This window comes from Oncorhynchus keta, chromosome 10 (genome assembly GCF_023373465.1).
Source record: "Oncorhynchus keta strain PuntledgeMale-10-30-2019 chromosome 10, Oket_V2, whole genome shotgun sequence".
NCBI lineage: Eukaryota > Metazoa > Chordata > Actinopteri > Salmoniformes > Salmonidae > Oncorhynchus > Oncorhynchus keta.
The window spans coordinates 40,469,761-40,541,849 of NC_068430.1; the positions used below are offsets into that span (position 1 = coordinate 40,469,761).

Genomic DNA, 72,089 nt, shown 5'->3' on the forward strand with positions numbered 1-72,089 from the left:
TGTCATATATATATATATATATATATATATATATATATATATATATATATATATATATATATATATATATATTTTGTCGTGTTAAGTATACTTATTATAAAGCGGCAAAATGGAACATGGTATGTTCTAAATCAATCTCTCTCTCTGTCTCTATTATTAAATCCCTCTCTCTGTCTCTATTATTGCGTCTGCTTCCACAAGCACATTGCATTAGACTCCGGGCCAGCGCAGTGTCTGGATGTCAGACATATTCACTTTGACAAATACTACTGACGTTAGCCCTGGCACGGCTGCACACAAAATGACAACAACCCAATCAGTGGGCGACCTACTTCAGGCCCTGCCGAAATCCCTGAGCAGACACGTCTGGCGATTATTGCTGTAGTGGAGGCTGAAGGATTGGACCCCCTCTCTCTCTAACCCCCCACCCCCCTCTCACATGGGGCAGGCCTGGTGGAGCTGTCTGCCAGATAAGGGCTGGGAAAGAAGGGGTCCTGGGGGGCTTGGGGTGCATCAGGGGTGTGTGTTGCCCCCCTCACCATTCTACCCACAGATAGATCATTTTTCAGGGATTAGAGGTCTGCTAGAGAACTGCACAGCGAGAGATCCTCTGCTCTCATTTCAGACTAAAGAGGGTCTAACCCCCCCTGGGTTAAAAAGTAGAGTAATCTTTGGTCTTTTGCTGCTTTATATAATATGTTTTTTAATGAACAAAAAAATGTCTTATCATATCACACATGGCTATTGGTCACATGCAGTGAGCATTTTGATACCCACCAACCATCATGAAACCAAATTTGTAAATACAAGTCAATATCCACTGGAAATTATGTATGATTATTTGTTGAAATGTGTATTTTCAAAAATATATGACCCTCTAACCTGTATCCTCATTTCTTCGGACTCCTGAACCATTTAATGTCATTCATGTGTCCTTTTGTGTACCTTTAAGATGCTGTTCACTCTCAGCTGTGCATTCATTTGTTGTTGGCATTGCTCCCTCCCTCAGTGGTGCAAATGTATGCTAAATTTTCTTCATGAGTGGATTAATGAACACACAGACACTGTGCATTTATGCATCAGCGTGCTTTCGCCATGCCACAAGACACATGTAACCTTTCTCTTATGAATACATTTATTTGCACCTTTTTTTTCACATTTCCTTTGCAAATGTTTTATTCTGAGCCACTCTTTAAATTAAAGCTTTGGTGAATAGTCAGTTTGGTTAACTTGGCTTGCCCACTGCTTTCCATTCTGAAAAACACCCGCTGTGCTATTGGCATGTTGCCTGCATTGCCCTTGTAAACCTGGCAGCGTGAATCATATTGTAACAACACCGCTGTTAAAGGAATGTCAGGTCGTGAGCTGCTTATGTGAAGAGCCTTGATTCTTGGCCAAATCTGTTTGGGGTGAGATGGTGTTTTTCCCTTGCGAAAAGGTCAAAGGGCACTCTCTGGCTGGACGAGGAGGGGGACGAGAAGGGGGGCGGATTACCTCCAACATGTGCACAGGCAGACAGCTGAGAGGTTCAAGATTTCGGCCCTTCCCCTCCCCTCTCCCCTCATCCTCTGACCTATGACCCCACTGTCCAACGAAGCAGAGCGAAGCAGGAGAAACGAATGTGAACGGCCCCATCTCCCAGACTCTGACCCCTGACCTCTTTAAGACAGCTCCCCTCCCCCTCTCTCTGCTCATCCTCCTGTTCATTTATCAGAATAACCACTACACTGCATCTGAGATGCTAGAGGTGAAGGAGAGAGGGGACAGCCTATATTAACACATCCTGGTCCAGTCACAAACACTTTTACTGGGCATGCAGTTCCTTGTCTCACTGTTCTCACTCATCACGCCCAGCCACCATTACCAGCACTCAGCAGCCCATCTAATAAAGGAGGCCGCAATAACATTTTATTGGCAAGAGACGACAATGCCGTTTATATTCATTTAGCTATATCCATTCTGTTACTCTATTATCAAATGTCTTGCGGTGGCCTCCACTATGGCTTCTGTAGCCTACGAAAGGGCAATTACATCATGAACCAACTCCATGTGAGAGGCTGGGAGGACTGCTAACGGGGAAGCTGAGGAACTCACAACAAGGATGGCCTCTCTACTATTTCAAATGAGGGATTCTTGTTTCATCGTTGTTGTTTACCTTCATTATGTATAGAATGATGTCATAACTCTATATGTTATGTACTGTAGGCTATAGTGCTGGAAGCGTCACTTCACACAGGCACCTGCAACGCGAGGTCATTTCAACATTTACTCTCTCTCCCCCTACCTTGCGCTTGAATTGGTCCGAGCCGCTGAGTGCTCTCAGGTTCTCCTCGAATGAGGGAGGAGGAATGGGGCGGGTCAAGTCATTCCTCGGGGGTCAGTGTCTAAGTGGAGGCGATAAAATGAAATAAATAAAAGAAAACTCTGGCCATGTGGCATGGCAGTGACAGCTGAGGTTTAAAAGGGGGGCCTCGCTCAAGAGCACTTGAGACAACAGACTCCTCCCATCCGAAGGCCAAAGTGTTCCCCATCCACCAAACTCCTTTCTTATTCATGAGACAAACACATCGTTAAAGACAAACATTTCACCTAGCACTCCCATTCGAGCCACTAAAACCATGTATATCAATGCAGGTCTCTCTTACTCTCGCTACCATAGGCAACTCCATCTCCTGAGATACTGTACGTTCATCGACTTATTAGGCATTCATACGGTTTCAATGCTATTATCCCTTTGAGCTCTCTAACCTCCAGCCCCTCGTAGGTGCAAAAGCACACACTCTAGCGCACGCACGCACGCAGACAGACACACACACACACACACACACACACATATGATTCACCTTGGTCAGTTATTTGGCTCAAATGATGAGCTACGAGATGGGGGTTGACACTGAGGTGACATCAATATAAATATGTATAGTTTAGGCACCTACAATGCATTCGGAAAGTATTCAAATCCCTTTTTTTGGGGGGCTTTTTGTTGTTGGACTTTTTCTGCATTTTGTTATGTTACCGCGTTATTCTAAAATTGATTAAATTGTTTATTTCCCTCATCAATCTACACACAATATCCCATAATGACAAAGCAAATTTATATATACTGAATATTAAAAAAAAACTGAAATATCACATGTACATAAGTATTCAGACCCTTTACTCAGTACTTTCTTGAAGCACCTTTGGCAGCGATTATAGCCTCGAGTCTTCTTGGGTATGATGCTACAGGCTTGGCACACCTGTATTTGGGGAGTTTCTCCCATTCTTCTCTGCATATCCTCTCAAGCTCTGTCAGGTTGGATGGGGAGCATCGCTGCAAAGCTATTCTCAGGTCTCTCCAGAGATGTTCGATCGGGTTCCAGTCTAGGCTCTGGCTGGGCCACTCAAAGACTTGTAACCGAAGCCACTCCTGCGTTGTCTTGGCTGTGTGCTTAGGGTCATTGTCCTGTTGGAAGGTGAATCTTCGCCTCAGTCTGAGGTCCTGAGCGCTCTGGAGAAGGTTTTCATAAAGGATCTCTCTGTACTTTCTGTTTTTAAGTTGTAATAAATTGGCTAACATTTCTCTAAAACAGTTTTTGCTTTGTCAATATTGTCACGTTCTGACCATAGTTCTGTTATTTTATTCTTTGTTTTAATATGGTCAGGGCGTGAGTTGGGGTGGGCAGTCTATGTTTGTTTTTCTATGTTGGTTTTTGTGTTCGGCCTTGTATGGTTCTCAATCAGAGGCAGGTGTCGTTAGTTGTCTCTGATTGAGAATCATACTTAGGTAGCCTAGGTTTCACTTTTGGTTTGTGGGTGTTTGTTTCCGTGTGAGTGTTTGGGCCACACGGTACTGTTTCGGTTTTGTATATTTCATGTTTATTATTTTGTTTCAGTGTTCAGTTGTGTTTTTTGAATAAATCAATATGGACACTTACCACGCTGCGTTTTGGTCCGATCCTTACTCCTCCTCAGACGAAGAGGAGGAAATCCATTACAATTATGGGGTATTGTTTGTAGATTTATGAGAATAAAGAAATATTTCATCCATTTTCAAATAAGGCTGTGACGTAACACAATGTGGAAAAAGGGGAAGGGGTCTGAATACTTTCCGAATGCACTGTAACAAATCATAGTCTTGGCTTTGTCATTTTCACTGGAGGGCAGAATGTATTGAAATGGGATTTGGGAGTGAAGGGTACGACAGTATGCTCTCACTGTGCCAAGCTTGGACTCTAGAAGGCTCACAACTCTACCAACATTAGCTTAATAAATATTAGCATTTATAACATGTTTTTTTTGTATTATCTCCCACTATCTAAGTATTTAAGTAAAGGCATCTGTTTGTCATTAAAGTCAATAGAGGCTTTTGTGGGGGATATCAAACCCCTCATAGAGACACATTAGATCTCAGCATTACGCTTTACTATGCGGTAAGACTTAAAGGCTGCCTGCTGATTTTGGGGGATCTATGTCCCCTTTGCTGAGGCGGAATAAACAGATAGTTAACATTTAGGAACTCTAATCTAAGCAAAAGTTAGGGATTTGTGGTGGATTATTACGCTAAACACACTCTAGTACTTTTGGTTTGTTTTGCATGCAATGACCGAGGAACATATGGTTTGGGTGAGGCTCAGACGGCCAATAGAAGTTCATCAAAACAAAGTTCATCCTCTTAAGCGTAATAAACAACTCTGTCTGTCATTATAGAAACATGTTTTCTAGATGTTTTCTGGATATTGGCTAGAGAAAAATAAAGTAACACTCATAAGAACATTGTGTTGAATTCTCGATCTTGCACAATTTGTCACAGAGAGAATAACTCATATTGAATGGAGAATTCATTTGTTGAGAAAGAAATGATACCCTATTCCATATGTAGCTTATTACTTTTGACCAGAGCCTATTGGCCCTACAGGGCCCGTGTCATATCTAGTGCCCTACATAGGCAATAGGGTGCCATTTCAGATGCGGCCTCTGACTCACTCTCATGTTCATGTTCTCTCTCCTCAGAGGCTGCTTCATCATTATTCCCATCACTGTTCAGGTCCCCTAGGAAACTAGCTTCTAGGGGAAATGAGGCCATCTTTTTCCCAGCCCTGTATTTATAATCTGCCCTCCCAGGTAAAGGACAACAAAGCAGCCAATTACCTCTAATCTAGCATGACTCATGGTAACTAGCATCAGGGGATGACCAGCCCGAGGAGTCTGTCTAGTCCTGCAGATTAAAAACAGCACAGATGCCCGACTATACTGGGCGCGCTGCATGTAGATAGAGTAGGAATATAGTTTTTTCTGTGTGTGTTTTTTAAAGTAAATATTTTGAAGTATGAAGCACCTCTCAAACAACCACTCACATCGATTTGTGTGAGTGAAAACCCATTGGCGAATGAGAGGGTGAAGGAGAGGGAGAATGATGAAGGTGAATGATGTGATATGGTTGACTTGGAACCCCCCCCTTCTGAAATGTATGCTCTGTAACGACGATTGGTGTTGGAAGTTGTTGTGACGTTTTGTCTACTCTGCCACTGAGGATGCCTGGTGTGTTTATGGCCAGAGAAGCAGTGATATCACATTGTGTTGACACTCCCACTCACTGGCACTGGATTGTTACGCTGCGCTCACAGTTTCATAAATGTGTGTATATACTGTACAATGTGTGTGCTCATGTGTACGTGTATACTCCCCATCCCCATCTTCACCGCCTCAGTCGGGCGGAACTCAGTTCGGCTCTGCTTTGCTTTGCAGTTCCTGTGCAAGGAGCAGGAGGAGTGGAGAGGAGCCCTGCAAGCGCCAGAGGTCACAATCCTGTACCAATTACTGTCTGCCTGCCAGGCAGCCCCAGCCCAGGGTTTAATATCCCTTCCCCTCCATTTTGATCTTGGCAGTAGGGGTATGCCAGCATGATCAACCCCCCCATGGTGGGACCTGCCTCCCCTGTATCGCCCTCAGTTTTGATCTCTCTCCAAGGCTGGGCTGAGCCCCAGCTGTGCCCTGCATGCCAACAGGGAGGCCCGTGGATGGAAGCTGCTCTGCTCCCACTCGGTTCGCTCTGCCTGCCTGCCTCTTTCTTCAGCATCTGCCAGTTTAAAGGGCCTCTCCTTCACTAACGAGTTGATAGACTCCCTGTAACCTCTGGCACAGTGAATGCTAATGCACCCCGGCTCATGCTGTTGTGTTCTGGGACCTCTACCGTGTGAGGAGAGGCTGTATTGTTAGTGTTTGGCGTTGGAAGGAAGCAGGAGAGAGGAGTGCAGAGTGAATGTGAATTGCTAAGGCCAGGTGAGACGATTTCTGATTGGTGATGACTTTTCACTGTCATAGGCTGAAAGTGCAGGTATCTGTAAAGAACAAGGAAATAACTAGATACCTTTATTGCATGGCATTGTACAGGAACTTGCGTGTTCCCTTTATTTGTGCCCAACCTTTTTCACTTCAGTGATTTCTACCATTGGCCTGTAAAACCAGCTTCTGTCCTCCTTTTCGGCTTCCAGTTATACCTACTTTACTAGTTCTCATCTGTGAAACTCGCAGCCTGCCAATATACTGTTCTTAAGCAGGAGCAACGACTACTCTTGCATTTCCTTTCAAGTCAGCAACTATTATGACTATTATGACAGCTATGACATCTAGTGAGATAGAAGCAGAATGCTTGAAAAAAGACTCCATTACCAGTGTGTATCATTCACAATAACTAGGGCCCGACTTGCCCAACCCATGATCTCATACAACCGGATATGATTGGGGTCTTTCTAGGGCACCTCTCCTACATACACCTCACCAGCACTCAATCACTCCTGTAGGTAAAACAGATCAGTATGTCTTCTATCTCTCACTCAGGTGCTAGAAGAGCTCTTCCTCCTCTCTGTATTTCAGCGCTGTATTGGGGGAATCAGCCTTGACAGCTCCGCCAGTAAAATCACACTGGCTCCCATCAGACACCATTACATCGGAAAATGACAGACATGAGGTAAATGAGTGGCGATTTACTGCCATTTAAATGCAAGACAGAGTCTGGGAGGCTTGGCGGCGGCTGCAGACCCTTCCATCTCTGTGTGACTTTGCTACGAAGGGGCCATACATTTCTAGCAGACAGACCCCCACAGGGACACCTCTCAGCAGCTCTGTGCTGTAGCCAGATAATGATTATTACCTCTGACTGAGAGTGATGGACATGAGGAGACAGAGAAAGAGAGAGAGATAGACAGAGGGGGAGCGAGAGAGAGAGAGGAAGAGTGAGAAAGGAGAGAAGGTGAAAGGGAGAGGAGAGAGAGGGAGAGAGCAAGAGAGACATACAGACAGAGAGAGAGACAGAGACAGAGGGAGCGAGAGAGAGAGCTAACCCCAGCTGAACCTGTAGAGGCAGGCATGGCAGCACGTCTGGACGATAAACCTGAATAACACATAACTTAAAGTTACATGCGTCACCCCGGTTCTCTGATATTATGAGTGAGACATCTCACTAGTGGGATTAATCAAAATCTCTAAGTAGCTTGAAGAGCTAATTATACAGCTCTGTCGGAGACAGACAGGTCGAGTGGCGAATGAGGGAGCCCCTCCACTCATGCTTAAGAGCCACTTTCCCGCCCTCTGATCATTCTCGAGCATGTCGAACTCCTATTGCGAAAAGGTTGATATATGGTGAGTGTAGGGTTGCAAAATTCCCAAACTAGGGTTTCTGGAAAACCAGGCAATTTTGCAACCCTAGGTGAGCTGTCTCACTCATAATATCAGAGAACCAGGGTTATGCAAGTAACCTTGAGTTCTCTTTCAATTACTCGTTTTGACACCTCACTAGTGGGATATGGCCAACTCCCGCATCGCTCACGCTCTCTGAAGCCAAGCAGTCTCACATATCAACCGTTAGAGGCCCTGACACTGAGGACAGTATGTGCCAATGACGGGGCAGTGACGTCTAGTCGGTAGATCCTCATAAAAGTATGAGTGGGTGCCCTACAAGCCGTATCGCAAATCTCCTATAAGGAGATGCCCTTGAACAGTACCCAATACAGTACATACCTCTGGTGAAGTGAGCCCTCAGGCCTTCCAGAGACTGTAACCCCTTGCTATTATAGGCCAATATAATAGCTTCCACAATTCAATGTGACAACCGTTGACGAGAAAGGGGCCTCCCCTTGAAGGAATGCACCCAGGACACAAAAGAGAATACGCACAACACGCGTACTGGACACTAACGGTGTCAATAGAAGGGAAAGCGACAGGTGGATTGCCGCTAACCTTAGGCATAATGGTGGGGTTGAGCAACAAGGTAACGTTGGAAATGCCCCGGGCAAAACTTTAGGCACAAATTATGAACTGATGGTGCATGCAGCTCGCCCACTCGCTTTTTTGACGTAAGGGTGGCCAGTAAAGCGGTCTTAAAGGAGAGATATTTCATCTCCATGTTTTCCAGCGTCTCAAAAGTCTGCTGTGAAATAGCCTCAAGCATAATAGACAAATCCCATGACAGGACTAAAGACTTGGGAATTGGACGTAAGCGACATGCCCCGTTCATGAAACAACATAACAGGGGATGTTTCTCCACCGTGTTCTTGTCGAAGCCTATATGAAAAGGCAGAGATAGCGGAGAAAATCTTCCCTCTGTTCAAAAGGTCTTGTAGAAAGCATAAAACCTTGGATACAGAGCATTGGTAAGGAATGATCGGTTTTTGGTCACGGCACTTCTCAAAAAACGCACCACTTGTTTCCATACAGTGAGCGTGTAGAAGGGGCTCTAGTACTCTGGATAGTCTCAAGGACTCTGAGAGGCAGGCCTGTCATATCCAGATGTAACCTCTCACGGGCCAGGCCCAGAGGGGAGTAACAGGAGTTGCAAAGGCTTGTTGTACAGCAGGAGAATGATCTCTGCTATCCAGAGCTAGCCTTGCAGTTGACGGGCTACCAAGATGAGGGATAAGCTTTCCCCCGGAAGGAGTCTCCAATCCCCTTGATAGACATTCCCTCTGGACATTAAGTCTGCTCCTATGTTCAGTATGCCCGGGACATGAATCGTGTGTAGGGACAGTAGATGTGCTCTGCTCCCCATAATAATACTGACCGATAGTCTGTGTAAGCACAGAGAGCGAGTGCCACCCTGGCGGTTGATGTACAGTCGTATTGTCCGTTCTGATCAAGACATAGAAAGTGTTTCAGTGAAAGAAACACTGTCAGCAACTCGAGGTCATTTATGTGAGCAATGCAGAGTTGTGCGGTCCACACTCCACACGTTTATTGCTTTTTACTCATGAACTGTGCCCCAGCCCGATAGTGACGCATCTGTCATCATCACTTTCCTCGTTGCCACTACCCCTAGGGGAGTGTCATTAATGAAGATCGCAGTGCTCTTCCTGTGGCGAAGAGCTGAGAGACATGCAGAGGTCACCTTTATCTGACGATTGAGGTGACACCGTGTACACAGATGTTGGGCAAACACCCAGCACTGGAAGTCTCTCATTCTCAGTAGGCCGAGAGGTACTACATCAACTCGGTACTGGTATCCCGTGTACAGAGCCTTCAGAAAATATTCACACACCTTGACTTTTTCCACATTTTGCACATTTTGCTATTAAATTGAGATTTTGTGTCACTGGCCAACACATAATACCCCATAATGTCAAAGTGGAATTATGTTTTTAGAATTTTATACAAATGTATTAAAAATGAAAAGCTGAGTCAATAAGTATTCAACCCCTTTGTTATGGTAAGCCGAAATAAGTTCAGGAGTAAAGATTTGCTTAACAAGTCACATAATAAACTGCATGGACTGTGTGCAATAATAGTGCATAACATGATTTTTGAATCCCTACCTCATCTCTGTACCCCACACATACAATTATCTGTCAAACAGTGAATTTCAAACCACAAAGACAGGACTAAAGACTTGGGAATTGGACGTAAGCCTTGCAAACAAGAGCACCTATTGGTAGATAAAAACATATAAAAAGCTGACATTGAATATCCATTTGAGCATGGTGAAGTATTAATTACAATTTGGATTGTGTATCAATACACCCAGTCACTACAAAGATAGAGCCGTCCTTCCTAACTCAGTTGCAGGAGAGGAAGGAAACCGCTCCGGGATTTCACCATAAGACCAATGGTGATTTTAAAACAGTTTCAGAGTTTAACAGCTGTGATAGGAGAAAACTGAGGATGGATCAACAACATTGTAGTTACTCCACAGAACTAGCCTAATATACAGAGTGAAAATAAGGAAGCCTATACAGAATACAAATATTCCAAAACATGCACCCTGTTTGAAACAAGGCACTAAAGTACACCTGCAAAATATTTGGCAAAGAAATTAACTTTATGTCCTGAATACAAAGCATTGTTTGGGGGCAAATCCAACACAACCTATCACTGAGTACACATCTTCTTATTTTCAAGCATGGTGTTGACTGCGTCATGTAATGGGTATGCTTGTCATTGACAAGGACCAGGGAGTTTTATAGGTTAAAAAGAAACGGCATAGAGCTAAGCACGGGCAAAATTCTAGAGGGAAATCTGGTTCAGTCTGCTTTCCAACAGACACTGAGAGACAAATTCACCTTTCAGCAGGACAATAACCTAAAACACAAGGTCAAATATACACTTGAGTTGCTTACCAAGACGACATTGAGTGGCCTTGTTGAAGTTTTGACTTAAATTGTCTTGAAGATCGATGGCAACTTGAAAATGGCTGCCTAGCAATGATCAACAACCAACTTGACAGCTTGAAGAACTTTTAAAATAATATTGTGCAAATATTTTACAATTCAGGTGTGCAAAACTCTAAGAAAGACCAGAAAGACTCACAGCTGTAATTGCTGCCAAAGGTGATTCTAACACAACAAAATGTGGAATAAGTCAAGGGGTATAAATACTTTCTGAATGGCACTGTACAGTATATAGCCAAGTTATCGATACTCATTGTGTATTTATACCATGTGTCATTATTTTAACTATTTTCTTCTATTTACTTTCTCTCTGCATTGTTGGGAATGTTCCTTAAGTAAGCATGTCACTGCTAATCTACACCTGTTGTTTACGAATGTAATGGGGTGCGTAACTGGTGGCAGTGAAGTCAGATGCAGGAGAGTAGAACTAGGTAATAGCCGGAGCAGTTTAATTCCAAAACCAACAGCATAAAGAATTAACCAGCATGGGTACAAAACCCGACGCGCACATTAAACATGTGCACAAGCACTTACAACAAACAATTCCACACAATTCCACACAAAGACATGGGGGGAACAGAGGGTTAAATACACAACACTTAATGAGGGAAATGAGAACCAGGTGTGTAGGATAACAAGACAAAACAAATGGAAAATTAAAAGTAGATTGACGATGGCTAGAAGACCGGTAAGACCTCAGAAACCTACCCACATCCTGGATAACTCTCTCCACCTGCCCGTTACTCTCTGGACGAAAACCTGAGGTAAGGCTGATCGAGACGCCCAGACGTTCCATGAACGCCCTCCAGGCCCTCGAAGTGAACTGGGGATCCCGATCAGACACTATATCCTCAGGCACGCCGTAGTGCCGGAAAAGGTGAATAAACAAGGCCTCCTCAGTCTGTAGGGCTGTAGGGAGATCGGTCAGGAAATCGATCGACAGGTGCGACCATGGCCGTTGTGGAACGGGTAATGGGTGTAGCTTACCTTTCGGCAGGTGCATAGGAGCCTTACACTGAGTGTACACCGAGCAAGAGGAAACATAAACCCTCACGTCCTTGGCCAAAGTGGGCCACCAGTACTTCCCACTCAGACAGCGCACCGTCCGACTGATGCCTGGATGACCAGAGGAAGGTGACGTATGGGCCCAACAGATCAGCCGATCACGGACAGCAGACGGAACGTACAGACGCCCAGCGGGACACAGGACGGGAGCGAGCTCTGCACGTAACACCTGCTCAATGTCCACGTCCAGCTCCCATACTACCGGTGCCACCAGGCAGGAGGCCGGGAGTATGGGGGTGGGAACCATGGGCCGCTCCTCCGTGTCATACAGCCTGGTCTGTAAGAAATTGAGAAAACAAAACGGGTGAAAAACATGGCCCACCTTGCCTGGTGAGGGTTCAGTCTCCTCTCTGCCCGGATGTACTCCAGATTGCGGTGGTCAGTCCAGATGAGAAAGGGGTGTTTAGCCCCCTCGAGCCAATGTCTTCAGGCCTTCAGAGCCTTGACAACAGCCCACAGCTCCGGGTCCCCCACGTCATATTTTCGCTCCGCCGGGCTGAGCTTCCTCGAGAAGAAGGCACAGGGGCGGAGCTTCGGTGGCGTACCCGACCACTGAGAGAGCACGGCTCCTATCCCAGCCTCAGACGTGTCCACCTCCACTATGAACACCAAAGAGGGATCCGGATGGGCCAGAACGAGAGCCGAGGTAAACAGAGCCCTCAGGTGACCAAAAGCCCTGTCCGCCTCAGCCGACCACTGCAAACGTACCGGTCCCCCCTTCAGCACTGAGGTAATGGGAGCCGCTACCTGACAAAACCCCCGGAGAAACCTCTGGTAGTAATTGGCAAACCCTAGAAACCGCTGCACCTCCTTTACCATGGTGGGAGTCGGCCAATTACGCACAATGAAATGCGGTCACTCTCCATCTCCACCCCTGAGGTGGAAATGCGGTACCCTAGGAAGGAGACGGACTGTTGAAAGAACAGGCATTTCTCAGCCTTGACGTACAGATCATGCTCCAACAGTCGACCAAGCACCCTGCGCACCAGGGACACGTGCTCGGCATGTGTAGAGTATATTAGAACGTCATCAATATACACCACTACACCCTGCCCGTGCTGGTCCCTGAAAATCTTGTCTACAAAGACTTGGAAGACTAATGGAGCATTCATCAACCCGTACGGCATGACGAGGTACTCATAATGCCCTCAGGTTGTACTGAACGCCGTCTTCCACTCGTCCCCCTCCCTGATACGCACCAGGTTGTAAGTGCTCCTGAGATCTAGTTTGGTGAAGAAGCACGCCCCGTGCGTTGATTCAATCGCTGTGGTGATAAAAGGTAGCAGGTAACTGTACCTCACCGTGATTTGAATGAGACCTCTATAGTCAATACACGGGCGCAGACCTCCCTCCTTCTTCTTCACAAAAAATAAACTCGAGGAGGCGGGTGAAGTGGAGGACCGAATGTACCCCTGACGCAGGGACTCGGAGACATATGTTTCCATAGCCGCCATCTCCGCCTGTGACAGGGGATACACGTGACTCCTGGGAAGTGCAGCATCTACCAGGAGATTTATCGCACAATCCCTCAGTTGATGGGGTGGTAATTCAGTCGCCTTCCTTTTGGAGAAGCCTAGAGACAAATCGGCATATTCAGGGGAAATGCGCATGGTGGAGACCTCCCTGAGCACTCTCGCAACCACCCCGTGAAAGCCCTCTGTTGTCATGAAATGGTGGGGTCATGACGAACTAACCAGGGAAGGCCTAATACCATGGGAAACGCAGGAGAGTCTATGAGGAAGAGACTGATTCTCTCCTCGTGACCCCCCTGCGTAACCATGCCCAGGGGGATGGTAGCTTCCCTAATCACCCTGGACCCTAATGGTCGACTGTCCTCTGCGTGAACTGGGAAAGGCGTAACAACTGGAAGAGTAGGGATCCCTAACCTATGGGCGAATGTTCTGTTGATAAAATTCCCGGCCGCGCCTGAATTGACGAGCGCCTTATGCTGGGAATGCGGGGAAAACTCAGGAAAGTAAACATGCCCAAACAGGTGTACAACAGAGGGCTCTGGATGGGAGTGGTGCATGCTCACCTGGGGAGACGTCAGAGTGCCCTGCCTGCTGCCTCGACCCCTAGAGTAACCAACCTGGCACCGACCAGCAGTGTGACCTCTGTGGCCACAGATGGTACACGTGAAAGCCGCTCCTCCGGCCTCCCTGAGCGCAGTACCTCCCAGCTCCATAGGCACCGGAGCGGTGGTGCTGGGAGAGGGAATCGACAGAGCCCTCTCTGGACGTCCGTGGGTGACCAGCAGGTTATCCAACCGAATGGACAGGTACACCAGCTGGTTGAATGCGAGGGTGGTATCCCTGCAGGCCAACTCCCGACGGACATCCTCGCGCAGGCTGCAAAGGTAGTGGTCGATAAGGGCCCTGTCGTTCCATCCCACTCCTGCGGCCAGGGTCCATAATTCCAGGGCGAACTCCTGGGCGTTCCTCGTCCCCTGCCTCAGGTGGAAAAGACGTTCACCTGCCGCTCTACCCTCTGGCGGTGGTCGAAGACTGCGTGAAGTCGTCCAACGCCGCATATCTTTCTCCCCACATGGCGTTAGCCCACTCCAGAGTTCTCCCTGAGTGGCACGAGACAAGTGCGGACACTCTCTCCCTTTCCGAGGGAGCCAGATAAACGGTGCCCAGGTATAGGTCCAGCTGTAGAAGGAACCACTGGCACCGTGCCGCCGTCCCATCATACTCCCCGGGAAGGGCGAGACGCATCCCACTGGGACCGGGTAAAGGAGGGACAAGTATTGGGAACCCCTGTTGTGCTGGTGAAAGCACTGGAGGAGCTCCCTGTCTCTCCCAGTGGTCCATGGTCTGGACGACGCAGTCCATCGCGACGCCGAGATGTTGTAGCATCGCCGCGTGTTCTCTGACGAGCTCCTCAACTCCTGTAACCGGGGTACCTGCTGGTGCGTAATTCTGCAATGGGGTGTGTAACTGGTGGCAGTGCAGTCAGACGCAGGAGAGCAGAACTAGGTAATAGCCTGAGCAGTTTAATTCTAAAACCAATAGCGAAAAAAATTCACCAACATGGGTACAAAACACGACGCGCACCAGTAAACATGTGCACAAGCACTTACTTACAACAAACAATTCCACACAAATACATGGGGGGAACAGAGGGCTAAATACACAACACTTAATGAGGGAAATGAGAACCAGGTGTGTAGGAAAACAAGACAAAACAAATGGAAAATGAAAAGTGGATCAACGATGGCTAGAAGACCGGTGACGCTGACCTCCGAACGTCGCCCGAACAAGGAGAGGAACCGACTACGGTGGAAGTCGTGACAACGAAGCATGTGACAAATACATTTTAATTTGATTTGACTACTGAGATGGTGGACCCCATCAACCCCGGCACTCGGAGGCACGTCTTGAACGTGATGCGCGCCCCCTGTGGAACAAGGAGCGGCACTGTCGGAACGAAGTGGTGCAGTCTCTGAGAGTGCTGCCTGTCAGCCTCACGCCTAGGTATTCTATTCTCTCTTTTGGCACCAAACAGCTCTTTTTCTGATTGATCTTGAACCCTAGCTCGGAGAGACGGGTTACAAGGGAATTTGTGTTTCGTACCACTCGTTCACAGAATCAGGAGCAAAGCAGGTAATCATCATGTAGGCAGAGACTCTCAGCTCCTTGTTTCTAAGTGGTGTGAGGAAGTAAAAAGTACATATTTTCTTTAGAGGTATAGTGAAGTAAACGTAAAAGTTGTAAAAAATGTTAAAAAACACTACCGTTCAAAAGTTTGGGGTTACTTTGAAATGTCCTTGTTTTTGAAAGAAAAGCACATTTTTTTGTCCATTAAAATAACATCAAATTGATCAGAAATACAGTGTAGACATTGTTAATGTTGTAAATGACTATTGTAGCTGGAAACAGCTGATTTTTGTATGGAATATCTACATAGGCGTACAGAGGCCCATTACCAGCAACCATCACTCCTGTGTTCCAATGTCACGTTGTGTTAGCTAATCCAAGTTTATAATTTTAAAAGGCTAATTGATAATTAGAAAACACTTTTGCAATTATGTTAGCACAGCTGAAAACTGAAAACCAGAATAGAAAGAGGAGTGGGAGACCCCGGTGCACAACTGAGCAAGAGGACAAGTATATTAGAGTGTCTAGTTAGAAAAACAGATGCCTCACAAGTCCTCAACTGGCAGCTTCATTAAATAGTACCCGCAAAATACCAGTCTCAACATCAACAGTGAAGAGGCGACTACGGGATGCTGGTCTTCTAGGCAGAGTTGCAAAGAAAAAGCCATATCTCAGACTGGCCAATAGAAATAAAAGATTCAAATGGGCAAAAGAATACAGACACTGGATAGAGGAATTCTGCCTAGAAGAGTGCTTTTCTTTCAAAAACAAGGACATTTCTAAGTGACCCCAAACTTTTGAACGGTAGTGTAAATACTCAAGTAAAGTACAGATACCCCAAGTAATGACATAAGTAGTACTTCAAAGTATTTTGACTTAGTTACTTTACACCACTGCACGTTGTGAGACAGAGTGCTTTGCTGATGCAGCTTGCGGTGCGGCTGGGGTGTCATTACAGAAGGAAGTGACTGGAGTTGTGATTTATTACCCCTCCAACAGCAAACCTAATTAATGGACACACAATGTACATGCCAGACATGGAGGTATGACATCGTTTTAAGTCTCGGCCTATCGTGAAATTAATTTGACTCACCATGACATAAATATCTCCAAATTCCCGCAGTATGCCATAATCTGTGTGGCTATCTCTGGGGAACTGCATTTTAATTTCATGGGTATCATGCTCATTTGCATTGGGTAGTGTGTGAGTGAGCGGAGCAGAGGGGGGGGCTAGGTGTGAAGAAAAGGAAGATGAGAAAAAATGCCCCATGTCTAATCCTGGCTCCTTGTTCTGACTGGATGCTATTTCAACACTGATACTCAATATGCAGATTTTTATAACCCTAATGCGAAGAAATGTTTGTGTGTTATCATCGCCGCTCAGAGCCAAGAGCTTATACTGTAGATCTTTCTCTGGCAATGCATTATACTGGAACACAGTACTGTAAAAACATGTTCTCTTGTGTTGTGTCAAGACACATTAAAATGAGTTTTAACTCCTGAAAGCGTGCCTGATTTAAGCAATGATGTATTTTCTTATTAAACAATAATATATACCATGTAGGCCTACTTGTACAGCAAATGTTCTCTCTTTCATATGAATATAATTTTTCAGAATTTCTCCCCTATAAAGCTAGGTGAATTGCAAGAGCACCTAGGCTGCATTCGAAACAAATCCCCCCCCTCACCCGCATTCAATTTCCCCGTAAGGTGTCGGAGACTCATGCTTGAGCCTTTAACTTTCGGTTTTGGTCAAGTTTCAAACAGATGTAAAAACAACATTTTGGTACAATGATCTCATACTAGTAATATACTATTCTATCTGCTACCACACCGGTATAGGAGCGTCAAGTCTAGGTCCAAGAGGCTTCGAAACAGCTTCTACCCCCAAGCCATAAGACTCCTGAACATCTAATCAAATGGCTACCCAGACTATTTGTATTGCACCCCCCTTACACCACCGACACTCTCTGTTGTTATCATCTATGCATAATCACTTTAATAACGCTACCTACATGTACATATTACCCCAGTTAACTCGACTAACCGGTTCCCCCGCACATTGACTCTGTACCGGTACCCCCCTGTATATAGCCTCCCTACTGTTATTTTACTGCTGCTCTTTAATTAGTTGTTACTTTTATTTCTTATTCTTAATCATGTATTTTTTTAACTGCATCGTTGGTTAAGGGCTTGTAAATAAGCATTTCACTGTAAGGTGGCTGTTGTATTCGGCGCATGTGACTAATACATTTTGATTTGATTTGAAAACGGATGATTACGAATACGAGTATGATGAGATCGGCACACCCTTAGTAGTTAATTCTGTGAAAAACTATCGTTCCACTTTTACTACAGATATATTATAGACATTTTCTGAAAATTCCAATGTGAAAATAAAAATAACATCTTATGTGTAGCACCTTTAATCTCACCAATACTCCATGTGTCTAGCGTGTCTCATTTCTTCACAGGTTAATTTAGATGAACCACAAAAGCTCACATAGTCACTTCGCTTCCATCTCAAAACCTTGTTTGAGGAAGTGCTTGTCTTGTCTTCTCTCAAATTCTCGCTCATTAATGAATTTAGCAGCATCAAGCAGCAAACCTGAGACGATGTTTTTGTGACAAGCTAGGCAGGCCTTCCTTCCCGGGGCTCGCTGGCATCATTGGCATGTTTTGTGATGTGTCTTTGATGCAGCTCAAATGTAAACATCTGTTTGGTCTCCAGGGAGCCTGTTGTGCTGGTCTAGCTTCCCCAGGAATTATTATCATCCTCCTCCTCCTCAGCCTCCTTTTGTGTTTCCTGTAAAAAAAAAAAAAAGAACGACATTTATTATTCATAAGAAGTTCTTAGGAAAATTATCGAATGCACTACTGGAAATTGAATAATGGAAACGAACATAATAATGTATATAATATACAATAATATATGCCATTTACCAGACGCTTTTGTCCAAAGCGACATACAGTCATGCGTGCATACATTTTACATATGGGTGGTCCTGGGAATCGAACTCATTACCCCTGGCATTATGCTCTACCAACTGAGCTACAAAGAACCAAAATATTACTTCTGTGGGAATGGGAAGATAGGCATCTGGGCGATGATATAGAAGTTAGTGGTGATAAAACCGGGAATACAGTGTGTAGGCTAGAAAGTATACGACTCATTGTGTCACATATTTGAATGCAACATGAACACCAAAGCTCAATTAAAACCAGTAATACAAGTACAAGAAAGGCATACAGTACAATATCAAGTGATATGAGAAAAAAGAAAATGCTGTCTTGTATTTCAAATATTTCAGTAAATCTTACGTTCACTAGTCTACAATAACCTCTACTTCATGAAGACTAATGCAATCCAAAGATGCTATGCTTTTTAAGACCCCCCCCAAAAATGCATTCAGACAAAGGAATTATATTAGAGGCATGTCTCAAAAGAAAAGGCGGTTTCACTCGCTCAAAGTTTCCATTTTAATACCCAAGTTCAAAAGTAACTCTCTAAAGATACAAGTTGTCTTGAGGTGATTTGAGTGAGAGGAGGGCTCCCTCCTTTAAAACAAAGAAGACTCAGGAGAGTCTGAATCAAAGATGTGTCTCTCTGCCTGCCTTCAGTCATCAGAATGCTTTAAAGGCTTATTTCTTCCCCCATTTGAAATTCTGCCAAACCTGGTTCATCCCTGCACCACTTCCCTCCCTCCCTGCCGCCTCCCTGAGCAGAGCAGAGCAGGACTCCAGCTGTTAGGTGCTCCACTGGCCTAATCAGCGTACCAACACACACAGGCCTGCTGCTGCTGCTGCTACCCCCTTTGGAGAAGACGAGGTAGAGAATAAGGTCTCTCTCTACAGTGCCTCTCCCTTTCTTTATTTCTCTTTCTTTCTGTCTCTCACAGGCACACGTACACACACACACACACACACACACACACACACACACACACACACACACACACACACACACACACACACACACACACACACACACAGTGGCATTGTGGCGCCAGGATAACAACCTCTCCCTCAACGTCAGCAAAACAAAGGAGTTGATTGTTGACTTCAGGAAGCAAAGGGGACATCCCCCTGATCCACATCAACGGGATTGCAGTAGAAAGAGTCAGCAGTTTTAAGTTCCTTGGCACCACATCACCGAGGACTTGACATGGACCAACACCACCACCACCACTCTTATCAAGAAGGCGTAACAAGGTATCTACTGCCGAAGGCGGCTTAAAGGATTCAGAATGCAACCCCGGGTCCTCTCCAGATACTACCGCTGCGCCATCGAGAGCATCCTGACCGGGTGCGTCACGGCCTGGAACGGCTCCGTCCACGACCAGAAGGCCCTCCAGCGAGTGGTGAAGACAGCCCAGTACATCACTGGGACCATGCTCCCACCCATCCAGGACATCTACTTGAAACGGTGCCCGAGGAAGTCCTGCAGCATCACCTCAGCCATGAGCTGTTCACTCCCTTACCGTTGGACAGACGTTATCGGAGCATGAGGTATGATACCAAGAGGCCCAGAGACAGTTTCTATCTACAAGCCATCAGACTGCTCAAGACATGAACTGGACTGACCACCTGCACTGACTCTCCACACCTTAACACACACACACACACACACACACACACACACACACACACACACACACACACACACACACACACACACACACACACACACACACACAATTTGAATACTTATACTGAACAAAAATATAAACTCAACATGCAACAATTTAATTTCAAAGATTTTACTGAGTTACAGATCATATAAGGAATTTCAGTCAATTGAAATAATCTATGGATTATGGGGAGCAGCCCAGCCACTCAGAATGAGTTATTCCCCACAAAAGGGCTTTATTACAGACAGAAATACTCCTCAGTTTCATCAGCTGTCCGGGTGGCTGGTCTCAGATGATCCCGCAGATGAAGAAGCCAGATGTGGAGGTCCTGGGCTGGGGTGATTACACGTGGTCTGCGGTTGTGGGCCCTGTTGGACATGGGGCGGCAGGGTAGCCTAGTGGTCAGAGCGTTGGGCTAGTAACCGGAAGGTTGCAAGTTCAAATCCCCGAGCTGACAAATCTGTCTTTCTACCCACGAACAGGCAGTTAACCCACTGTTCCTAGGCTGTCATTGAAAATAAGAATTTGTTCTTAACTGACTCGCCTAGTTAAATAAAGGTCAAATAAATACTGCCAAATTCTTTAAAGCGAAATTGGAGGCGGTGTATGGTAGAGAAATCAGCTATGGTGCACACTCCCTCAAAACTTGAGACATCTGTGGCATTGTGTTGTGTGACAAAACTGCACATTTTAGAGTGGCCCAGTACAAGATTAACCTGTATAATGATCATGCAATGATCAGCTTCTTGATATGCCACACCTGTCAGGTTTATCTTGGCGGAGGAGAAATGCTCCCTAACATGGATATAAACAATATTGTGCACAAAATTTGAGAGAAATACATTTTTGTGTGTATGGAACATTTCTGGGATCTTTCATTTCAGTTCATGAAACATGGGACCAACACTTTGCATGTTGCGTTTATATTTTTGTTCCGTATAACTAAATCGAATCTCTATGCATCTCTTAAAACAATAGACAGGTTGACCACAGATTTAAGAAAACCTTACCATCTCCACCCACACCTACCATGCTGATCCTATACTCATTACTGTGACTGGTGACTGTTGTTTCTAGTCCTGGCTGGAGCCAGAGCTGTCAGTGTCAGTGCTGTCCCTCTGGCTGCTGCTGTGTCAGAGGCTCTTTAAAGGCAGAGGCAGCCTGCTGTGCACGTAGCCACCTGTGAAATGCCAACGTCAGGCCCTGCCGCCACAGATAGCCCTGATAAAGTATTGATGGGAGCCCCATGTTGCGAGAGCCACTCTGATGTGAAGTTCAGGGCCGATCGGAGTGACTGCCAGCTGGGTCTTTAGCCCTCCCAAGGCCCCGTGGCCACGGTACAGTGGTTGTGTCCCAAATGGCACACTATTCCCCACTATACTACATTTAACCAGAGCCCTAGTGCAATACATAGTGATACACATACCAGAGATAATAGACATAGAGGAAGATTTGCTCACACTTTAATAAACGCATTTATAGTGCATTATTATTTGTTATAAGCAGCTATGAGCCTTTATACTGTTTTGACATCTCCTTATAGCTTATGTTATTTCATGAGATCCTTTTTCAACAGACTCAAAATGGCTAAGAATAACTCTCAGGATCATGATGAGTCACTAAGAATGATTGAATGAATAAGACTTTATTGACCACCAGAGGGTAAAATGAATTTGTCGCCAGCCAAAGACACACACATGGACAATACAGAGACATATGAACACATCACAGACAGCACTGCAGACTCTACCAAGGTGTCATACATGTTTACCATGCATTATGACTCCTTCTAAGGCATTATACCCATAGGCCTTTAGTGAACAATAAATACAGTGCCTTGCGAAAGTATTCGGCCCCCTTGAACTTTGCGACCTTTTGCCACATTTCAGGCTTCAAACATAAAGATATAAAACTGTATTTTTTTGTGAAGAATCAACAACAAGTGGGACACAATCATGAAGTGGAACGACATTTATTGGATATTTCAAACATTTTTAACAAATCAAAAACTGAAAAATTGGGCGTGCAAAATTATTCAGACCCCTTAAGTTAATTACATTTACATTTACATTTAAGTAGCGCCACCTTTTGCTGCGATTACAGCTGTAAGTCGCTTGGGGTATGTCTCTATCAGTTTTGCACATCGAGAGACTGACATTTTTCCCCATTCCTCCTTGCAAAACAGCTCGAGCTCAGGGAGGTTGGATGGAGAGCATTTGTGAACAGCAGTTTTCAGTTCTTTCCACAGATTCTCGATTGGATTCAGGTCTGGACTTTGACTTGGCCATTCTAACACCTGGATATGTTTATTTTTGAACCATTCCATTGTAGATTTTGCTTTATGTTTTGGATCATTGTCTTGTTGGAAGACAAATCTCCGTCCCAGTCTCAGGTCTTTTGCAGACTCCATCAGGTTTTCATCCAGAATGGTCCTGTATTTGGCTCCATCCATCTTCCCATCAATTTTAACCATCTTCCCTGTCCCTGCTGAAGAAAAGCAGGCCCAAACCATGATGCTGCCACCACCATGTTTGACAGTGGGGATGGTGTGTTCAGGGTGATGAGTTGTGTTGCTTTTACGCCAAACATAACGTTTTGCATTGTTGCCAAAAAGTTCCATTTTGGTTTCATCTGACCAGAGCACGTTCTTCCACATGTTTGGTGTGTCTCCCAGGTGGCTTGTGGCAAACTTTAAACGACACTTTTTATGGATATCTTTAAGAAAAGTCTTTCTTCTTGCCACTCTTCCATAAAGGCCAGATTTGTGCAATATATGACTGATTGTTGTCCTATGGACAGAGTCTCCCACCTCAGCTGTAGATCTCTGCAGTTCATCCAGAGTGATCATGGGCCTCTTGGCTGCATCTCTGATCAGTCTTCTCCTTGTATAAGCTGAAAGTTTAGAGGGACGGCCAGGTCTTGGTAGATTTGCAGTGGTCTGATACTCCTTCCATTTCAATATTATCGCTTGCACAGTGCTCCTTGGGATGTTTAAAGCTTGGGAAATCTTTTTGTATCCACATTTTTTTTTTGATTTGCTCAAAAAGTTTGAAATATCCAATAAATGTCGTTCCACTTCATGATTGTGTCCCACTTGTTGTTGATTCTTCACAAAAGAATACAGTTTTATATCTTTATGTTTGAAGCCTGAAATGTGGCAAAAGGTTGCAAAGTTCAAGGGGGCCGAATACTTTCGCAAGGCACTGTATGTCTGTATATCCTAAAGCCTTCAAAAGAATTGGACAGGGAGGGTCAGCTGAGAGGACTAACTTACACCCAAACTGGGTGGGGGGGTGGAAAGAAGGTATAACCCAAACGCGATTCAGCCCAACTTAAATGAAAAAGGGGAAATCAGGTGCTCAACCGAGAGACTTGAATTCCCCAAAAACGTTCCTTTCCTTATCTCAGCAGGCTCTGATGAAGGAAATTCATGTCGAAACGTAAGCCGGTTGTTTACTTGTCCCGTCAATAAATCTATCGGATTTATACAACAACAGAGTGCTCCTTTTTCTGTATTCTTCCAGATAGTCACCAGTTGAAGTATTCTGGGATAAGGAATGTTTTTTGGATTGGGGGGGGGCACATTTCTCTACGGAAGGAATTTGAAAAACAGGTTTTAAATGCTTTTTAGTGACTTTTGAGAAAAGGATGCGAAGGAAATCTTAACTTACTAATGGGCAAGTATAAAAGGGGTGCCATGCAGAGGAGCACTTACTCTGCTACGGTCCAATCAGTCTTAAGGCCATGGTCATTCATACTGTATTGAATAACACACACACACACACACACACACACACACACACACACACACACACACACACACACACACACACACACACACACACACACACACACACACACACACACACACACACACACACACACACACACACACACACACACACACACACAACAATAAGAATTAAATAGTATCATGGCTGCCTCGCTCCTGCATTAAGTTAACACATGCAATAGACCCTCTAGACTTAAGCTGCTATCATTTCATCAGAGATGATATATGATAATTCAGATTGAGTCACGCTATGACAGATCATCAGTCTATGAACCCTATGAGCTTGGAGAGCAGTGGAGGCTGGTGACTTGAAAAACTGAGGAGGATGGGAGACCCACGGTAAAGGTGCGGAACGCACGTAGATGACAAAGGGTGTTTTAACCTAAAGCATTTAATAAAGACATGTATAGTACAATATTATGGGAAATGGGAATGAGAGGGCTACTTACACCGTGTTGGAAAGGGATCACAGCAGTGATTGAATGAGGCTATGAGGCATGAGTTGAGGTGTTCAGAGGCTTGACCAATGCAGGACAGGATTTGACTGGGAAGACAAAAAACAATAACACAACACACTACACAGTAAGACCAAAGAGCTAAGAATGAGTTAGTCAAAGCAAGGAGTAAAATCATTGATGTGTAATAATGTGATTGTGTTTGTGATTGACTCTACATACAGTAAAGAGAGAAAATTGATAGGGGTCCTCACAGTACTTGGAGAGGAAACATTCAATGTGCCGGTGGATGAGTGGGCACATGAGACGTGGCTTCAGTTCATGTCAGGAGATAGTTGAGAATGGTAGTAGTTATCACCTCTTAATCAGGAAACAGGAGTGGACTTGGCTGTAAATACAAATAGCAGATACATTCCATCATAGCTCCGCCAACGTAGGTTTGGACAACGAGTTTCTCTATGAAGTTAAACTCAGACATCTAAAAATGCATCAAGTCAAACACAGACTGCGCATCTCACCCACTTGACACATCAAAGTAGCCCAAGAAACATTCCCGAATAAAGCCCTGATCATCCACATAATCTCCACATGGAGATTTTCCTTATACTGTATGTTACCCTAACAAGAAAAACTCTGGACCCTATAAGGTATGACCGTGATTAATCAGTTGTTAAAAGGTGGGCTATGATGGGGCCAGTTTTTCCTAATCCAGGTCTCGTGGTTTAAAAAAACTCCTGGCCCTGGGGGGATGAAACCCATGTCAACCCGCAGCTACCTTATATTTGTTCATATAAATTATATTTAGACTGGATTTCCTCTACCCAGACACATAGACAACAACTGATAGACAATATAACTCACAGGGCTGAGCTTGCTTTATGCATGTTTGCATCATGCAGGCCTATGCAACCGTACAGTAGGCCTTATAAAACATTTACTCACATCTGTCATCACTATTATGTTGAGTGATTAAATCAAGTAAATCATTTTTGATTAAAAACGTATCGGCAGCCTAGCCAGCCCAATATAGAATATAAACCAAATTTGATCACATTCATATTTTCTTCTGACACACAAAGTGACTATAAATACACAACATGACCAATTAGTTTACCTTGACCAGATTGACAGGGCGCATAGGATGTAACGTTATGCAGCAGCTCTTATTAGTAGCCTACAGTTGATCAGACTGAAAAAACGTCTCGTTTTCATCCCATACAGCATGTCCCATTTCTAATGTTTAGGTGTAGCCTAGGCTGCTGCTACATTTATGTCATGAGTTTTTGCTTGTGTCTGTCCGGAGTGATTATGTGTTATCATCTTTGCTAAATAGATACCGGAGGAAAGTGGAAAGCCTACATGAGCGGATTTGAAAAAAAAATGCGCTGGGTCAAACTTTCTCTACATTTTAATGGATGATGCAATGGAAGCTATGAAATCATTCGGACTTGTTTACGATATCCTAGACAACACAGTCGAAACTTCGATATGTTCAGCAAGTAAAGCGCCGTAGCGTGCAATTACCTCTGCAAGCTCCTTGTAGTTGAGTTTTGTTGGCGGAACTTTCCCTCTTGTTGTGTCATCTATCGCTGCAGCTTTTTCACAGAAGCTTGAATCTGATGTGGGTATTTATATGCTCCCTGATTGTTTTTTTTGCCATTTAGCTGAACGATCAATGTTCTTCAAGTCACTGTACCCACCTTTCAACCAAGGCCTAGGCTCAACCAATCTGGTCTTTATGATGGTGGCCAGACGGAAGCAACTCCTCAGTAAAAGGTACATGACAGCCCCCTTGGAGTTTGCCAAAAGGCACCTAAATACTTTCAGACCATGAGAAATAACATTCTCTGTTCTGATGAAACCAAGATGGAACTCTTTGGCCTGAATGCCAATTGTCTCATCTGGAGGAAAACTGTCACCATCCCTACGGTGAAGCATGGTGGTGGCAGTATCATGCTGTGGGGATGTTTTTCAGCGGCAGGGACTGGGAGACTAGTCAAGATCGAGGGAAAGATGAACAGAGAAAAGTACAAAGAAATCCTTAATGAAAACCTGCTCCATAGTGCTCAGGACCTCAGACTGGGGCGAGGGTTCACCTTCCAACAGGACGATGACCCTAAGCACACAGCCAAGACAACACAGGAGTGGCTTCGGGACAAGTCTATGAATGTCCCTTAGTGGCCCAGCCAGAGACTTGAACCTGAACAAACATCTCTGGGGAGACCTGAAAATAGATGTGCAGCAACACTCTCCATCCAACCTGACAGAGCTTGAGAGGATCTGCAGAGAAGAATGGGAGAAACTCCCCAAATACAGGTGTGCCAAGCTTGTAGCGTCATACCCAAGAACACTGAAGGCTGTGCTTCAACAAAGTACTGAGTAATGGGTCTGAATACTTATGTAAATATGATATTTCAGTTGTTGTTTTTTTATGAATTTGCAAAAAATGTTTAAAAAAAAAGTTTTTTCTTTGTCATTATGGGGTATTGTGTGTGGATTGATGAGGGGGAAAAAACTATTTATACATTTTAGAATAAGGCTGTAATGTAACAGAATGTGGAATAATTCAAGGCGTCGCAATACATTCCGAATGCACTGTAAGTAGGCTACAACTTATATTGTAGTACTCTGTATTATGGAGGCTTAGTTGATTGTTTATGCAAAGGTTGAAGTCTAAATTCGAGAAAAGTTGAGTTTATAAAGCTCAAACCAAGTTTATTCACCCAATGGGTCAGACAGTGAACAGACAAAGACATCTTCACACAAGCACTGGTATTTAACTCTTCCTCCTATGCTGAGTCTCCTCCTTACACATCTGAACAGCCAATACATATCTGTTGCTAGACAGAACTTTAGTGATATCTGTTCTACCTCACTTCATCTGACCTGACCTCGTCCCAAATTCCTCACTCCTCCCCAACTCACAGCTGTCCTGTTGACTTGTACCAGACTGTGGCCCTTCTCCTTCCCATAGGATTCCTGATGTCGTAACAATAACATGTTCTGACAGAATGTACACGTTCTACATTCCCCTCTCTCCCTCAGTGACATGAATAAGGATATTTCATATTTTCAAGTTTAGAAGTCAGAACCCAGCAGTCCCCCCTTTTGAACATTATCTCCATACTGTTCAACATTATATAAACTTGGAAATGACTTATAAATGCACTAAAAATACAACTTTAACAAAAAACAAAACTGTCCAAACGATCATTAATCGTTTGTTATAATCCACCCCAACTTTTATGTACTTTTATTTAGAATGTACTACCCTTAGACACGGCGACATTTATCTCGTCACCGAATCTAACAATTTATTCTCGTATATGACTGGTCTCTCTTTTCCCCATGATTTTCCGTAACCACCACACCACAATGCCCTTCTTGTTCATGAACAAAAAATTTAAAAGCCAATTTTAGGTTTGGTAAACCCAATGTTGTCACTTGACAGAATTGGTCCTTTAAAACACTACTAACACTTACTCACAAATGTAACTTAATCTAATTTCTCGTGACCGCTCCTCTCTTTCGTCAATTCTCTAAATCTATTTCAGATGAGATAAAATGAAAGTCTATTTCAGAATAAGACTAAATAAAATGTCTCATGAGATTATTTTTTGTTGTTGATGAGTTTGCAAGTAGTGTTTGGCCATTCCACTTCTTACTTGCTACCTTTTAGACTTCATTGTCTTTTTTCCCTGTCGTAAATTTAGCATATTTCTCATTGTTAGCAATCAGTGATATTTAATCCCAGGCATCTATTAAAAAATTGTGTGAGATGTGGTATCCTACGTCTCCCTTCACATAGAAACTGTCATCTCTATGAACATTCCCGAAGCCTCTCCCGACGGTGTCCAGAGTATTTCGATTTCCTCACTCCCAGCTCTCTACTCACATTACCAAAATTATTCACTGTAATCTTCCTAATTCCACATAATCAGTCACGGTTCCCCGCCCCAATAGGGCATGAACCAACCTCTGTCCTTATCGCTACTGCTAATACATTCAAATCATGTTCAAACAACCTTTGAATATCTTTTTTATTTTCTAACCATGGATGAGGCGCTCCTCCAGAACTTATAGGCAACCTTTTATCACTATCCAAATACACTCTACTGCCTCTGCAGCTGGGACTTTCGTCCCTCTTATAGATCTCGCAGGGGAATTTTATTTATTTATTTTACCTTTATTTTACTAGGCAAGTCAGTTAAGAACAAATTCGTATTTTCAATGATGGCCTAGGAACAGTGGGTTAACTGCCTGTTCAAGGGCAGAACTACAGATTTTGTACCTTGTCAGCTCAGGGATTTGAACTTGCAACCTTTCGGTTACTAGTCCAATGCTCTAACTACTAGGCTACCCACTAGCATCATCTATCCTACATGGAACCTACCCTACACTGTAATGTCACTCATCCTTATGGAACCTAAACTACACTGTAATGTCAGACCTCCTTATGATCTCTGCACCTATACTCATGGAACCTAAACTACAACATAATGTCACTCCTGAATCTCGGGACCTATCCTTATGGAACCTACACTACACCATAATGTCACTCCTGGATCTCTGGACCTATCCTTATGCAACCTAAACTACAACATAATGTCACTCCTGGATCTCGGGACCTATCCTTATGCAACCTAAACTACAACATAATGTCACTCCTGGATCTCGGGACCTATCCTTATGGAACCTAAACTACAACATAATGTCACTCCTGGATCTCTGCACCTATCCTTATGCAACCTAAACTACAAATCAAAATCAAATCAAATTTATTTATATAGCCCTTCGTACATCAGCTGATATCTCAAAGTGCTGTACAGAAACCCAGCCTAAAACCCCAAACAGCAAACAATGCAGGTGTAAAAGCACGGTGGCTAGGAAAAACTCCCTAGAAAGGCCAAAACCTAGGAAGAAACCTAGAGAGAAACCGGGCTATGTGGGGTGGCCAGTCCTCTTCTGGCTGTGCCGGGTAGAGATTATAACAGAACATGACCAAGATGTTCAAATGTTCATAAATGACCAGCATGGTCGAATAATAATAAGGCAGAACAGTTGAAACTGGAGCAGCAGCACAGTCAGGTGGACTGGGGACAGCAAGGAGCCATCATGTCAGGTAGTCCTGGGGCACGGTCCTAGGGCTCAGGTCCTCCGAGAGAGAGAAAGAAAGAGAGAATTAGAGAGAGCATATGTGGGGTGGCCAGTCCTCTTCTGGCTGTGCCGGGTGGAGATTATAACAGAACGTGGCCAAGATGTTCAAATGTTCATAAATGACCAGCATGGTTGAATAATAGTAAGGCAGAACAGTTGAAACTGGAGCAGCAGCACAATGTCACTCCTGGATCTCTGCACCTATCCTTATGCAACCTAAACTACAACATAATGTCACTCCTGGATCTCGGGACCTATCCTTATGGAACCTAAACTACAACATAATGTCACTCCTGGATCTCGGGACCTATCCTTATGGAACCTAAACTACAACATAATGTCACTCCTGAATCTCGGGACCTATACTTATGGAACCTAAACTACAACATAATGTCACTCCTGAATCTCGGGACCTATCCTTATGGAACCTAAACTACAACATAATGTCACTCCTGAATCTCGGGACCTATCCTTATGGAACCTACCCGACACCATAATGTCACTCCTGGATCTCGGGACCTATCCTTATGGAACCTACCCAACACCATAATGTCACTCCTGGATCTCGGGACCTATCCTTATGGAACCTAAACTACAACATAATGTCACTCCTGGATCTCAGGACCTATCCTTATGGAACCTAAACTACAACATAATGTCACTCCTGGATCTCAGGACCTATCCTTATGGAACCTAAACTACAACATAATGTCACTCCTGGATCTCGGGACCTATCCTTATGGAACCTAAACTACAACATAATGTCACTCCTGGATCTCGGGACTAAATAAAATGTCTCATGAGATTATTTTTTGTTGTTGATGAGTTTGCAAGTAGTGTTTGGCCATTCCACTTCTTACTTGTTACCTTTTAGACTTCATTGTCTTTTTTCCCTGTCGTAAATTTAGCATATTTCTCATTGTTAGCAATCAGTGATATTTAATCCCAGGCATCTATTAAAAAATTGTGTGAGATGTGGTATCCTACGTCTCCCTTCACATAGAAACTGTCATCTCTATGAACATTCCCGAAGCCTCTCCCGACGGTGTCCAGAGTATTTCGATTTCCTCACTCCCAGCTCTCTACTCACATTACCAAAATTATTCACTGTAATCTTCCTAATTCCACATAATCAGTCACGGTTCCCCGCCCCAATAGGGCATGAACCAACCTCTGTCCTTATCGCTACTGCTAATACATTCAAATCATGTTCAAACAACTTTTGAATATCTTTTTTATTTTCTAACCATGGATGAGGCGCTCCTCCAGAACTTATAGGCAACCTTTTATCACTATCCAAATACACTCTACTGCCTCACTGGCACTGCAGCTGGGACTTTCGTCCCTCTTATAGATCTCGCAGGGGAATTTTATTTATTTATTTTACCTTTATTTTACTAGGCAAGTCAGTTAAGAACAAATTCTTATTTTCAATGACGGCCTAGGAACAGTGGGTTAACTGCATGTTCAAGGGCAGAACTACAGATTTTGTACCTTGTCAGCTCAGGGATTTGAACTTGCAACCTTTCGGTTACTAGTCCAATGCTCTAACCACTAGGCTACCCACTAGCGTCCTATCCTACACGGAACCTACCCTACACTGTAATGTCACTCATGGATCTCTGCACCTATCCTTATGGAACCTAAACTACAACATAATGTCACTCCTGAATCTCGGGACCTATCCTTATGGAACCTAAACTACAACATAATGTCACTCCTGTATCTCAGGACCTATCCTTATGGAACCTAAACTACAACATAATGTCACTCCTGTATCTCAGGACCTATCCTTATGGAACCTAAACTACAACATAATGTCACTCCTGTATCTCGGGACCTATCCTTATGGAACCTACCCGACACCATAATGTCACTCCTGGATCTCTGCACCTATCCTTATGGAACCTAAACTACAACATAATGTCACTCCTGGATCTCGGGACCTATCCTTATGGAACCTAAACTACAACATAATGTCACTCCTGGATCTCGGGACCTATCCTTATGGAACCTAAACTACAACATAATGTCACTCCTGGATCTCAGGACCTATCCTTATGGAACCTACCCGACACCATAATGTCACTCCTGGATCTCGGGACCTATCCTTATGGAACCTAAACTACAACATAATGTCACTCCTGGATCTCGGGACCTATCCTTATGGAACCTAAACTACAACATAATGTCACTCCTGGATCTCGGGACCTATCCTTATGGAACCTACCCGACACCATAATGTCACTCATGGATCTCTGCACCTATCCTTATGGAACCTAAACTACAACATAATGTCACTCCTGGATCTCAGGACCTATCCTTATGGAACCTATCCGACACCATAATGTCACTCCTGGATCTCAGGACCTATCCTTATGGAACCTAAACTACAACATAATGTCACTCCTGGATCTCAGGAACCTATGGAACCTACCCGACACCATAATGTCACTCCTGGATCTCTGCACCTATCCTTATGGAACCTAAACTACAACATAATGTCACTCCTGGATCACCTATCCTTATGGAACCTAAACTACAACATAATGTCACTCCTGGATCTCGGGACCTATCCTTATGGAACCTAAACTACAACATAATGTCAATCTCGGGACCTATCCTTATGGAACCTAAACTACAACATAATGTCACTCCTGGATCTCTGCACCTATCCTTATGGAACCTACCCGACAGCATAATGTCACTCATGGATCTCGGGACCTATCCTTATGGAACCTAAACTACACCATAATGTCACTCATGGATCTCTGCACCTATCCTTATGGAACCTAAACTACAACATAATGTCACTCCTGGATCTCGGGACCTATCCTTATGGAACCTAAACTACAACATAATGTCACTCCTGGATCTCTGCACCTATCCTTATGGAACCTACCCGACAGCATAATGTCACTCATGGATCTCGGGACCTATCCTTATGGAACCTAAACTACACCATAATGTCACTAATCTCTGCACCTATCCTTATGGAACCTACCCGACACCATAATGTCACTCCTGGATCTCGGGACCTATCCTTATGGAACCTAAACTACAACATAATGTCACTCCTGGATCTCGGGACCTATCCTTATGGAACCTACCCGACACCATAATGTCACTCCTGGATCTCAGGACCTATCCTTATGGAACCTAAACTACAACATAATGTCACTCCTGGATCTCGGGACCTATCCTTATGGAACCTACCCGACACCATAATGTCACTCCTGGATCTCGGGACCTATCCTTATGGAACCTAAACTACAACATAATGTCACTCCTGGATCTCGGGACCTATCCTTATGGAACCTACCCGACACCATAATGTCACTCCTGAATCTCGGGACCTATCCTTATGGAACCTAAACTACAACATAATGTCACTCCTGGATCTCGGGACCTATCCTTATGGAACCTACCCGACACCATAATGTCACTCCTGAATCTCGGGACCTATCCTTATGGAACCTACCCGACACCATAATGTCACTCCTGGATCTCAGGACCTATCCTTATAGAACCTACCCGACACCATATATATTTACATGGATCTCACAGAGGAAAACCTCCACTCGGGTCCTATCCATATATTTACAACAGGTCGTTACACAATGAGCTTACTGAATAGACTCAGGCTTTCTATTTCCGTCTCCTATAATTGTTCTTCCTACGATTCTCATCTCCCCAAGATTTCAGACTGAGTGGTAACAGGTGTAGGAATTGCGCCTACCGTATTTCTGGTTCAGGCTCCTGTTTCACTGATTCAAACTCTGTAGTTCGACTGTAAATCGTGGTGAACGTTGCTCACAGCACCAACTGTTAGGTTCTAAATGAACCGAGTAAAAACTCACAGACAATTATTAAAGCTCAAACCAAGTTTATTCACCCAATGGGTCAGACAGCTGAACAGACAAAAACATCTTCACACAAGCACTGGTATTTAACTCTTCCTCCTATGCTGAGTCTCCTCCTTACACATCTGAACAGCCAATACATATCTGTTGCTAGACAGAACTTTAGTGATATCTGTTCTTCCTCACTTCATCTGACCTGACCTCGGCCCAAATTCCTCACTCCTCCCCAACTCACAGCTGTCCTGTTGACTTGTACCAGACTGTGGCCCTTCTCCTTCCCATAGGATTCCTGATGTCGTAACAATAACATGTTCTGACGGAATGTAAATGTTCTACATTCCCCTCTCTCCCTCAGTGACATGAATAAGGATTTTTCATATTTTCAAGTTTAGAAGTCAGAACCCATCATTAGTTAGGAGAGGATGGTGTGGGTGGCTGACTGGTGTCTGTTGGGGCTGGGTATTGTGTGTGAAGGTTAGTCAGCATGATCTATTGACACAAGGGGGATGGGTGGATCTAGTACCCTGTTTGAGTGTGTATTGTTGGGGACAAAGTAGTAAAATGTTGTCCTACAGACTAAATCTGCTGCTGCGGATCTTGACACCAGCCTTAGTAGTGCAGACGGGGTTGGGGAGTTACATGTTTGACACTTCTCTGTTTTCTCAAAGACATTCAAATCAGCATTCAAAAAAGGTGCAAGTTTAATTACCCACTTTCTGTACAATTGTATTTTTCTGGATGTATTTAAAACTGTCCTCTTAACACGGTCATCCAATTCATTATAATACACATCACAGAATGTCATACCAGGAGTAAATGCCATCTTGATTTTTCGGGTGTATTTCAAGTTGATCAATGAGCTCCAGCAGAGCATTATAACACATACTGGAGGAATGGAAATGATCTGGTAGGTTTCTGAGTCTTCGCTTGATACATACATTAGACTAGCCTTCAGACATCCTGATTGAACCCCAGCCTGAAATGTCAGACTCAACTCAGTGGTCAGGTATTCTACAGCGATCCCCAATTAAAGACATACAGTCAACTCCCACACTTTCCGACAGCTCATTAGGGGTAAAGACATTATACTCAAAACATGTATTTAAACAGTCATGGGGGGTAATGATGTTATCAACAACGTTTTTCCCTTTTGTAGAGATTGATGTGAAATTATCTTTCTCAGGGGATATTCTTCCATTTAGAATACAGCATTTTGAATCCTTTAGGTATTCCAGTAAGGTTTCACCATGCTTATTTAACACAGTGTCTAAGTTGGACCTGGGTGCAACATTATCACCATCCTGTATACAGTCTTCCAAACCAGCAATACAACTATTTGAATCTCCACCGAAACAGTATACATTTGAGTCAACAAGTGGCTAAAGAAAGTTTGAGAATCACATTCTTATGTAGCGCCCACAGGAGGCAAATAATAGGAGACAATCGCAAAACCATATTCCGATAGTGAATGCTCAAATCTCAGTCCCATTATGACATCTACTGATTTGTCAGTCACATTAATTATAGGACTCGCGTATCTTGTTTCTAACAAAAAGTCAAACTCCACCAGATCCTTTAGGCGCTCTTACGTGCGTTTTCCTATTATGTCCAAACCATGTGTACCCGTCTATTTCAAATGAACGCTGACCTGTTAGATGTGTCTCATTCAGGGATATAATGTCAGGATTCAGTGAAAGTAACATCAATTGTCTTAGCTCACAGTTCAACCATTAACCTGTTACTCCTACCCCCTACTTTTTCGAACATTCTGTTAAAAATCGCACAACATTTCAGCACCCAGCTACTCATGCCAGGAATATAGTATATGCATATGATTAGTATGTGTGGATAGAAAACACTCAGACGTTTATAAAACTGGTTAAATCACGGCTGTGACTATAACAGAACGTGCGTTTCATCGAAAAGTGCAGGAAAATCTGATCACTGAAAATGGGAAAATATATCCATGCGCCACTTCAACCTATTGTTAAACGTGAACCACATTAAATGGGGCCGAGGTTGCAATACCTACAGCTTCCACACGATGTCAACAGTCTTGTCATTTGCCTACTATTTGTTTCTTGGTCAAACAAACACAAGGCAGCGCAGTTCTTCGGTCTCCGACCGGATATTTTGGTTGAGATTTACCCGGACATTATTTCCAGACGTACAGCTATAGAATATACATCGCCTCGTGATCAATTTGATCGCTTATTAACGTTTACTAATACCTAAAGTTGCATTACAAAAGTATTTCGAAGTGTTTTGTGAAAGTTTACCGTCGACTTTTTTAATTTTAAAAAATGACGTTACGTTATAAAACGCTATTTTTTTCGTTGATCACACAGTCTTCATAGATCGATATCTAGGCTATATATGGACCGATTTAATTGAAAAAAGACCCAATAGTGTTTATGGGACATCTAGGAGTGCCAACAAAGAAGATGGTCAAAGGTAATGAATGTTTTATATTTTATTTGTGCGTTTTGTGTAGCGCCGACTATGCTAATTATTTTGTTTACGTCCCCTGCGGGTCTTTTGGGGTGTTACATGCTATCAGATAATAGCTTCTCATGCTTTTGCCGAAAAGCATTTTAAAAATCTGACTTGTTGCCTGGATTCACAACGATTGTAGCTTTAATTCAATACCCTGCATGTGTATTTTAATTACATTTACATTTAACATTTAAGTCATTTAGCAGACGCTCTTATCCAGAGCGACTTACAAATTGGTGCATTCACCTTATGACATCCAGTGGAACAGCCACTTTACAATAGTGCATCTAAATCTTTTAGGGGGGTGAGAAGGATTACTTATCCTATCCTAGGTATTCCTTAAAGAGGTGGGGTTTCAGGTGTCTCCGGAAGGTGGTGATTGACTCCGCTGTCCTGGCGTCGTGAGGGAGTTTGTTCCACCATTGGGGGGCCAGAGCAGCGAACAGTTTTGACTGGGCTGAGCGGGAACTGTACTTCCTCAGTGGTAGGGAGGCGAGCAGGCCAGAGGTGGATGAACGCAGTGCCCTTGTTTGGGTGTAGGGCCTGATCAGAGCCTGATTAATGAACGTTTAATGAACGTTTGAGTTTTAACGAGTGCTATTAGCATTTAGCGTCGTGCATTTGCATTTCCAGATGTCTAGATGGGACGCCTGCGTGTCAGGTAGGAGCAAGAGGTTAACGTTACAGGTGGAGTCTCAGTCCTCCGCGCTATCCCTTCTCTGCAGCTCCCGGCCCCTGCTATACCAGCATCAAGACCAAATGGAGACCGTTGCATCACTCGCCCACTCCCAGTGATGTAGAATGTCTTCCCGGTCGGAATCTCCCGAAGAAGAGTTCTGAAGATTAGATCAATGAGTCGCACCGTGTGTGACTTTGACGATCGTAGATAGACCCTGCTGAACCTTTCGTCTCTCCTTAGCCTTTGTGTCTGCTGAAGGACAGCCACTTTCTCCAGGAAAGAGCATAGTTCCAGCTTGATAACGCCTGGGCCCCCGGCCTCTCGCCCGCATCCGCTCTGTAGCTACGAACACAGGTCAGACTGGATCCCCTCCGTCAAAAGTACCCTTGCTCTCTCAATCGCATCCTCTCCCTCTTCCAACAGTAGGCCTGCTATAATGATGGACACCTCAGGGTTGAATTTAGTGGAGGGGTTAGTGGAGGGGTTTTACGCCGGCACCGACAGAGATGGCCGCCTCGCTTCGCGTTCCTAGGAAACTATGCAGTTTTTTGTTTTTTTTACGTGTTATTTCTTACATTAGTACCCCAGGTCATCTTAGGTTTCATTACATACAGTCGAGAAGAACTACTGAATATAAGATCAGCGTCAACTCACCATCAGTACGACCAAGAATATGTTTTTCGCGATGCGGATCCTGTGTTCTGCCTTTCAAACAGGACAACGGAATGGATCCCATGCAGCGACCCAAAAAAACGACTCCGAAAAAGAGGGAAACGAGGCGGTCTTCTGGTCAGACTCCGGAGACGGGCACATCGTGCACCACTCCCTAGCAGTCTTCGCGCCGATGTCCAGTCGCTTGACAAGGTTGATGAAATCCGAGCAAGGGTAGCATTCCAGAGGGACATCAGAGACTGTAACGTTCTTTGCTTCACGGAAACATGGCTCACTGGAGAGACGCTATCGGAATTGGTGCAGCCAGCGGGTTTCTCCACGCATCGCGCCAACAGAAACAAACATCTTTCTGGTAAGAAGAGGGGCGGGGGCGTATGCCTCATGGCTAACGAGACATGGTGTGATGAAAGAAACATACAGGAACTCAAATCCTTCTGTTCACCTGATTTAGAATTCCTCACAATCAAATGTAGACCGCATTATCTACCAAGAGAATTCTCTTCGATTATAATCACAGCCGTATATATCCCCCCCCAAGCAGACACATCGATGGCTCTGAACGAACTTTATTTGACTCTTTGCAAACTGGAATCCATTTATCCGGAGGCTGCATTCATTGTAGCTGGGGATTTTAACAAGGCTAATCTGAAAACAAGACTCCCTAAATTTTATCAGCATATCGATTGTGCAACCAGGGGTGGAAAAACCTTGGATCATTGTTACTCTAACTTCCGCGACGCATATAAGGCCCTGCCACGCCCTCCTTTCGGAAAAGCTGACCACGACTCCATTTTGTTGATCCCTGCCTACAGACAGAAACTAAAACAAGAGGCTCCCACGCTGAGGTCTGTCCAACGCTGGTCCGACAAAACTGACTCCACACTCCAAGACTGCTTCCATCACGTGGACTGGGATATGTTTCGTATTGCGTCAGATAACAATATTGACGAATACGCTGATTCAGTGTGCGAGTTCATTAGAACGTGCGTTGAAGATGTCGTTCCCATAGCAACGATTAAAACATTCCCTAACCAGAAACCGTGGATTGATGGCAGAATTCGCGGGAAACTGACTGGTAACATGACCGAATACAAACAGTGCAGCCTCCGCAAGGCTATCAAACAAGCTAAGCGTCAGTACAGAGACAAAGTAGAATCTCAATTCAACGGCTCAGACACAAGAGGCATGTGGCAGGGTCTTCAGTCAATCACGGACTACAAGAAGAAATCCAGCCCAGTCACGGACCAGGATGTCTTGCTCCCAGGCAGACTAAATAACTTTTTTGCCCGCTTTGAGGACAATACAGTGCCACTGACACGGCCTGCAACGAAAACATGCAGACTCTCCTTCACTGCAGCCGAGGTGAGTAAGACATTTAAACGTGTTAACCCTCGCAAGGCTGCAGGCCCAGACTGCATCCCCAGCCGCGCCCTCAGAGCATGCGCAGACCAGCTGGCCGGTGTGTTTATGGACATATTCAATCAACCCCTATACCAGTCTGCTGTTCCCACATGCTTCAAGAGAGCCACCATTGTTCCTGTTCCCAAGAAAGCTAAGGTAACTAAGCTAAACGACTACCGCCCAGTAGCACTCACTTCCGTCATCATGAAGTGCTTTGAGAGACTAGTCAAGGACCATATCACCTCCACCCTACCTGACACCCTAGACCCACTCCAATTTGCATCCGCCCAAATAGGTCCACAGAGGATGCAATCTCAACCACACTGTACACTGCCCTAACCCATCTGGACAAGAGAAATACCTATGTGAGAATGCTGTTCATCGACTGCAGCTCGGCATTCAACACCATAGTACCCTCCAAGCTCGTCATTAAGCTCGAGACCCTGGGTCTCGACCCCGCCCTGTGGAACTGGGTACTGGACTTCCTGACGGGCCGCCCCCAGGTGGTGAGGGTAGGCAACAACATCTCCACCCCGCTGATCCTCAACACTGGGGCCCCACAAGGGTGCGTTCTGAGCCCTCTCCTGTACTCCCTGTTCACCCACGACTGCGTAGCCACGCACGCCTCCAACTCAATCATCAAGTTTGCGGACGACACAACAGTGGTAGGCTTGATTACCAACAACGACGAGACGGCCTACAGGGAGGAGGTGAGGGCCCTCGGAGTGTGGTGTCAGGAAAATAACCTCACACTCAACGTCAACAAAACTAAGGAGATGATTGTGGACTTCAGGAAACAGCAGAGGGAACACTCCCTATCCACATTGATGGAACAGTAGTGGAGAGGGTAGCAAGTTTTAAGTTCCTCGGCATACACAGACAAACTGAATTGGTCCACTCACACAGACAGCATCGTGAAGAAGGCGCAGCAGCGCCTCTTCAACCTCAGGAGGCTGAAGAAATTTGGCTTGTCACCAAAAGCACTCACAAACTTCTACAGATGCACAATCGAGAGCATCCTGGCGGGCTGTATCACCGCCTGGTACGGCAACTGCTCCGCCCACAACCGTAAGGCTCTCCAGAGGGTAGTGAGGTCTGCACAACGCATCACCGGATGCAAACTACCTGCCCTCCAGGACACCTACACCACCCGATGTTACAGGAAGGCCATAAAGATCATCAAGGACATCAACCACCCGAGCCACTGCCTGTTCACACCGCTATCATCCAGAAGTCGAGGTCAGTACAGGTGCATCAAATCTGGGACCGAGAGACTGAAAAACAGCTTCTATCTCAAGGCCATCAGACTGTTAAACAGCCACCACTAACATTCAGTGGCTGCTGCCAACACACTGACACTGACTCAACTCCAGCCACTTTAATAATGGGAATTGATGGAAATGATGGAAATATATCACTAGCCACTTTAAACAATGCTACCTTATATAATGTTACTTACCCTACATTATTCATCTCATATGCATACGTATATACTGTACTCTATATCATCGACTGCATCCTTATGTAATACATGTATCACTAGCCACTTTAACTATGCCACTTTGTTTACTTTGTCTACATACTCATCTCATATGTATATACTGTACTCGATACCATCTACTGTATGCTGCCCTGTACCATCACTCATTCATATATCCTTATGTACATATTATTTATTCCCTTACACTGTGTATAAGACAGTAGTTTTGGAATTGTTAGTTAGATTACTTGTTGGTTATTACTGCATTGTCGGAACTAGAAGCACAAGCATTTCGCTACACTCGCATTAACATCTGCTAACCATGTGTATGTGACAAATAAAATTCGATTTGATTTGAGTTTATATCAAACTCCATTATATACATACACTACATGATCAAAGGTATGTGGACACCTGCTCCTCAAACATCTCATTCCAAAAGCAGGGGCATTAATATAGAGTTCTACTGCCAATGTTTGTCTATGGAGATTGCATGGCTGCATGCTCTATTTTATACACCTGTCATCAAAGGGTGAGGCTGAAAGAGCTGAATCCACTAATTTGAAGAGGTGTACACGCTTTTGTAAATATAGTGTATGTACAAGAGCTATCTTTACCACAATGCACAATGCAGAGCATACTAAGCCTTCTATATTATACTACAACATCAGTCTAACTGAATATGGATGTTGTGTTGGCTGAATGTTCCAGACAGGGTCCTGAATGTTCATCAGCTAATGAAGCTCGTGTTGGGCAATGGCAGTTGGTCTGGCAGAACTTGACCTCCATGACCTAGGACTTTGTCTCTTGCCAGCCCCGTGCAGTCTTTTCCTATTCTGAGTCAGATGATGTTGAGCTTGAGCTTGTTCCCGGCTGCAAGATTTATCCAATGGGTCTACAGGATCTGTACTCAAGGTTGGGTAGGTTACTTTCTAAATGTAATCCGTTACAGTTCCTAGTTACTTGTCCAAAATTGTAATCAGTAATGTAACTTTTGGAATACCTAAACTCAGTAACGTAATCTGATTACATTCAGTTACTTAGATTACTTTCCTCTTAAGAGACATTAGAAGAAGACAAAAATGTATGTTACCAATTGAACGACATCTATTGCAGGATAAATCGATGTTAAAGTTAAAGTTTACATAGCTGGCCATATGGATGTTACATTTTACTTTATGGGTTGGTTATGTAGGCTTCTTCTAACCCACCGCTTTCTACAACATATAATAATATGATTGAATTATATCTTTACATTAATATATATCATTTATAAGTCCAAAAATGGATGTAGCAACTACAGATTGCCCCTTTGAATCTATCAAAACTGTGTGAGTTTGAGCATGTGTCCATAAGGCCTATGGATGCATTTTTGTATGTCCACTGTCCACTGGTTTCATAAACAACGATTGATAGGAAGCTTAAACTTATTGTATTCAACCATTGTTGGGTTCAAATACACAGGTTTTCTGAACAGCCATCCACAACAACCACAATCCGTATGTCGCTAATAGCTAAATGAGAGAGCAACAGTGTGATTCACATCAATGTGCTATGTAGATATCAATAATAAGTGATATCCGTATTTCCATAGACTATACCTCTGCTCTCTTCCTTACCTCCAAGCGTGTATTCAAGTTGGATAATCTTTGGATCCCGACAGCAGTCACACCATTGGAAGACATAGCTTGGACTGTAGCTTACAAAAGCCTATTGCTGCTCTTCTCCCGCAATCCATCAAACACATTTGGTGTGTCATCATAGCGGTCTCTGACTTGTGGTCAGATACGCTCAGTTGGAACAAACTCTTAAAGATCAGATCCTTTTTTTTTCACCTAAAATGACATACCCAAATCCAACTGCCTGTAGCTCAGGACCTGAAGCAAGGATATGCATATTCTTCATACCATTTGAAAGGAAACACTTTGAAGTTTGTCGAAATGTGAAATTAATGTAGGATAATTTAACACATTAGATCTGGTAAAACACATCAGGGTTTCAAACTGTAGAACCCAGGTAAAAAGATAAAAAATGTATTTTACCCAACAAAACTATGCTACATTTAATCTCTGGGACCCTTAGGATGACAAATCAGAGCAAGATTACTGGATGTAAGTACATTATTTACATTCAGAGGTGAATGTATCAAACCAGTTGCCATGATAAAAGTTTTTTGTTGTTGTGCACTATCCTCAAACAATAGCATGTTATTTTTTCCCTGTAAATTGGACAGTGCAGTTAGATTAACAATAATTTAAGCCTTCTGCCCATATAAGACATGTCTATGTCCTGGGAAAGTTTCTTGTTCCTTACAACATCATGCTAATCACAGTAGGGCACATGAGCTCAATTGTACCGCGAGGGGGACACCGATCCCGTAGAGGTTATTACACCCTTCTGGACTAAGGAATTAGATACATTATGGTCTTACACGGAACCCAAACCGGCTGCACGCGTGCACCATCGTGTATAAATGTATTTTGTCCCCCTACACCAAACGCGATCACGACACACAGGTTAAAATATCAAAACAAACTCTGAAGCAATTACATTAATTTGGGGACATGTTGAAAAGCATTAAACATTTATGGCAATTTAGCTAGTTAGCTTGCTAATTTGTCCTATTTAGCTAGCTTGCTGTTGCTAGCTAATTTGTCCTGGGATATAAACATTGAGTTGTTATTTTACCTGAAATGCACAATGTCCTCTACTCTGACAATTAATCTACACATACAACGGTCAACCAAATCCTTTCTAGTCATCTCTTCTCCTTCCAGGCTTTTTCATCTTTGAACTTATATGGTGATTGGTATCTAAACTTTCATAGTATTACTACGACGACCGGCAACAAAATTAGTCTTTCAATCACCCACGTCGGCATAACCAATGAGATGGCACGTGGGTACCTGCTTCTATTAACCAATGAGGAGATGGGAGAGGCAGGACTTGCAGTGCAATCTGCTTCAGAAATAGAAAGGACTTCTATAACATAGATTTTTTAATTTATTTTGCAACGCTCACGCAAGCGACAAGAGCGGTGTGGTCAGCCTGTCAGATGAGATTGTCTGAAAAAATCATTCTAAAAGGTAAAGGAAATAAAAAGCACAAGGATTACCAAAATAATTCATTTGAAGCTTGTCAATATAAATTTGATAAAATATTATGATCTATAAAGCATATATTTAAGCAGAGGCAGGAATTACAGTTGGAACAGTTTACAGACCCGACAACCCACAACAGTTTTGGAGTGAGATTAACAAATTAGGTCCCAAAAAGGTTAAGGCAATTCCCATGAAAATTGAATTAGAAAATGGAGAGCTTCACCATCAACCTGACAGGTTGAGGTGGAGTTGGAGAAATAAAAGAAGATGGATTCTTACACCCATAGCCACTCTCTGAATGGCCGCCTTAGATTAGAGGTCAGAAAGGTGATTGAGCATATTAAACCAAAGAAAGCCACAGGAATTGATGACTTATCTAATTAAGTTTTGAAGTAACCTAAATTGTTACAAATGCTATCAGACTCTTCCAGGCTTGTTTTGAGAATGGTATCGTTCCATCTGTATGGTTAAAATCCAAAATCAAGCCTCTTCCAAAATCCTCCCAAAATTACCCTGAAATCTCATTGAACTATAGAGGGATTAGTCTCATTAGCACTGTATGTAAGTTGTATTCATGCATTCTAAATAACAGGATCTCCCACTATCTAGAACTGTCTGGTCAGCTTGCTGATGAACAGCATGGCTTTAGGAAAGCCACAGCTTGTACAGACCACATATATACTGTATATACAGTGATTTAAGCTAGAATTCAAGAGAGAAACCAACTTTTGCCTGTTTTATTGATTTTTAGAAGGCTTTCGATTGGGTGAATAGAGACCTCGCCTTTAGACTAATTAAAATGGAAATTGATGGAAGATTTTATGATGCAATTAAAGCCCTGTATAGATCTCCAGTCACCTGTGTACAGGTAAATGATCTGAGGACTGGGTGGCTTCCCACTCTGTTTGGGGTCAAACAAGGTGATGTGCTTTTTCTCCAACATTATTTGCCCATTTTGTAAACGACTTGGCCCAGCAAATCAAACATGCTAATTTAGGAGTTAAACTAGATGACACTGGGAATACTGCTGTGTGCAGACGATATTGATTTGGAATGTACGGTATGTTGAAGACTCTCAATCTTTGGTGTACAAAGTGGAGAATAATGATTAACCAAGATAAAACCCAGATAATGCACTTCAGAAAAAAAAAGGACAGTAAAGAAGTATTTATGACTTATCTTTTGGAGCTATGCCCCTAAAGTACACTTGCTCATATAAATACATTGGTTTCCTTTTTGATGAATATATAACCTTTGAGAAGGGTATAAAGTCCCTATCTGATTCTGCATGTAGCGTGTCCCTTGGTAGTACATTTTAAATCTGTAAAGACCTTGGCTATAATTCATGTGTGTGTCCTATATTGAACTATGCTGCTGGAATCTGGGGTTGTAAAGAAGCCAAAACAGCAAACTCTATTCAAAACAGAGCCAAACTATGTTTCCTTGGAGTGCATACGCTTGCTCCAAACTTTGCTATTCAAGGAGACATGGGATGGGAGCCCAGTGTAATAAGACATAGGGGGGAAATTATTAGGCTATGGAACCATCTTATCGATATGCCAGAGGACAGAATAACAAAAAAGTTTTCATTTGGGATAAAACATACATATATCATTTCAACTTTAATTTGTTGGCAAGTGAAAATGTTTCAATAAAACAGATGAGTCTGTCAATGTAGCAAATAAGTAGACATGGCTTGTATTCAAGACTAAATGTATTTGCTCTGGAGACCGAGGTGAGTTTACACGGCAGTATGCAGAAACAGTTATGACAATGTATGACATAGATGAAACATATAGTACAAACGCCTATAACAAATACTACAGTTCTACAAAGGGAATAGTTGCATATATTTTGGTGAGTTTGATGGGTGCAGTGAGGTGTTCAGAGTCACTTTGAAATGAGAGGAGATGGTTGTTATGGACCTTTCACATCTCCGCTTGAATTTCTGGAAGGGCTCGAATGGCCCCATCAACACATGCAGGGAAAGCGGATTTGGTGTCCTGTGCCAAGCTTCTCCCCATGTACAACAAACTCCATCTGTAGGCCACCAAGCGGTACTATCTGTAAGAGAATAACAAAAATGCTATTAGACTTTCATGGGCAAGCATTGTGTACTGTCTGTATTCCTACTGTACAGCACGATGCAGAATATTACACATCTCACAGACACAACTCACAGATATAGTTACTCAAAGACTAATATGAGTAATAAAGGCAAAGTCATTCCTTTACTCTTCGTCATCGTCATCAAAACATTTCTCCAGTTTTGTTCCTAGTCCTCCTAATGAGATGCACTGAGGCTAGGTAGGCTGCAGTACATTTTTGGCATAGCAAACAAAGCTAGCTAGCTCAACTTGGCTAACTTGGCTTGCATTGGTATTGCAAGCCCTGTAATGGCCGAATCGATCATGAAATTATACTGTACTGAACAACACTGCCTCGTGTGAAAAGAGATCTTAGCTATATTGCTAGCTAGCTACCAACAGCAAAACAACTTACTTGTTTGTCATTTGCCCTCCTGGCCTAATTGGACTATGCTGCCACCGCCAGTTGATCTTGGAGGTCGTCTCCAGTACACCTCTATCCCCATGTGTGTCAAAATTTCGATGGTCACACACACACATTCCATGGGGTCGGCAGTGACCCCAGTGACCCTCTCAAGTAAAAACTCAAATGAATAGGGCATTAATGTTACATACTATGTTAGTGTGTATAAGAACGTCAAAAACGGTTTAGTCGTCCAGCTCTCCTTGGAAAGAAGAATAACTAAAAGCAGTAATTGTAATTATTTAGCTTAGCCATCTCAGATAGACAGTGCATGGTATCATAGCTCACGTGAACCTGTAGTAACTAGTAACACCCCCGTTTTGAAAAGCCTGCCTTCAAGGGAGGGAACACAATTGGATAAAGGAAGTAGGACTCCTGTCAGGCTGTAGTCTTTACAAAGCCAGGGAAAATGAGTAGGAACATCGTTGAGACAAGTCCAATGGCTCTATTGAACAAGGACAACCATATCTACATATCTACACAAGGGCCACAATAACTGCTACAAAACATGACTCCATGAATTTTTTGATCAGACAGCAGGCTCAATCAACCAATGATGTCATTGGTTGAACTTTCCCAGCACAATTAAAACATTTTTTTTTAAATAATTATGTCTGAAACACCTCTCATCACTCATAATTAAGTAGGGAGACTGGAAAAACACCCTAAATAGTGTCTAACGGTGAAGTTTCCCTTTAACACATTGAACACACCTTCAATGACCTTCCTAACACCCATGAATTAGTGTAGTCCTGCTGCCATAGAGATGACCACCCAACTGTAAATAACTCCTACACGTCTAATGTATTGTGTATAGGCATTGAATGGGTCAGTCCAATAAACATGTTATTTTAATCTGTCTGGTAGAAATGTTACGTTTCTCCCATTACTCCTTTACAGCCTTTAGAATGAACTAATTGTATTCGCTGCACGCTGTATTTATAGCTCAATATCATATAGGATATTGTTATTGTTATATAACTGTGCTATAACCTTATATACTGTAGATCCTTCATATCCAATGAGGTAACCATAGTACTAAAACAAAAAAGTTAAATAGCGCTGATAGATAGTTTGGCTGTCTGGGCTTTTCACACCCGTTAGGGCGGCACTCCTCCATCCATCCACTGATACAGAATTTACCTTTGATCATATAGGCTTTGTCCAAAATGGCACCCTATTCTTTACATAGTGTGCTACTTTTGACCAGAGACCATAGCACTCTGATCAAAAGTAGTGCACTATATAGGGAATGGGTTCCACTTGGGTCGCATCCTGGTGTAGCAGCCATCTGGTCAAAAACATTCATAGACGACACTGACACAATCAATGGCAAACCTCAGAGTTAAAATCTATGGACTTGCTGTAGCTTTTCTATTAGGAGCTGTGTCAGTGCTGAGGTTAACAGGCTTCAGCCTTAACGGTCCACCTAGCATCAGCTCTGTCTCACTCTCCCTTTTCGATGTATGAATATTTTGTTAACATTAATATAATTGATTTTCATCAGGGGCCCTGGCAGGATGGGAGGGAATATTAGCCACAGTGGAGGCCTGCCTCCAGAGTTAATGAGGCTGCAAATAAGACTGACTCCCACAGAAATCTGTGGAAGAGTCGCTGCTGGGTTTGATTTTCCTGGGGGTGATAGAAGACGAGAGGAGGGGGGAGTGGTGGTTTCAACGGAGCTTGGCAAAAGTTTCTATCTGTAAGGCTAGATGAGATGGTTAGTAGTTGTACGTGAGAATGTGTGTGTATGGGGCTGAGATGTGCGTAGGATGAGGTTTATGGGGGTTGGGTTGCTCTTACGTGTTTCAGTGTACTGTAGCCTATAGTGTGTGTGTGTGTGTGTGTGTGTGTGTGTGTGTGTGTGTGTGTGTGTGTGTGTGTGTGTGTGTGTGTGTGTGTGTGTGTGTGTGTGTGTGTGTGTGTGTGTGTGTGTGTGTGTGTGTGTGTGTGTGTGCAGTATGTGTCTGTACACAGAAGTAAATAATTGACATGGCTGTGAATCAGTGCCTCACAGCATGCGGAGGAAAGCTATCAGCTGCAATGATCCAGCTTAATGCCTTCTTCCTTTCTTGGACCTACTGTATAATATACTTTGGATGCGTCCCACATGGAACCCTATTCCCTATATAGTGCACTACTTTTGATCAGGGCCTGGTCAAAAGTAGTGCTCTATGTAGGAAATAGGGTGCCATTTGGGACGTGTACTATATACGGCCCATGAAGTCAGGACAGCAATACCAAGAGCTGCATTAAACAGTTTTGCCAAAGTCTGCTTTAACAAACCGGCGTAGTAATTACTCTCCTCTTTCTCATCATTTCCCCATCTCATCCAGGCTGAAATAATATACTGTAACCCCCGTTGGGAATGTTTGGGAAGACAGCGTGCGTCTGCTGAAATTGCTGATCAGCGGGGTGCATCCACAGCCAGGCATGATATTGGACGAATGTTTGCAAGCTGATGGGGATTTTTTCTTTTTCACAGCATTTGCGTTTGCGGCTGGGAACATTCCAGTCAAAGTCGAGGTCGCAGATAGAGAATGCAATAGGTGAGGTGGAGGTGAGAGCTTGGCTATTTGTTTCTGAGCTTGTCTAATCTCATTAAGGCTTGAAAGACATGCTGGAGGAGGACAAGGAGATCTATTATGTTTCTGTGGGTGAACTCACTTGTAGGCCTACACACAATTACTTGTGTACTCGAGGGCACTCCACTCACTCTACGCTTTGAGTGAAACTATCTGATAGCTCACTACCAACACTACAACAACAACAAACCCTCTCTGTAGTGCACCGTTGCTTAACCGTGAGGCGAGAAAATAAAACGACTGTCCACTGATGCTTTTACAATAATTTTCTGATGAGGTAAAAAAAAAGTCATTGATTGATAGGCATAAATGTTTTCTGGGTCAGGGGGTAGCTTGACTGCCATGCTGCAGCTGTAAAACACCTGTTATTGACCCCCATAAATAGTCATTTGCTAAAAGCTATTAAGCCTGGTCAAAACCTTCAGGCCAGGCAGCAAAAAGAAAGGTGTCTTCTCCATGTCTTCCGTTATAGCCAGTGACGGAGTCTCTCTGTAATTACGTCCGTAAATCAAAACATATTACTTTTCTTGTACCCTTGAAGGGGAATCTGCCATAGTGGACAAATTAAATATGTTTGTCATTACTTTTTTAAATACTGTGTGTGCGACTTACTCTATTTCATACGAGGAATCCATATCTGGAGTGCATTGGAAGGATGTTCTTTGACAATGTGGGTTGTTTTAGAATGTGGAATTAATTCAGCCACATTTACCTTCATGAAACAGCATGACAAAAGGAACTTGTCATTGGAACGTAGGAATTTCAAATCATCCTCCAAAAACGCATTACACTGTGGCACTAGACCACAATATGGCTGACAGGTCAAACACAAAATCTATCGATCGGTATCGACCTGACTTTGAGCAGATTGGGTACAAATCATTCCGCCTCTTGGCCACTCTGACAGCCAAAGTAACATGACGTGAATGACTCCCTATTGAACAGCATACAAATGCAGTGCCACCCCTCCCACAACTCCAACCAATATGATGAGTGCTGGGGACAGCCGGAGTTTTTGGGTAACCTCATTAGTAAGCTGCCACAGGGCTTTTTTTCATTGTTTGTGTGACTATGGACACAAAAAGAGGTTATTAACCATTCATTTGTGGGACACTGCTTCAGTGACAGTTATGTACTGTTTTGTGTCCCATGTATGTGCATGCGTGTCTGCCACGAGGACACGCTACAGTAGCTAGAGTGGGCGAAGGAAGGGCTCTAAGGAGAGGACTATGTATCTGGGGAGGGTTAACGAGCTCTGAAATATTTCTCTAATTAACACATATTTCATCTGAAGAATAAACGCGACTCAGACATCCCTCCACAGTATGCCGAAGTGCATGGATGATGACACAGAGCTCCAATTATCAATCAGCCGTGCCAGACTTTCCACTGGAGCAAAGGATTCTGGGAAAAGTTTTGATAAATTGTATTTAACCTTTGAGATTGGACGATGTCATTAACTGACACACAGAGATATTTCTTCCTTGTTTTGGTTGAATGAAGAGATCCCACTTATGACACCAATATCAGCTCATCAAATACAGTCTGCTTGTATTTCCCTCCCTGCCTAACCCTAACGAGTCAGTGTAGTCTTACATACTGTAACAGTGCATTCAGAGGATATACAGTGCATTCGGAAAGTATTCACACCCCTTCCCTTTTTCCACATTTTGTTAGGTTACAGCCTTATTCTAAAATGGATTAAATACATTTCCCCTCATCAATCTACACACAATACCCATAATGACAAAGTGAAAAACATTTTTTTACAAATGTTTGCACATTTATATAAAAAAACAACAGAAACACCTTATTTACATAAGTATTCAGACACTTTGCTATGAGAAAATTGAGCTCAGGAGCATCATGTTTCCATTGATCATCCTTGAGATTGGATTGGAGTCCACCTGTGGTAAATTCAATTGATTGGACATGATTTGGAAAGGCACACACCTGTTTATATCAGATCCCACAGTTGACAGTGCATGTCAGAGATGGGAGAACCATCCAGAAGGACAACCATCTCTGCAGCACTCCACCAATCAGGCCTTTATGGTAGAGTGGCCAGGCGGAAGCCACTCCTCAGTAAAAGGCACATGACAGCCTGCTTGGAGTTTGTCAAAAGGCACCTAAAGGACTCTCAGACCATGAGAATGCCAAGGATCATGTCTGGAGGAAACCTGACACCATCTCTACGGTGAAGCATGGTGGTGGCAGCATTATACCCTGGGGAAGTTTTTCAGTGGCAGGTACTGAGAGACTAGTCAGGATCGAGGGAAAGATGAACAGAGAAAAGTACAGAGAGATCCTTGATGTAAACCTGCTCCAGAGCACTCAGGACCTCAGACTGGGGTGAAGGTTCACCTTCCAACAGGACAACAACCCTAGGTACACATTCAAGACAGCGCAGGAGTGGCTTTGGGACAAGTCTCTGAATGTCCTTGAGTGGCCGAGCCAGAGCCCGGACTTGAACCCGATCTAACATCTCTGGAGAGATCTGAAAATAGCTGTGCAGCAACGCTCTCCATCAAACCTGACAGAGCTTGACATGATCTACAGAGAAGAATAGGAGAAACTCCCCAAACATAGGTGTGCCAAGCTTGTAGCATCATACCCAAGAAGACTCGAAGCTGTAATCGCTGCCAAAGTTGTTTCAACAAAGTACTGAGTAAAGGGTCTGAATACTTATGTTTTTTTACATGTTTGATTTAAAAATAAATCTAAACCTGTTTTTGCTTTGTCATTAAGGGGTATTGTGTGTAGATTGACGAGGGGGGGAAAAAAATCAATTTTAGAATAAGGCTGTAACGTTACAAAATGTGGAAAAAGTCAAGGGGTCTGAATACTTTCCAAATGCACTCTACTTATCACGGGTTTACAGCTTTCGCATCTCGTCATGCAACTTAATCCTCAGGGAGGAAACTATGTAGATTGTGTTAAACCAAGCTAATGCAGGGAAAGCCCCAATGGAGAACCCAAGTGAAGCAGTGCAGAAATCCCATTATGTCAACCTTTTCCTCTAGTCTGTCCATTTGGCACACAAATATCACTGGAAAGGTCCATCAATCCCAATCAGTGGAGCAATCTGTCAGGTCCAGCCAGTGACATTGTTTATGACTGCCTGGCGACTGATTATTCAATCTGATTCTAAGTACATATTACCTTAATCCTTAAGATGGATGAGGTTTAGCCTTTTAATGCTCCTAAGAATGTAGTCCATGGCAGGATTTTGAGCCCCACAAAAGCACCCATATGTCCCCTACTCTCCACAATTCAATTTAATATTATGGACATGATCTGGCGCTAGAGATTAGCAGTTGACGGATTAGCATATTGTTTCTTTAGTGGCATGGCGCCACGTAGACAGACACACAGGCTTTAACAGACCGGGGTTCATATCCTATTTGAAATCATTGAAAATACTATAGCTGGGCTTGATTGAGCTTGCCTGGCTTAATGGACCAATAGAAAAGTCCCAAAACTGCAAGCCCCACCCATCTGGCAGTGGCACTCCAGGCAGGTTAGAGCGCAATGCTGAAAGTATTGGAAAGATTTCAAATTCTATTTGAACCCAAGTCTGGGCTTTACAGTCCACACACTCCACTGGCATATTACAGGGGAAACAGTTGAGTCATGATCTAGATACTGTGCTTAAGCAAGGACCCTAAACATTATGCTTGTTGCCTAGAGACTGCATTTATCCTGAAGCTAAACTCATACTGTCGTTAACCTGAGCCCATTATACATGACGTTTGACTGTGCGTGACTGTACTTACTGCAGGCATAGCAGTTACTAGAGCTTGGATTCAAACATGATGCATATTCAACCTGGACATGAACACTCTATCTAGCCTACTGAACCTGTACTGTATACGTTTGTGCTTTAGAGAAAATATAATAAATAATATATGCCATTTAGCTGATGCTTTTATCCAAAGCGACTTACAGTCATGTGTGCATACATTCTACGTATGGGTGGTCCCGGGAATCGAACCCACTACCCTGGCGTTACAAGCACCATGCTCTACCAACTGAGCTACAGAAGGACTACGAAACATTTGATTATCCAACTGTGATGTACCTTGTTATGCCTAAATCACGAGGTGTTGGTGGTTAGTTTACCATTAACAGTTTGACATTTTAGATGTATGGTCCAAGTCTTTTCTTTAGATTAAAGGTTTAGAATGAAATGGCGATAATCGGTTTGACAGATTTGACAGTCAGAGGCTACCTGCCCGCGTAATCATACTGAAATATCCAACAAATGTTTACAACCAAACTCACAAAGTTGCATGTTTGAATTTTATAGGGAAGATTCATATTTATTGGTGTACAGTGATGTTAGCCTACAGTATGTTCTGCTCAGTTCAGTTCAGTTCTATGTAGATGTGTGTGTTAGGAGAGTGAGGGGTTTGGGACGTATCCATCTGTGTCTTAGAAAGCAAGACGGCCTGACATGTGAAATTGTCATTGGCCATGTCCTCTTGTACCATCAAGCTTAATCACCCATCTTCACTGCAGTTATGTTTTAATGTTTCCTCCGAGGCACTGACTACACTACCGGTGACAGTGGCAAAGTGTAACGAATGTCGTCGGGAGAAGGAGAAGAGGACCAAGGTGCAGCGTGGTAAGTATTCATTCATTCATTCATTCCTTCATTCATTCATTCATTCATTCATTCATTCATTCATTCATTCATTCATTCATTCATTCATTTGTGCATTCATTCATTCCTTCATTCATTCATTCATTCATTCATTCATTCATTCATTCATTCATTCATTCATTCATATACAAACACTTGACCAAAAACAACAAACAAACAAACAAACAAACAAACAAACAAACAAACAAACAAACAAACAAACAAACAAACAAACAAACCGTTCTGCAAAGTACAAAACAGAAAACAACTACCCACAAACACAGGTGGGAACAGGCTACCTAAGTATGGTTCTCAATTAGAGACAACGATTGACAGCTGCCTCTGATTGGGAACCATACCAGGCCAAACACATAGAAATACAACAAACAGAACAAAACATAGAATGAAAAACATAGAATGCCCACCCCAACTCACACCCTGACCAAACCAAAATAGAGACATAAAAAAGGAACTAAGGTCAGGACGTAACACAAAGAGACAAATGAAAAATGCTTTAACCACTGTGACATTACAATATTTATCCTCACATTAGAATTACAGCTTATAAAGGTTAGGAGAAAACATCTCAAATTACAAAAAATGTCTCCACAGCTGAAATAAATCCAAAATACTTCCAGTACACTTCCACTCAATTAAATGTATCAATGTTATGAGCGTTATTTTTGAAGAAGGTTTTCAATTCAGTAATGAGCTGAACTGGCAGACTTGACAGCCTAGTGACAAGACCCCCATTGGATCTTCTTTGAGTTTACCACATCCACATTTCTTTCCCTGCTTTCCCCCACTCATTCCTTTCAACCAGGATTTTTTTCTTTACTTTTCTTTTTTTTTGTCTTGCCACAGCGACTCTGAAAGCGGCCCCGCTTCAAATCACATGCCATTTGCTTATCCCTGAGCAAATATCACTTCCATGCAGCACGGTAATTACAATGCATTTCCATGTAAAGAGGCCGATCCCGGCAGCAGTGGGACGTGGCAGCGTGCGTCTGTGCACAGTGATAGGCACCCTCATCAAAAGGATAAATGTCACATTTATTGCAGAGCAGCAGAGCCAACTGATCCTGGCCAGTTTAGCCATCCATAGAGAGGAGCTGGAGTCTATACCTGAGGGCTAAAGGTGGGGGTGGTGTGTGTACTGTATGTGTGTGTATGCAGGGGGAAGCGAAGGGGGTTCGGGGGTTATATGCCACCCCCAATTAATCCATTTATTAACATTTATAGCTGGCAGGAGAGGACAAGCCCCAATCCCCCAAAGAGCCCGAGCAACCTCCCTCCTCCCCCAGCCCCCTGTGGCAATGTTGAATTCATCCTATGAAATCTCAGTAAATACAGATTGAGTCTGATGGTGTACTGTATGCTGTGGGTTTGTTGAGCTCTAATGAAGTGCAGTTAACTACATTTCTTCTGCTGTTTTGGTGTTGTTGCCATTTGCCATGCAGTAGAAACAGGAGAGGCCGGTGGAGGGAGAAAGGGGAGAATGGAGCTCCCTTGTAAATTTGAGAAATTAGAAATAATGAAACACATTTTAATTACTCCCTATAACACTATAGAAGTAGAAGTGACTTTGGAGAAGTACTGTATGCACGTAATACATGGCCACCCCCAACTAACTCTTTGTTTACAACTCAGATGTTCTGATTGTTGTCAATGGAAGAATTTGCCTAATACTCAATTGTCATTGACAGTACTCAATCGTCAATGAAAGGACCAATGATCCTTGCAGGTTCTTAAACTGAATTGCTGCTGAACAGTAGCAGCCATTATTAATTGTGGCACAGAACACATACGCCTACTGTACATTAGGCTGAGTACCAAACTTCTCCCCGAATCTTCTTCAGTTGCGTTCAAATAATGAAGCTATCAAAATGGTTAATACCTAACCTCCTGAAAAGCTTATCAGGCTGAGCCTGAAGTATACGATGCTACAGATATACTTTGTTGAGTCACCGAACACTAAAATGGAACCCGGCCAATTCCTGCTGCACACCTTGCTCGTTACTGCATCTAATTCAGATAGCCACGAAACATCAGTTGTGACATCCCATCCTTCCTCTCCTTCTGACCACTTCTCCTCCTCTCCTCCTCCCGGGGCCTGTAGGTTATTCTGAATTGGAACCACTGTCCCTCTCCTCCTCATATCCTCTTCTCCTCATCTTCGCCTTTCATCCAGGGCCTGTGCATGTTATTCTAACCCAGCCCTCCCTTCATTTCAGGTGTCTGTTATTTTCGATGTGTGTCTTAGTCAGGTGTGCATAATTGGCCCGGCATTCATCTCTAAGCTGATTTGGTAGCAGGGTGGTGGGATGGTGGCGGCGGCTAGTGGCTAAGCTGTGGGGCGTGGAGCAGAGAGGGAGAGATAAGGAAGCAGCCTGCTCTGATCCATCCACTCCCAGGGTGCATCCCAAATGGCACCCTCTTCCCTTTTCTAGTGCAATACTTTTGAACAGGGTTCATAGGGCTCTGGTAAAAAGTAGCGAACTATGTAGGGAATAGGGTGCCAATTGGAACACAGACACAGTCTACGGATGACTCATCCTGTTGGAAAATAAAATGTTCTGCTTGCGATGGGAGGCTGAGAGGGAGGAGAGAAAATGAACGCTAGCCATTAAAAGAGCAGCAATCCCTCCCTGACTGGATGTCTGTCTGGTGTGTGTTTAGTATTAGACATTGACTCTGCTCCAAATATGTGCCCAAGAGAAAGAAATGTGTATTACTGCTGCCTGTCATATTCATTGAAAGAGAGTGATAGGCTGACCTCAGACGGTCAGCCGAGGGACAGGGTATCTTTGATTTGATGCCTCTGAACGTAACCTCCTCTCCTATATGTTTGCCCAGGCAGGAGACATTAAGCACATAACCACCAAATATCTCCCCGTTTGATAAACCGCCTCGTTGTCAATCACATGTTGCTATGGAGGGCACGACTGCTCATAATAGGAGGTCAAAGTCTCCCTGTGCCTCTCTGTATTAAATAATGGATAAGAGGTGGGGGCCCATGTGTGATGGCACAGCCAACCGCGTCTCAATAATGCATTAAGATCACCACATCCATCCAATCCACTGGGACTGGATTAACATAGCGTCTATTTGATTTCATTGCTGTATGTGGCAACGATCAAGGTTTACTACAGCTGCATCGCTGATAGCTGTTAACCAGGGGTGTTTCTAGGATTTTAAGACATTCAGGGCTTAGCCAAAAGCCAGTATGGGGTCTGGGGGCATCCCCCCCCCCCCCGTAAAAAATAAGGAATTTCAACAACTAAGAGCAAGAATTTGGTGCACTTTGAGATGAACATTGAGAGATTAGAACATTGAGAAATTAGATATTTTTCAGGTACTGTCACGACTTCCGCCGAAGTCGGCTCCTCTCCTTGTTCTGGCGGCGTTCAGCGATCGACGTCACCGGCTTTCTAGCCATCGCCGCTCCATTTTTCATATGTCCATTTGTTTTGTCTTGTTCCATACACACCTGGTTTTCATTCCCCAATATATCTACATGTCTTTAGTCCTCTGTTCCCCATCATCCCTTTGTGTGTAATTGTTCATTGTTTATGTTGTATGTTCACGTGCAATACTTTTTTTGTGCCTATTGTTGAATGGAATAAAAGTGTGCATGTTTACTCTACTCTGCTCTCCTGCACCTGATTTCGCCTCCCTTACACCGCCATAACAGAATTACATACCCAACGATGGAGTCAGCAGAAGCAGATACCCCGGTTAGAGGAGTCGAGGAGCGTGTCCAGGAACATTCAGCTATGTTAAATCATCTTGGTGCCATGATGGATTGCGTTTTCCAGACTATGGACCGCTGGGAGAGACAGGAGGTCTCCCCAGTGCCTCGATCCAGCGCAACCGGGGTTCCCTCTACCCGTTCCGTCTGGAACCAGTGGGATACACTTCTCCATTCTCAGGGAGTATGATGGGACGGCAGCACAGTGCCAGGTATTCCTATTACAACAGAACCTCTACCTGGCCACTGTGCACCCAGCTCCCTCGGGAAGGGAGAGAGTTTCTGCCCCTGTCTCATGCCTCTCAGGAAGATTCAAAGGGGGTGACACTCTAGACCCTAACTGTTATAGACCTATATCCATCCTGCCCTGCCTTTCTTCGAAAGCCAAGTTAATAAACAGATCACTGACCATTTCGAATCCCACCGTACCTTCTCCGCTGTGTAATCGATTTCGAAGCTGAAGCTGGAGACTTATATTTCCTTCACTAACTTTAAACTGAGCTATCTGAGCAGCTAACCGATCGCTGCAGCTGTTCATAGCCCATCTGTAAATAGCCCACCCAATCTACCTACCTCATCCCCGTATTGTTTTTATGTACTTTTCAGCTTTTTTGCACACCAGTATTTCTACTTACACATCACCATCTGCTCATCTACCACTCCAGTGTTAATTTGCTAAATTGTAATTACTTCGCTACTATGGCCTATTTATTGCCTTACCTCTTCACACTGTATATAGACTTTCTTTTTTTACCCTATTGTGTTATTGACTGGACGCTTGTTTATTCCATGTGTAACTCTGTTTTGTTGTTTGTGTCGCACTCCTTTGCTTTATCTTGGCCAGGTCGCAGTTGAAAAGGAGAACTTGCTCTCAATTAGCTTGCCTGGTGAAATAAAGGTGAAAAAAAGGAAAAAAGAAGTTCATTAGCGTTGCCAGCCTCAGAAATTTCAGCCCAAATAAATGCTTCACAGAGTTCAAGTAAGAGTTACATCTCCAATCAAACTGTTCAGAGGAGACTGCATGAATCAGGCATTCATGGTCGAATTACCCAATTTGTAAGTCGCTCTGGATAAGAGCGTCTGCTAAATGACTTAAATGTAAAATGTAAAATTACTGCAAAGAAACCCCTACTAAAGGACACCAATAAGAAGAAGAGACTTGCTTGGGCCAGGAAACACAAGCAATGGACATTAGACCGGTGGAAATCTGAGATTTTTGGTTCCAACCGCTATGTCATTGTGAGATGCACAGTAGGTGTGTGGTTCCCACCGTGAAGCATGGAGGAGGAGGAGGTGTGATGAATATAAACACTTTTCCTAATATCATGACTTATATCAACATTCTTAGCTTGCAGATTCACAAAAAAAACGGTTAAATAACTCACTTATTTATTAATTTTTCTTTTTTTACTAAGCCTTTATTTAACTAGGCAAGTCAGTTAAGAACACATTTTTATTTACAAAGACGGCCTACACCGGCCAAACCTGGATGACACTGGGCCAATTCGACTCCAAATGCTGAGCGCCAATGTTAGCTTATTAGAATTAGCCAACCCTTATGCTAAGGGAGATAAGCTGCTTAGCTACCACCAACACTGCACAAACCTGTGGCTAACTTTGCTTCCACTGCACTTTGACTATCTGGCTGTTCTGCCCTCTCCACCTCATTCACTGCTGCCTGCTCCTGCTCATACTACTCGATTTGTTTTGCCTCTCTTTCGGAAGAAGTTCTGAATATCCCTATTTCCTCGGTGTTATTCTGCATTTTGCTGAGTGATGACATTGACATCTAACCGGTGCTGTAGGGGTGGGGGACGGGTCAAGGGACCACTGCACTGTGAAATCCCGACCAATCACAGCAGGCACGCATCACTCCAAGGATTATTGTAGTGCCTGCTACTGCCTTGTGCAGTATATTGTATTGTTTATTTTTGACAAAAAATTGTCAGTAAAACCTTTTTTTTATACTGCATTTAGTGCAAGTGATGCACGATTACGGAAACCGAATTGCTGTCCTAGTGATGCCAAGCTGTCCTAACCACCAGGGTCATCAACAGAGGACAATTCATACTGCCAATGGTCATGCAGAATGTCGATTAAATACTGTTCTTCTCACCTTGTATTTTACACTATTTCCACATATTACAGCAGAATTACAGTATACAAGTATACAACTATAGGCCCTACACTTTTTGGGAGCATCTACAAAGTGATCCACCCTCAACTTTGAATCCGGCACTGTTGAAAGCTTTAGCGGTGATAATGAATTATTCTGAAGCTAAACTGCGTTAATATATAATACAACAAAGAAGCCTAAGCGCCACCGTCCTCCTGTCATCTGCACCTAGTTTCCTTTGAAAACGGTATTATTTCAGGAAAGCGGAGAGAGGAGAGCCAATGTGTTGTCTACTGTCTGCAGCACATGGCATTTGAGTCCAAGTAACAGAGAGAGGAGAGACAGAGGGAAGCGTTTTTTTCAACTCCTGTTTTTCAAAGTTCTCCCTCTCTGTCTGTGTGTCGTTGAATCCTCTGGCAGCCTCCCAATCTTTCATCCTGATTTCAGATGTCACATTCACACAGCACTTTGAATCCAAGTGTGTCCCAGACTTCAGCACTTCCACTGTTCTCATTCCAACACTTAATTGGGATGCCTTCGCAACAATGGGCCTGCCTCTCCTTCCTGTGCCTTTCTCCAAAGTGAATATCTTTGCCAACTTTTAAAAAAAACCAAAGTGAACTCCAATCTCCATCCATATGAAGGTGCTTCCAAACAATCGAAAATCTTTTTTTTATTTTTTAAATGTTATAATCAAAAGTTGACTTCTCAAGAAGGCCATGAATATGGACAGAGTACATCAAAACAACAAGGCCCGTTTGTTCCACTACTGTAGAAGCTAAAATGAGTAAGTCACATCCAACTTACAGTCTGTCAACTTCATCTTTAGTCATTCAAGAACGGTAGGAGACAACATTACTGTCACAGACCTCTGACATTTAAAAGCCTTTTTGGTGGAACTGCCTCAGGTTCAAAATACTGTAGCCACTACACCTGACCAGTGAAATATACAGGTGTTTCCTGTTTCCTTCATGTAATCAAAAAGCTATTATTATGGGAATATTTCACATGTTGTCCATTATCTTTGTTAACTATATCATTTCAGTGTTTTAATCCTTGAACAACGTCAAAATACTGGTTTTGCAATGATTGTAAATAGACAAAGTGTTAAGTGATATTCTTTTCTATATATTAAATGTAGTGTTAAATCGTACGAGGAGTGTATCCGATAACCACATTTTTATTTCAGTTTGTGTTTTATCTTAGTTAAAACAACTTTTCAGCGCAATTATCATCCCTAGCTCTATCACACGGTATACACTCCAATAAGAATGTCTCCTTTACCAACAGTAGCTACAACCCTGTGGAGATTTCAAAAAAGGGAGAAAAAAAGCAAAAAAGAATACTGCTTTACTAATTTATCCCTGAGAAACTTTGCCAATCCTCCCCTCTAATGAGTGAGCGGGGCCCAAATGACTGTGCCTCCCTGTAGCCCCTTTATCAGCCTAAATTTGACACCCTACAGCGTTCCATCTCCCGCTCCACACTCCCCGCTCATGGGACTGCATTATTCATGAGGTATCAAGGCAAGCAGACCTCAGTGCCACTGATGCTCGCTATCATTGAGCCTCGCGCCATGCACAAAATATAACCACCGCACAGGGGGAAAAAAAATACTAGAAGAACAACAAAAAAACCTCGGTCTCCATCACATATCGTGCCAGCAAATTAAAACAGACTCCATGGCTGAGACAAAAGACAGAATAATGGTGCTCCCTCCCTCCACAAAGGGGCCTGAGAACAGCATGGGAAGGGAAACGATCAAATTACTCTCCATCAGAGAGCTGTGACACCGTGTGGCCACCGGAAAGCTTACTTTTGCCCATCAAAAACCAACAGTCCAAACGTGGCATCTGTTTATTACAATAACAACGTGAGTTATTTCAAATCAGGGAATTTGACCGAGAACTCTCCCATGAAGTCGACCCTGTCCTCGTCGTAATTCCTTGTGTGTTGCATTTGAGTTACGACCTTGCTCTGTCTTTGGAGTTGATGTGCCTGTTGTTTTAGCTTTAATATTCAGAGTGTGTGTGTGTGTGTGTGTGTGTGTGTGTGTGTGTGTGTGTGTGTGTGTGTGTGTGTGTGTGTGTGTGTGTGTGTGTGTGTGTGTGTGTGTGTGCGTTTGTGAGCGTGTGTGTGCGCCGGGTGTGTGTGTGTGTGTAGACTACAAACGCTAAGGGCTAACAGTAAAATAATAAGACAGGGGGGCGAGGAGGGAAGCGAGCATGTTTATTCGAAACCCTGCCTGAGGTAGAGTGCTGGTCACCTGCTGTGCTGCTAGGTCCTCTGCGAGGCCTCAAATCTCAGCCTGTTTAAAAAGGGAAAACCAAATAAACTACTGATGAGGGAAATGTGGCCTCGGAACCGTGCATTGGGAAGGGGGCGGGAGGCACAGTGTTCCATCAATCATGAACCATCTAAACCAAACAGAGTGTCTTTGATATGGAGAGCTATCGGTCTCAGTGACCGGCAGTGTATGACAACATATTACATCATTGAGGTCCATTGGCATCTTCCCTCTCTATAACTACCAAGTACTGTGTTTCTGTTTCTCTCCCTCACATGCCAACATGACCCTCAAAGAGGTACAATACAGTAGATCTACCCCTCTCTCAGGGGACAGTACAACTTTGATGCCTGATTAAATTACCCAATGTGTATGATACAAGAGAGGAAGCTTGGACCAAAGACAGCAATTCACCATTCAAAGCAACACACCTTTTGGTCATTAGTTACATTTGTAGGTGTATTAAAAATGCAGGCATAAGTTTCCCCCTGTGTATATTATCAGTGTATGTGTGAGGTGCATAGCTGTTTTTGAACGTGTGATCATGTATAATATCCATAATGAAGTGTGTGTGTGTGTGTGTGTGTGCCTGGTATTTATACACCAATATGAGTCACACTTATGAAACAGATGTGGGGCCTGTAAATTCTCCCACTGTCGCTTTCGCTCCCCTGTTGCCGTTGCCATGGTGTCACGGTTGGCTTTTCTCCCCAATTTGAGGAGTGTCTTCTGAAGCATCGCCGCGGCGACGACTGAAGCTCTGGACCGAGGATCAGTCAGCCAGAAACAGGAGAACAGACAGAATCAAGATGGCAGGGTTCCAGCGTAGAATTTTCTCTTCAAAAAACGCCCCTACCCTCTTCCCCTATCCCCGTCTGGCCCCTTCCCACCCTCCCTACCTCCCTTCCCTCCCTCCTATCCCCATCCCTCAAGCCAAACACAGAGAACAAGGGGGATTTGGAGAGGAATTGGGGCAGATAGATTGTGAAAACCCTGACAGCTGGAGCTAACCCTGGGTGGTTCCATGTTGTTAATCTATGCAGTGTCTTTCTCTTTTAATTATTCTCAATTTCCACCATATCAGCAAAAGGGATTGTTGAGATATTGAATGCAGGGAGAAAACCTGGAGCACTGTTATTGGACAAGCTCCCACTACAGACGTGGCCAATATCTACAACAACTTTTGTTTCCAGCATGGATGGAGGAAGCCTGCTGTGTTCTGTTCTGCCTCGCTCCGTCCTAGACCTCAGTTTGGATACAGACCACTATAGAAACATTTGTATGATGAGTTGTTGTTCTTTATTTCCCCGTTGAATATAATGCAAATTATTCATAAAAATTATGGAGAAAAATAAAAATATAACGCCAAAAATGAGTAAATAGTATGATACTCCAGAACTATACTCTTAGATAAAAAGGTGCTCTCTAGAACCTAAAAGGGTTCTTCGGCTGTACTCATAGGAGAACCCTTTGAAGAATCCTTGTTAGTTCCAGGTAGAACCCTTCCAGGTAGAACCCCAAGTAGAACCGTTTATGGTTCCATGTAGAACCCTTTCCACAGAGGGTTCTGCATGGAACCCAAAATGATTATAATTGGAATAAAAAAAGGATTTTAACTGGGACCTTCTCCGAGGGGGACAGCTCAAGAACCCTTTTCGGTACTAGATTGTACCATGGTGTGTCAGAGTTTTGGTTGATTAATTAATAACGCCAAATTATCCCCTCAACATTTACCAGTCAATTAATCAAAGGCTGTCATATTGCACACAAAACCCCCCAAAGTGTCATCAATGTGTGCGAGAGGAAATTAAGTATTTTTGCCAAGCTAAGGCAAATGACACAATTGATGGATGTTTCAAAAAACCTTATGCAACAACCATCCATTGATACCTAACAGAAGTGGCACGCTCACATGACAAACGACGACATTATGTAGATGTGCAGAAGTTGTTGCGCTGAGTGGATTTGTGCTGGTGTTACTCCCCATTTTTCTACGCCCAATTGATTGTTGGTTTATTTCAAACAGTTACCTGCCATGGATGTTTTTGTTGAGGACACTGTGGCTGTAAAGATACACAGTGGATTTCATGCATGTTGTATTACATCATTCAGCTGTAGCCCATTGATAGGTCGCTCTTACTCACCTCCATCAATGTCAAATGGGAGATCTGTGGGATAACTGCTGTATATCAATAATGGCAGAATAGTTACACAAACCCATTACTTTTGCTTCACTGGCTTGCCTTCTGCTGCTCAAAGTAGAACTGGAGCAACAGCGCTCCTCACTCTCACAGTGCAGTCATAAAATATAAGCTCACTAGCTGGCAAGCACCAAGATCACAATCATATAGTTTCAATCGGTGTTTTGACTGTTTGCTACTGATCTATACACTATCTATAAACAAATAACTAAGAATATATACAATGTATTACTCTCGGAACCCATAACTGAATCTCGTGCAAGCTAGCTATGTGAATACCTGTTATGAGAAACTATGCGTAAACCTTCTATAAACCCTTTATGAACCCTTTATGAGGGGTATCTTAATGTAAATTGTTACCCATCTTCCTACTACAACTCTGAACCTGAATCACATGTCCATCGCCAGCCAATCAAACTCAGATCCAGTTCTAGACACAGGTCCAAAGTCAAAGCCAATCAAACACAGATCCAGTTCTAGACACAGGTCCAAAGTCAAAGCCAAGCAACCCCAGATCCAGTCCTAGTCACAGGTCCAAATTCAAAGCCAAGCTAACCCAGATCCAGTCCGAGACACAGGTCCAAAGTCAAAGCCAATCCAACCCAGATCCAGTCCTAGACACAGGTCCAAAGTCAAAGCCAAGCAACCCCAGATCCAGTCCTAGTCACAGGTCCAAATTCAAAGCCAATCAAACCCAGATCCAGTTCTAGACACAGGTCCAAAGTCAAAGCCAATCAAACACAGATCCAGTTCTAGACACAGGTCCAAAGTCAAAGCCAAGCAACCCCAGATCCAGTCCTAGTCACAGGTCCAAATTCAAAGCCAAGCTAACCCAGATCCAGGTCCAAAGTCATCATCAGGGCCAGAGGGTCTCTGCAGAATCACAATAAATGATACCATCTCCCCATGTACAACAAAGGGTAGACACAGTAGATGAAGAGAGGAAGGTGAAATGAAAGAGTTCTTGAAGTGAAATTCTGTTAATCCACTCTCAGCTCGGGGTCCCTCTGACCCTAACATAGCTGAGGTGTCAGAAACGTGAGAGGTGACTGACCCCAGGCCTGTAAAGCATCCCTCTCACCGACCTGACCCCCAGATTATGGAATTTGGCGAAGGGGGGCCAGTGATGGTGAGAGTGAAGGTGGGGTGGGGGGTGGGGGGTGGGGGGGGGGGAGAAGGGGTGTGGAAGAGGGGTACATCCCCCATCTAATCTGCTCTGCCCCGCAGGCCTGGCCCCTACAGCCTTAAACCACTGTGGATGGGCGCTTGAGGGTGGAATGTTGGAGACCGGGTTGGGAAGTAGCGGGGAGTAGATGGCTGGGTGTAGGGGGTAGAAATCGAGGCCACTGCTCCATTACCGGGGCCCCAGACCCAGGGCAGATGTGACCCCAGCTCAGCAGAAGTGTCAGGGGTGAGAGAAGATTCCATTAACCTTGTGTTGCCACGTCCTTGGAGGAATGGCAGTGGACACAATCTCAACCTCACAGAGAGCTAGTTGTGTACAAAACACAATGATATATACACAGGCAACCCTGCTGCTGCAATCCTATTAGAGTATTATCACCACAAGATATACTGGTGACTGTGGTGACAGAGCACAGTACCCCTGCGATGTGGCATCTTGTTGACATGGGCTTATCTGACCACAGAGCCCTTTTCATGACTGCCTCCATCCCAATACGATCACTGTGTAAAATGAGACTGATATCCTTCCCGGAATCTGAAATCTATCACCCCCAACTCAATTGAAGTAGCATTATCTGATGTGCAATTTATTTGATCCAAAATCAAGGATATCATCTGCACTGTTCAAACTACCCCTTGTTTGGGACATGCCCCACTGCTTTATATTGAGCCTCCCAGCTGCAGATTTATCAAATTCTCATTGACAGCCCCAACATATGTCTCTGAAATTGTCAAAAATATGAAGTCAACTACTTGCCCCTTGAACCCTATTCCCTCTGTACTCATAAAATCAAGCCTCACTCTTCTCAGTCCAACTACAGTATAACCAAAATCCTAAATGACTTAATTCAGGCACTGTGCCTAATTCCTTGAAAACTGCCTCCCTTATACAAACTGAAAAAACCTGGAATGGGGGTTTCCCGAGTGGCGCAGCGGGCTTAGGCACGGCAGTGCTTGAGGCGTCACTACAGATCCTGGTTCGATCCTGGGCTGTGTCGCAACCGGGAGACCAATGAGGCAATGCACAATTGGCCCAGCGTCGTCTGGGTTAGGGGAGGGTTTGGTTGGCCGGGATGTCCTTGACCCATCGCGCTCTAGCGACTCCTGTGGTGGGCGGGGAGCATGCACGCTGACACGGTCGCCAGTTGTACAGTGTTTCCTCTAAAACATTGGTGCGGCTGGCTTCTGGGTTAAGCAAGCAGTGTGTCAAGAAGCAGTGCAGCTTGGCAAGGTTGTGTTTCTGTGTTTCTGAGGATGCAGGAATCTCAACCTTCGCCTCTACCAAGTCCGTAGGGGAGTTGCAGTGATGGGACAGGACTGTAACTACTAATTGGATATGAGCAGATTTAAGAACTTGCTTAGATTTTCTAGCACAGCACTCCAGTGGATTAGCTCCTATCTGACTAACAGACAATAATATGTGTCACTCTTGGCAATTATATATCCAACCCAACCACGGTCACTCAAGGAGTCCCACAGGGCTCTGTTCTGGGGCCCCTCCTGTTCTCTATATACAGTACATGTTGCTATAATGCCCGGGGTGTAGTGGAGGAAGGAGTCAGGCGCAGGAGACAGAGATTTCAGAGTAGCGCTACTTCTTTATTCACCAACCAGGTGAAAACAGACGCCACTCAAAACAAATGCCCCAAAACACAGGGGAACTAAACAGTCCCGAAAATAACTCACTTACACGAACAACCGTGACTTACAGACGAGTACACGAGTACACATAAAACAATCCCGCACACCCAGCAGGCGGGCCGGCTGGCTAATAAAGCCCAACTAATAAACCTAATTAACAACACGTGTAACTAATAAACAGACAAGGAGGGGGAGGAAAAGATCAGTGGCAGCTAGTAGGTCGGTGACGACGAGCGCCGAGCGTCACCCGAACGGGAAGGGGAGCCACCTTCGGTAGGAGTCGTGACAGTTGCCACTTGGTATAGTAATCTGAAGATTTTAACTAAACTTTCATTTTGATGCTGATGAAACATAAATATGCATGAGGACAAAAGGGGACACTGAGACTGTGACAACCAAACTAACAGACTGTCTAGATGTAATCAAGAGACGAATGCAGTTAAACATCCTCAAACGTCCAAAGCATTTCACCAAAACAGAGCTTGTGCTAAGAGTTTCTCTGGATGATGACACCACCACAGCTTCCCCCACCACCAGACGCCTCTGTGTAATGTTTTACTCTAGCCTCTCATTTTAAGCACACCTGCGTAATATCGCTCAAGTCAGGTCGTTCTCGTCCACTGCGGATGCTGAGACGTTTGTGCATGCTCTGGTAACATCTCGGCATGACTACTGTAATATACTGCTGACAGGAATGCCTGTAAGTCTCATGTCCAACTCGAGATGATCCAGAACGCAGCTGCCAGGATGCTCTCACAAGCTACACAAAACACTCATGTCACCCCTGTTTAATTAACCTCCCTTGGCTTCCTGTTCAATACAGGATGCTCTCACAAGCTACACAAAACACTCATGTCACCCCTGTTTAATTAACCTCCCTTGGCTTCCTGTTCAATACAGGATGCTCTCACAAGCTACACAAAACACTCATATCACCCCTGTTTAATTAACCTCCCTTGGCTTCCTGTTCAATACAGGATGCTCTCACAAGCTACACAAAACACTCATATCACCCCTGTTTAATTAACCTCCCTTGGCTTCCTGTTCAATACAGGATACAATGTAAGATTATGCTGCTCACATTTAAGGCCCTCAAGGGTGATGCACCTAAATACACATGCCAACTTCTAGAGAACTATTCCCCAGCACGCACACTACAATCATCAGACTCTAACAGCCTGGTCACACAAGCCACAAACCTGTGCAGCATTGGTGACAGGGCTGTCAGACATATGGCCCCTTAGCTCTGGAATGCTGAACCAGCAAGTCAAATCAAATCTAACTTTATTTGTTGCATGAAATGAATACAACAAGTGTAGACCTTACCATGTAAGTCTTACAATGTATAGTCCGGTGGCCATTTTATAAATTGTTCAGCAGTCTTATGGCTTGGGGGTACAAGGAACCTTTTGGTCCTAGACATGGAGCTCGGTACCGCTTGCCATGTGGTAGCAGAGAAAACAAGTCTATGACTTGGGTGACTAGAGTCTCTGACAATTTTATGGGCTTTCCTCTGACACTGCCTATTATATATAGTGGGGAGAACAAGTATTTGAAACACTGCCGATTTTGCAGGTTTTCCTACTTACAAAGCATATAGAGGTCTGTGTAAGGGATTTCTTCCATTGACGGAGAGGCAGACCAAAGCGCAACGTGGTTATTTTGATGCATGTTTTAATAAATCACTTCACATGAACAAACAAACAAACAAAAACAAGAAACATGAAAACCCAAAACAGTCCTATCTGGTGCAAACACAGAGACAGGAACAATCAACCACAAACACACAGTGAAACCCAGGCTACCTAAGTATGATTCTCAATCAGAGACAATTAATGACACCTGCCTCTGACTGAGAACCATACTAGGCCGAAACATAGAAATACCCAAAACCTAGAAAAACAAATTAATTACTTAAAAATCATACACTGTGATTTTCTGGATTTTTGTTTTAGATTCCGTCTCTCACGGTTGAAGTGTACCTATGATAAAAAATTACAGACCTGTAGATGCTTTGTAAGTTGTAAATCCTGAAAAATCAGCAGTATCAAATACTTGTTATCCCCACTGTATGTCCTGGTTTGCAGGAAGCTTGGCCCCAGTGATGTACTGGGCCGTATTCACTAACCTCTGTAGTGCCTTACGGTCTGATGCCAAGCAGTTGTCATACCAGGCAGTGATGCAACCGGTCAGAATGCTCTCGATGGTGCAGCTGTATAACTTTTTGTTGATCTGAGGACCCATGCCAAATATTTTCAGTCTCCTGAGGGGGAAAATGTTTTGTTTCACAACAGTCTTAGTGTGTTTGAACCATAATAGATTGTTGGTGATGTGGACACCAAGGAACTTGAAACTCTCGACCCGCTCCACTACAGCCCGTTGATAAGGATTGGTGTCCTGCTAGCAGGACAAGTTCCTGTGAAACTGGAGGGAGCACAATTCAAATAAATAATCATAAATATTATTATGAACATAATGCGCCCATAAGTGTCTTATATCGGCTGAAAGCTTAAATTCTTGTTAATTAATCTAACTGCACTGTCCGATTTACAGTAGCTATTACAGTGAAAACATACCATGCAATTGTTTGAGGACGGCGCCGCACGTCAAAATATTTTTCACCGGCACAGATTTCATACATTCACATATAACTATTAAATATTCACTTACTTTTTGAAAATCTTCCTCTGATTTGCCATCCAAAGGGTCCCAGCTATAACATGTAGTGTCATTTTGTTAAATAAAATCCTTCTTTATATCCCAAAAAGTCAGTTTAGTTGGCGCCATCGATTTGAGTAATCCACTCGTTCAACTTGCAAAGAAAGGAATCCAAAACTCTACCCTTAAACTTTGTTTCAACAAGTCAAAATAAGTTTCTATTTCTATTTACTCCTCAGATACACTAAAATGTAATCAAATTATAATATTTCTTTCGGAAAATAGTATGTTCAATAGGAAACCGATTTTAGCAGGTGCGTAATGTCTTCATGGTGCACGCAAACACGAATTTCCAAGACTGTGTCCTTCTACTAAAACTGATTTTTCTTATTCGTTTTTGAAGTTACAAGCCTGAAACCTTGAACATAGACTGCTGATACCCTGTGGAATCCAAAGGAATTGCATCCAGGGAGCTAATTCAAAATTACCTTTCTCTTGCATTTCTAAGAGGATGCTCTCTCAAAACAATATTTTGTGTTACATTCTCCTACATTATTTTAACATTTCTACAAACTTCGAAGTCTTTTCTTTCCAATGGTACCAATGATATGCACATCCTGGCTTCAGGGCCTGAGCTACAGGTAATTTACTTTGGGCACGTCATTCAAGCAGGAAGTGGAGAAAAAAGGGGCCTAGCCCTAAGAAGTTTTTATGGGGGCCTATTCGGACCGCTTTGTCCTGTAGTCCACGATCAGCTCCTTTGTATTGCTCACATTGAGGGGAGGTTGTTGTCCTGGCACCACACTGCCAGTTCCCTGATTTTCACCCTATAGGCTGTCCCATCGTTGTCGGTGATCAGACCTTCCACTGTTGTGTCATCAGCAAACTTAATGATGGTGTTGGAGTCGTGTTTGGCCATGCAGTTGTGGGTGAACAGGGAGTACAGGAGGGGACTAAGTACACACCCCTGAGGGGCCCCAGTGTTGAGGATCAGTGTGGCAGACATGTTGTTGCCTACCCTTACCACCTGGGGGCGGCCCATCAGGAAGTCCAGGATCCAGTTGCAGAGGGAGGTGTTTAGTCCAAGAGTCATTAGCTTAGTGATGAGCTTTGTTGGCACTATGGTGTTGAACACTGAGCTGTAGTCAATGAACAGCATTCTCACATAGGTGTTCCTTTTGTTTAGGTGGGAAAGGGCAGTGTGGAGTGCGATTAAGGCAGCATAAATTTCCTTGTTTAAAACATCTGAAGTCTTGCCTATTTAAGTTATATTTTAATGTTTGATCGCTATATAATTTTTTTATTAATAGGTATGAGGTATTGAGGTATTGTAATTGTTTTTTTCTACGTTTTGATGTATTTTTCCTGAATTTGGTTTGTATTTTGTTTTCATACTTTATGCGCATTGAGCGTGGGAAATGTGCTTTACAAATTAAATATGATTATTCTTATTTTTATAGTCTACAGTGGGGGACTGTGGGAGACAGTCACTACAAGAGAGGAGAGACATAAATAACACACCATCAACGTTGATCAGTGATCACGGAGCAGACAGACGTCTAGAGAGGTTTTAGGTCAGCTGGATTGGGAGCCAGATTAGGCTTTTAGCACTTATATTATTATATTCCGTGTCATGAAATACTGGTAAAAGCCTCATGGACATGCCATTCCTTTATGTTTTTTATTTACACTCTATACTAATTTGAAGAATTTTCGACTCACACCGAAGCTGTTACAAAAATGACTCCACAAACAAAAGCAATCTGTCATGAGAAAAAAAAAAGTTGGAATGCTAATATAAACATAAAAGCATTTCATCCAACTTGAATCACAAAGGAATATTAATGGTTGTGTATTGCTTTTCAGCAGCCAAACTAAATAATGTGTTTTGCTACTTCCGATTTAGACAACAGTGAAAGCCTTCCAGTGAATAAAAACGACTGGGTGTCATTGCTCTTTGAAAGACGATATTCTTAAGTTATTATATTTCTCTTACCTTAAATCATTTATGAAAATGCCATGAATGCTTTAGCTCAGGTTAGAGTATCTACCTGCCACAAGAAAAAAGAAAAGAAAAAGAACATAACTAAAATAGGAACTGCAGGTGCAAGATTGTAAAACTCGGTCTGCTGATGCAAAGGCTAATTCATGTTCATTAAAATTAAACTCATTTCTGAATCTTGAGGAAAGGCTGTGCTTTTCCTTTTGATAAAGATAATTATACATTTCATTTGACACTAGTGTGCAATATCCTGTATGGTAGAAATGTGACTGACTCCTGCATAACAAAAACTAAAACTCCACCCAAGCCATCTCGGCAGACCATTAATTCTGATGTATTTTGTGTTTTCTTTTAATCATTGGATGGTGTGGTCCTGAGCTTCTTGACAATATGAATTATTAAAAACACAGAATAATGCGCCCATTTGCTGGTTAATAATTAATGTGTGCATAAAGTATTCTGTGTTTGATCAATTGTGATTTCATTTTGTCAGCCAACTGGGTTTCTATGAAGACAGTTTCATGGAGAGTCAATATGATGAAAGTTGTGGAGGGTAGCTTGTTTTAGATACTTTCTGTGAATATTTTGTTTCTAAATGGCTCTAATGAAGTTAGATTTTTAATGTGGTAAGAATATACAGTGTACACTGTTCCAGAATATTTGATTACTAAACAGAAACCCCTTAATGTCAAATAAGTGTAATTTATAGGGGGAAAAGATTATAGATTTTTTTTAAACTTTCATTTTCGTAATTACATCATAAGCCTCTGTGGTCATAAACATAAACATCGGTGTCTACAATTGCCTTACAAATACAGTATGATCTCTAATCTGGATTTACATCACAGGTATTATTGGTCTAAATTAAATGGCAGTATTTGCCGGCTCCAAACAACTGTTAAGGTCAAACCCATGTTTAATTTGAACTCTAATGGGCCCTGGGCTTCCTGCTCTACACTTGTGGCATTGGCGTCTGTGCACCATATGGAGCCATGTGCCAGGGGCTTTCTATCTAGTGACATCTACTGTCCACTGCCTTTAACTACTCCTCAGACGGTTGGGGAACTGGCAGGAGAAGCTACAGAGGCCGATACAGAGGCTGATTCAGAGGCAGGCAGTACGCATGCGTGTTACGTCTAAAGAGGTTCAAAGATACATAGTGGATACGCATGTTGTCTCTTTATAGGTCAAAAAAAAGGTCAAGATTCCACAAACACGCTGAGAAGAGGTAAAAAAAAATACTCTGAGATTCTGAGTGAGATCAATGGGGGGAAAAAAGAGGCCTGCAAGAGATATGGTTGGGAAAAAGAGTGAAGCTATAGCCAGAAAGAGAAATTGAGAAAATGGAAAGAGAGAAAAAGAAAAGAAAGCCTGACTAACAGAGAGAAACACTCTAAAAACCTGCTGAGAAGAAGTCTGGAGAAAAGTCACATAGGCCC

At 43.4% G+C, this 72,089-nt stretch overlaps 1 long non-coding RNA gene across 1 annotated transcript; it reads right to left on the reverse strand.

The window, feature by feature from the left end:
* Positions 1 to 17,287: 17,287 nt before the first annotated feature.
* On the reverse strand, positions 17,288 to 33,535 carry LOC118389512 (uncharacterized). Its single transcript, XR_004826745.2, has 4 exons — positions 33,077 to 33,535; positions 24,435 to 24,568; positions 24,175 to 24,269; positions 17,288 to 18,107 (listed from the first exon to the last, which is right to left on the reverse strand). It is a non-coding gene; the product is annotated as an uncharacterized LOC118389512 (long non-coding RNA).
* Positions 33,536 to 72,089: the final 38,554 nt, after the last annotated feature.